We start from the raw sequence: 60,948 nt of genomic DNA, 5'->3' as shown, positions 1-60,948 counted from the left end.
CACAGGTGGGTCCAGGAATGAGGAAATTTCTCTAGTTCTTAATTAGTTAAGAGCCTTCTTAAGAATTTATTCTTGTGTGTTTGTCTCCACAAAAACATGATTGTAAGGAAATCTCATTCCATACTAAGCAAGACATTGAAAATTGAAGTTAACTTGTACTGGTAAAGACAGATTTCAACTTGCTGGTATTTGATCATCTTCCAATTAGAAAAATAATAACAGAAATTAATTTACTGCATTTTCAACCCTGTGGTACTGGAAACTAATTCATGAAGATGAACAGTTGGAAGAAAATCTAAATCACCTGTTGATTTTTTTTTGGGGGGGGGGGTTGTTTTAGCTCCCATATGGATCCTTCCCCCCAAAAGAATTTCATATCAGTAAGTTTTCTTCTTTTTATTTTATGGCACCAAATGAACGTCTTGTATACATTGGGTTTATCCAATTGCTTCAACATTTCGGATGGAAATGGGTTGGACTCTTTGCTGTCAAAAATGAAAGTGGAGAACACTTTTTGAAGAAGCTACAGGAGATGCTTTCTCAGCATGGAATCTGTCCAGCCTTCATACAAAGAATCCCTCCGCAGCTTTCATTGGATGAAGTCTATGCATCCAATGATGTAATTCAAAGTTTTTATATACATTTCACAGACATGAAAGCAAACGTATTTATTCTCTATGGAGAGTCTTATACACTTCTCTGGATCATTCCTCCCATATTTTTAAGCGATCCTGAAGATAAATTAAACATATCCCTTAGAAAGGTATGGATCACAACAAGTCAAGTGGACTTCATACTAACAGCAAATCTAAAGACTTGGAATCTCCAATTGTTCGATGGGGCCATTTCTTTTCAGATACATTCAGGTGAAGTTCTAGCCTTCAAAGAATTTCTGAAGTCTATAAAACCCTTTTGGAGACAAAGAGATGGATTTCTAAAAGGGTTTTGGGAGCAAGCATTTGACTGTTCCTTGTCTAATTCAGAAAAACCAACAATGGACATGGAAAAATGTACTGGGGAGGAGAATCTGGACAGTCTTCCTGGTACTCTCTTTGAAATGCAAATGACAGGTCATAGTTATAGCATCTATAACGGTATCTATGCTGTGGCTCATTCTTTGCAGGCTTTACTATCAAAAAAATCCAGTCAGAATAAAATATGGGTGAATAAAATAACAGAAGCTCAAGATCTAACACCTTTTAAGGTAAAGTTGTCCAAGAAATGTGAAACATTTACTAGAAAGTGACTTGGATCACAAAATAAGCTGAAACATGTTTTCAGGCACAATATATCATTCAAATAGCTATGATTAAATCAATCAATCAATGATAAATACGTAAGGAAAGTCCTGTTCTTCTGCACTCATTAAATCCTACCATTGGGTTCCGTTCCACTTTCTAACCAAGAGGAAGATGTGAAATTCTTTTGACAGTAATACGTTGCCTTTTTATATCCATGAAAATGGAAAGTAGTGTGCTCATTACTGTACAGTACTCATTACTGTATTACTGTACAGATTCTCATTACTGTATGTTGTGATACTCTCCACCTTAATTCTTTATATTTGTCACATCAAGCAGCATACAGAAATTTGTAAAGAAAGGGAAATGTTTCATAGAATGTTTTATCCCACTATTCTTTAAACATCCTCCTCCTCCTCCTCCTCCTTCCTCTGTAGCTGCACCCATTTCTTCAAAGCATTTCTTTCAACAACTCAGCAGGAGAAACAGTGTCCTGTAATGAGAACATGGAAATTGCAGAAGGATTTGACATCATCAACATGATCACCTTTTCAAACAAATCCATCCAGAGAGTGAAATTTGGAAGATTAGATCCCAATGCTGCAGATGGAAATGAATTGATTATGAATGAAAATTTGATTGCATGGCACAAAGATTTAAACCAGGTATGGGTATTCTTGAATGGGTCAGATTCCTGCATACATTTTCCTTAAAAAATGTATCATGTTCCTCCATTATACCCAGTGAAGAAAAACTTGGTGAATCTCTTTGCAACTTTTAAAAAATGTTATTTATGAGGTATTCCAGTTTCTTCTTATTATTTTTTTTTTAAGAATATGCATTTCAAATGCCTCTAGGCAATTCTTGAATGGCACAAAAGTTTTAATGAAGAATGGACTGCAAGCATGTGGAATGTTTATATTTTGACATCTTCCTTAAACAATGAAAGAAATAGCTTAAATTATCTCCAAGGGATCTCTGCTGGCCAATAAGATGATTAATTGCCTCTATTTTCAAATGATTAAAAACTCGGCAACTAATGGTGCAACATTTTTCATGTTATGAACAGGTTCTTCCAGTTTCTCTGTGCAATCAATACTGTCATCCTGGATTTTGGAAGAGACAATCTGAAGAGAAAAGCTTTTGCTGCTATGATTGTATGCCGTGTCCACAGGGGAAGATTTCTACCAAGATAGGTCAGTTATGAAATCCTTCAAATTTTGGAGACAATGGCTGCAAACAAATTGTTTTGTCATAAATTACAATTTTTCTATTTCTTACTAAAGGTGATATTTTTCACCCCCTAAAGCAGGGGTGTCAAACTCAAGGCCTGTCACGCCCACAGTGACCATGGCCACCCCGGGCCACACACACACAAAACCCTCTGAGTTCAAACACAACCCTGATGCCGCCCTCAATAAAATTGAGTTTAACCCTGCTTCAAAACAAGGAACAAAGGCAATCCCTATAAACCTCAGTTATTAATAATCTCTCATATTTGAGAATACTAAGATACTTCGCAAGACCCCAGCATTCATATATCCAATCTTTTCTCATATGACATTTTTGCCTGAGAATTCAAAATCCAATCTATTTTATTTATTTATTTAGTGTATGGCTGGTCACACACAATATTAAAACACTTCATTTTTACAGGTTAAAACAATTAAAACAATTTTTGAAAAAAGCAGTAAGAAACCTAAGTGGAAAACAGAAATAACATTTCAGAGTTTAATGTCGAGTTTGGAGATCTAGTCAGTAACTGTCATTGTTATGCAGAGGAAGTCCCTAAAATCTCCTGGATACCTTCTGTTAGAGCATTCCCTCACTATATGTTGGATAGCCTGTCGGGGGCTCCCGCAATCACATTGTGCTGAAGGTGACTTTCCCCATTTATACAAGGAGTCGGCACACACCCCATGAGTCGTTCTAATTCTATTGTATGTCACCCATATGTGTTGGGGTAAATTAAATCCTGGAGGTATACTATTAGGATTAATATGCTCAGAAATATCTTGGGGGGAATAGCTACTCCACGCTTCCATCCACTTTTCCATCGAAGAGTTGGGGCTGAAGCTCCCCAAATTGTTCCACATAGTTTTTGTAGAATGTTATTTCTGCTGTTAACCTTGGAAGCCATATTCTGACTGATTTTGTCACCCATGATGACTTGAAAGGTCCTTGCTGAAAGCACGTTATTTATTAGGCGGCCCATAGTCCTACAGGGGACAGCGTGGAGAAATTTGCTTAATAGGCCCTCCCTCCATACTGTATTGTATGCTGCTGTGCGATCCACAAATACAAGATATGTTTTCAATTTATTCTGTTAGCTGCTTTCAATATGGCTTGAAAGACTAAGGACCTGATCAACACAGCTCTGATAAGATCTAAATCTAAACAATCTTTTCTCATATGACATTTTTGCCTTAGAATTCAAAATCCAAACTATTTATTTGGGTCCCTGAAGTTGTCACCTGCAGGCCAAGGTATACATAGTGGCCAAGGTCAAATTTTGGCCCAACCATCTTTTATATGGTGGTCATCCAAAGCATTGTATGACACTGTAATAGAGAAAATTGAAAACTATCCGCTTAACTATTGTAAAATTGGCTTAAAAAGTGTAATCATCAATATTGAAGAGAGGGAAAGAGAGATAGAGAGGGAGAGAGACTGCAACCCACCTTATTTTCTAAATTTCAGAAATTCTGATTGGAATTTCTGAATTACTGACAAGGTCATGGCTAAGAAGGATTGGAAGGAATGTCAGTCTTCAAATATATTGGAAAGAAATAGAAAGTAAATGACTTTCTTTTTCATCTTTTTATTCAGATACAGAAGATTGTTTCAAATGTCCTGAGGATCAGTATCCAAATCAAGAGCAAGATCGATGCCTTAACAAAACAATGAGTTTCCTGTCCTTTGAAGAACCTTTAGGGATCAGTCTGGCCTCAGCTGCTGTTTCCTTTTCCTTCATGACAATCAGTGTGCTCGGAATTTTCCTTAAGCGTAGAGATACCCCCATTGTCAAGGCCAACAACCGGGACCTCACTTACACTCTCCTTATCGCCCTTCTCCTCTGCTTTCTCTCTTCCTTGTTCTTCCTTGGTCAGCCAGGGAAAGTAACCTGCCTTCTCCGTCAACCAGCATTCAGCATCATCTTCTCAGTTGCTGTTTCTTGTGTGTTAGCTAAAACTATTACCGTGGTTGTAGCTTTCATAGCTACTAAGCCAGGTTCTTCAATGAGAAAATGGGTGGGGAAAAGATTGGCTCTTTCCATTGTCCTTTCTTGTTCTTTTCTTCAAACAGGTCTTTGCATTCTGTGGCTGGCAACATCTCCTCCATTCCCTGAGTTAGACATGAATTCCCTTATAGAAACCATGATTTTGCAATGCAATGAAGGCTCCATCTTCATGTTCTATTGTGTCCTGGCCTATCTGGGCTTCTTGGCTATTGCCAGCTTCATTGTGGCTTTCCTTGCCCGTAATTTACCTGACAGCTTTAATGAAGCCAAGTTCATCACTTTCAGCATGTTGGTTTTCTGCAGTGTGTGGATCTCCTTTGTTCCAACTTATCTGAGTACCAATGGAAAAGCCATGGTGGCTGTGGAGATCTTCTCTATCTTGTCCTCCAGTGCTGGGTTATTGGGATGTATCTTCTTCCCAAAATGCTTCATCATTGTTCTTAAGCCAGAACTAAACACTAAGAAAGGACTAATAAAATGAAGTTATTGTATAATGGGCATGTTATATTTTTCCCAACAATACTGAGTTTAAATGAGATGGCGATATACAGTTAAGAATTAATTAAATAATGTCAGAGTTTATTTATTCATTTATTTCTTATGGCATATATAGGATGAGCAATGTTTCTCAACCTTGACAGGTTTAAACTATGGACTTTGACTCCCAGAATTCCCCAGTCAAAATATAAAACACCAGAACAGTGAATTATTTTGAAAATGCAGAATATTAATGATGAATAAAATTATGAGAAAAAATTAAAATATGTTTCAGCAGTTATTAAAGTAGTTAAGCCTATGGCCAGATATCCAGATCATTTAGACATTAGATAGCAACATCCTCAAGATGATGCAGTTCATGCCGGTAACCAGGGAACCTCCGGTGGGGCATTTCCTCCCAATATGATGGAAAGTTTCCAGGATGTTTTCACAGTCATATTTAGTCCCCATTTGGTTTTCCAATATTGACAGCTGCCATGGTTGGTTTGGATCTGAATGAGTGCTGTCTATTTTTCCCTTGGAAGAACAAAGCCAGAAGGATATTGAACTGTATCAGATAATAAATCAAATGGAACTAGTTAGAAGTTGCCCTTTCCTGGTGACTTACTGTCTCAATATCAAAGTCTATCCATTAATGTTAATTAAAGATTAATTGCTGTCCAGGTTTCCATGGTGGATTACAAGATCTGAGTCTGAATATTTGATCATGATAATCCTCATGTATGGGTAATAATCAGATTTGCCTCACATTTTTTTCCACTCCCTTTTTAAAACTGTCTTCTAAGGTGTGTGGATGGTGTGTTATATAGTACTGGCCATTTGGCCATAACTCCTGCCATTAGCCTCATGGTATGGATAATGTGATGATCCGGGATGTGGCACAAAGGCAACACAGCCAGAAAATAATTACAAGTCCCTTTATTAGCTCCAAATTTTTCCCTCAATGTCCCATTACTCTCCAGCCTGGAGAAAAACCCTTCCATAAACTTGTAAGCATACAAAACTTCCAACCATATATCCAACAGGGCAAGATAAGGTAATTAAACGGGCAGGGCAAGCAAGATAAGGAATTTCAGAATTGAAGTAGCACGGCAGTAAATTAAACCAGTTGGGAGGATGTCAGGAACTCAGATAAACACAAGATGAACTCAGTGTTTGTTCCCGACTCTTTTAAACTCCAGCTCCAGGTGTATCTTGTGAAGGAGATTGGGGCCCTTTCCTCCCTCATAAGCCATGCAGCCCCCATTGCTCTCTTTTCCATTCTTCCCTGCGTGCCCTAGGATGAGGAGGAGGTGGGGTTTGATCTTCATCGGAACCCCCTCTCCCTTGTTCTAACTCTCCTCTGCTCTGCCTAGCCTGAGTTTGCTCTTCCCCAGTTTCCTCCACAGCCAATGGAGCCACTCTCTTGCTCGCTATCAGCTGTTCCTCTTCCATCTCAGAGTCAGACTCTGACAGGGACATGACAGATAAGCTGGGTGTCGACTGCTATTCTGTGAACACTATTTATTCATACAGGGCTGCAATACTCAATCCTCAAATACAATCGATCAGAGTAGAGCTGGAAGGGACCTTGCAAGTCTTCTAGTTCGTCCCACTGCTCAAGCAGAAGAACCTATACTCTTTTGGATAGGTGGGGGTGTCCAGTCTTTTCTTAGAAACCTCCAGTGATGAAGCACCTATAACTTCTGAAAGGCAAGCTGTTCCACTGGTTACTTTTCCTCACTGTTAGGAAGTTTCTCCTTAATTCCAGGTTGATTCTCTCCTTGATTAGTTCCATCCATTGTTTCATGTCTTGCCTTCTGATGCTTTGGAGAAATAAGTTTGGAAAAATAAATAAGACACCCCCCACCCTTCTTTGTGGCAGCCTTGATAAGATAAAGAAAATCCTGAAGTGTTGGATAATATTTTTTCTCTTAAAATCAACTGTGAACAATAAAGAGTTCCGACCAATGCCCTAATGAAATCAGGAGCCTCAAGCAAAGTTTCAAGAAAAAATCCAGTTGTTTATTAGGAGGGTCATGTTGACACGAACCAAGTGAAGCCAACTCTGATTTCACTCAATTTGCCCCTTCCCTTTGACACTGTTTCCCCCTCCCCCCCAAGGTGTGTCATCAGTCACATTCCCCAACGAAACATTTTTGCGGGTCATAGAAGTCACTCCCTCCGGTTGTTACTAGATTCTGTGGAGATGGCCTTAACTTTGGCTGGCTAGGATGTGTTTTGTTTTGACTGAGGTGCAAATTCCTCAATGCAGCTGTGAGGCTCAATTCCTCATCCCCCTGCCTATGGCAAGAAAATCCCCCCCCCTTTTTTTTTTTCTAGCTGCCATATGGATCCTTCCCCCCAAAATAATTTCATAGTAGTAATTTTTCTTCTTTTTATTTTATGGCACCAAATGTAGGTCTTGTATACATTGGGATTATCTGATTGCTTTGATGTTTTGGATAGAAATGGATTGTACTCTTTGCTGTTGAAAATGAGAGTGGAGAACACTTTTTGAAGAAGCTACAGGAGATGTTTTCCCAGCATTGAATCTGTCCAGCCTTCATGCAAAAAATCCCCCTGATGCTTCCATTGGATGACATCCATACATTCAGAAATGTACATACATTTCACAGACATTAAAGCAAACATATTTATTCTCTATGGACTTATAGTTTAGTTTAATTTAGTTAATTATATTTGTATACCACCCTTCTCCCGAAGGACTCGGGGTGGTGAACAGCCAGCAGATAAAATACAGAAAATACAAAAATTAAAACAATATTAAAAACCAATTAAATTAATTTGGCCCTCAGTTAAAACACCCCCATATTAAAACCCAAATTTAGCAATTTAAAATTAAAGCAATTTAAAAAGTATGGTCAGGTCAGCCCGGCTTGATGAAACAAAAACGTCTTTAAGGCACGGCGGAAAGTGCGCAGATCCAGGATCCGCCATATCTCCAGGGGCAACTTGTTCCAGAGGGTAGGTGCCCCCACAAAGAAGGCTCTCCCCCTGGGGGCCACCAGCCGACATTGTTTGGGCCACAGCACCCTGAGGAGCCCCTCTCTGTGGGAGCATATTGGTCAGTGGGAGGCTACTGGCTGCAGAAGGTGGTCTCGTAAATACCCGGGTCCTAAGCCATGGAGTGCTTTAAAGGTGGTTATCAATACCTTGAAGTGCACCTGGAAGACCATTGGGAATCAGTGCAGCTTGCGCAGGAGAGGTGTTACATGGGAGCACCGAGTTGCCCCCATCACCACCTGCGCGGCCGCATTCTGGACCAGTTGGAGCCTCCGGGTGCTCCTCAAGGGGAGCCCCATGTAGAGAGCATTACAGTAGTCCAAGCGGGACATGACGAGAGCATGAGTGACCATACGTAAGGCATCCTGATCCAGAAAGGGACACAACTGGTGGATCAGGCGAACCTGATAAAAAGCCCCCCTGGCCACGGCTGTCATATGCTCTTCCAAAGACAGCATGCATCCAGGACACCCAAGTTGTGAGTCCTCTCTGTGGGGGCCAATGACTCACCCCCAAAAGTCAGCGATGGTACCAACTGTGGCCGGAAGCCACAGCCACTCGGTCTTGGACGGGTTGAGCCTGAGCCTGTTTCTTCCCATCCAGATCCGCACGGCCTCCAGGCACCGGGACATCGCATCAAGGGCATCGTTGGGGTGGTCCAGGGTGGAAATGTACATCTGAGTATCATCAGCGTACAGGTGACACTTCACCCCAAAACCATAATTATACAATTCACTGGCTCATATTGACCATATTTATAAATAATCCGGACAGTGGTGAAATCCAAATATTTTTATTACCGGTTCTGTGGGCGTGGCTTGGTGGGCGTGTTGTGGCTTGGTGGGCGTGGCTTGGTGGGTGTGGCAGGAGAAGGATATTGCAAAATCTCCATTCCCACCCCACTCTGGGGCCAGCCAGAGGTGGTATTTGCCGGTTCTCCGAACTGCTCAAAATTTCTGCTACCAGTTCTCCAGAACCTGTCAGAACCTGCTGGATTTCAGCCCTGAATCCAGAAGATAAATTAAATGCATCCCTTAGGAAGGTATGGCTCACAACAAGACTTGGAATCTCCAATTGTTTGATGAGGCCATTTCTTTTCAGATACATTCAGGTGAAGTTCTAGCCTTAAAACAATTTCTGAAGTCTGTAAAACCTTTTTGGAGACAAAGGGATGGATTTCTAGAAGGGTTTGGGAGCGAGCATTTGACTATTTCTTGTTTAATTCAGAAATACCAGCAATGGACATGGAAAAATGTATTGGGGAGGAGAATCTGGACAGTCTTTCTGGACCTCTCTTTGAAATGCAAATGACAAGTCATAGTTATAGCATCTATAACGGTATCTATGCTGTGGCTCATTCTTTTGTCAGAGTTTCAAGTAACACCCCCAACGAAAGAAGACTTCAAGTCCAGCAGTTCCTCATAGTTCCATTTTATTAAAGATGTCATATTGGCACATCTGGGAAGCTTCCAGGTTTTCCCCACCCAAAAGAAAGTCCAAGTCCCTTCCCCTGCACCCACATGTCCACGATGTATATATGGTCCAACTGGAGATGCCTCTCAGTAACGCCACTCCAGGTGCAGGCTGAATGTCCTTGACTCTCTGAGAAAGGAATGTTATTATGGCTAGATATCCCTGCTACTCCATGCAATCCCCCCTCTCAGTTTCCCACAGCACTAAATGTGGCATCCCTGAAGAATCCAAGAAAAAGATGTCTTCCAGGGCTGACAGCTTTACTATCAAAAAAATCCAGTCAGAATAAAATGTTGGTGAATAAAATCAGTCAGAGTAAAATAATAGTGGATAAAATCCCAGAATCTCAAGATGTACCACCTTTTAAGGTAAAGTTGCCCAATAATTGTGAAAAAGTTACTAAAAAAATTATTTGGATCACCAAGTGAGCTCAACCATATTTTCAGGCACAATATATCTGTGATGGCAAACCTATGGCATGTGTGCCACAGATGGCAAGCAGAGCCATCTTTGTGGACATGCCAGCCGTTGCCCCAGCCCAGCTCCACCGCTGGTCTTCAGGTCTCTGCCACGCATGCACGAAGGGCAGGGTGTATGCGGGGGATGCACAAGCACATAGGTGGGGGGACAGGGCACATGCACAGGGGTGGTGGTGCCCAAATTGCATTTTGGGGTCTTGCAGAGATCTTTTGGGGTCTTGCTAGATCTATAAATCTATCTCAGCATTTACTTCTGTCCTACTATCGCAGCACCATTGAGAGTGTCCTGACATACGGCATTCTTGCATGATATGGGAGAAGCTCTGTAGTGGACAAAAAAGCTCTACAGAGAATCATTAAAACTGCCCAGAATATCATCGGACTCCAGCTACCAGCCCTGGATGACATTTTCGAATCTCACTGTTTGAGAAAGTTACATAACATTCTCAACATACTCAGAGACTCTTCCCATCCTGCTGACAATCTTTTTGGACTGTTGCCTTCTGGCAGAAGATACAATTAAAACTCAGACCATACATTTTCTGAATAGTTTTTATCCCAGAGCTATAATTGCACTCAACAATGAACTAAAGGGCCACCATCAGTGAACTGTTGGACAGTATTACTTGGTCTGTTGTGTGGATATTTGGGTGGTTTAGGGGTGGAGAATTGTGGTGGGTGGGAGTGTGTTTGGGATTGTTATGCGTGTTGGATCTGGTCTTTAGGTGTTAAGTGAATTTCATTGTATGGGTATACTGTGTATACACGTACAATGACGATAAAGTTATTTATTATTTATTAGCTTCCAGATTTATGCAGGAGGCTTTCCAGGCCCAAAACAGGGTACGGGGGGCACGCAAGGCCCCCAAGTGTTCCGTTTTGGCTTCCAGGTTGGTGCAGGAGGCCTTCCAAAATGGGGCAAGTCATCTTGATATATCCACAATTTATTTTTCCACAATTCCATGGAAAGGTTACAGAAAAACAATGTATACCAAAGCAAATTAAATTTTATATGTACATATATGGCAAGTATATGTGTCAAATAAAGGATGAGACAGAAAGAATACATTTCGCATCACTTCATTTCACTACATTTCCAATATTTTTAAAATCAGTTAATAGGTCACAATGGAAATAGAATGATAACTGCTTGTAACCTACAAATTCAAACAATTTTCAAGATTCAGAAACTTTTACATTTCAGAAGAACCTTAAACAATAGAAAACCGATATTCCATGATACTGTACCAAATACATGTTCATAAAATGTTAATCACCCTTTTACTATATTTACACAGTGGTTTATGAACAGAAAGTATAAAAACCATGAAAGAGTTTGGATATCCTTTGAATCAATATCTGAAATCTCCTAATAGTACCCGAGAAATCTAGATTCTCAAAATCTTCTTGAGGTGAAGCGTTGAAAGGGTGAGAGGAGTTAGGTTAAACAATCTCCAAAAATATTTGAAAATGCAGCATCATGAACACTTCTTTTTGAATGGATGACATTATAACCTTCCAAATATCCTCCTTTCACAGAAATAACTTCTATATGTTTTATATACACAGCAAATAGACTTTTTTATTCTTCTTTGTTAGTATAGCAAGAAAAAGTGTTGTACTAAAGAAACACTTAAAGAAACATAAAGAAAAAGTATATGATGTACTAAATCCTCTTTATTAGTTGCTCCCTGTGGTTTAGCTGAGGCCTGAAAACAATGATGTAGCACTTTGGCAGGAATATGCATCCCAGTAATGCAGCACTGGAGGACAAGATGGAGAAGACCTCCACAGCTACCATGGCTTTTCCTTTTGTGCTCAGATAGGCTGGAAAGAAGGAGATCCACACACTGCAAAAGGCCAACATGCTGAAGGTGATGAACTTGGCTTCATTAAAGCTGTTGGGTAATTTGCGGGCAAGGAAAGCCACAATAAAGCTGCCGATGGCCAAGATACCCATGTAGCCCAAGACACAATAGAAGAAGAGAGCTGACCCCTCATTGCACTGTAAAATCATTTCTTGGAGCTCTGAGTGCATGTCCAACTCAGGGAATGGGGGAGATGTTGACAACCAAAGAATACAAATACATACTTGTAAGAGGGAGCATGAAAGGACGATAGAAAAGGACAATCTTTTCCCCACCCATTTCCTCATCTGAGATCCTGGTTTAGTGGCCATGAAAGCCACAACCACAGTAATAGTTTTGGCCAGTACACTAGAAATGGCCACTGAGAAAGTGATGACAAACATTGATTGTCGGAGAAGGCAGGTCACTTTGCCAGGCTGACTGAGAAAGAACAAAGAGGAGAGAAAACAGAGCAGAAGAGAGACAAGCAGGGTGTAGGTGAGGGACCGGTTGTTGGCTTTGACAATGGGAGTCTCCCTGTGTTTAATAAAAGTCCCAAGTACCCACATTGTGAGGAAGAAGAAAGAAAGAGCTGTTGATGTTAAACCAATTCCTAGGGTTTCTTCAATATTTAGAAAGACCACCAGTTTCACAATGCATTCTATCTTTTCCTTATTTGGGTAGTGATCTTCTGAACATTCAAAACAGTCATCCATATCTGGGGGGGAAAAAAGTCAAGGAATTTGTCACCTATGCATTCCCGAGTTTTATTTCAGAGTGGGAGCCACATGTTATTTGAGCTGTTTCCAATCGCTCTCAGTTTGATCGTGTTTGTATGTAAGCACAGTTTTAATTCTATTGTATCATTTAAGATTGGCATAAAGGAGTGGTGCTCTGGCCTAGAGGTGGAGCTCTCGCCTCACAATTAGGAAGCTGAGAATTCGATGCTTGGTAGAGGAAGATATTTCTCTCTCTGGGCACAATGAGAATGTATCTGCTGAACAAAACTCCGCATTGGTGTCAGGAAGGGCATCCAGCCAGTAAACACTCTGCTAGCTCCATTCAGTTGGCCAGACTCCATTTCACAAGGGATTATTGGGTTGTTAAATGAAGATATGATGATTTAAGATTGGCATAGCAATGCATGTGTTTGTATAGGAAACATGACCTGTAGGCATCTCAATGGCAAGTTGAGTTTGAGCCACAGGTAATGAAATGAATATTTGCCCTGTAGTATTCATAAATCTAGTAATTATGAGCCACGGCAGTGCAATGGCTAGAGTGCAGTACTGCAGGTTAGTTCTGCTGATCACCAGCTGCCAGCAGTTTGGCAGATCGAATCTCACCAGGCTCAAGGTTGACTCAGCCTTCCATCCTTCTGAGGTGGTAAAATGAGGACCCAGATTGTTGGGGGCAATAGGCTGACTCTGTAAACCACTTAGAGAGGGCTGTAAAGCACTATGAAGTGGTATATAAGTCTAAGTGCTATTGCTATTAATAATTATATACATCCTAAATGTGTTACAGTTTGCTTAAGCATATCTAATAAAAGCTTCCTGGAATGTCTAACCTACCCATTTGATTTGAAATCTTCCCTTCCGGACATTGAACACAGTCATAGCAACAGAATTTTTTTCCTTCATCTCCTTTCTTCCAATATCCAGGGGAACAATGGTCATTACACCGAGAAAGTGGAAGAACCTGGTAATGAACATAAAAGGTTTTGAAAAGGGAGATCTTTAAAACAGTTTCTGATTTTTTTCCTTTATCGAGGCAGATAATATTTTATTTCCCAATTGGCTGCTGAATTTTATCATCATGGATTTATACTGTGAGAACCTCCGATTGTACTCCTGGAGCTTTCAGAAGTTGGACCGTGACCTCTGCGGCCCCACTTCAATCACTCCTCATCAGAGGGCTCAAAACTGAGTCATAGCCACCCTGGAGGGGTGGTGAAGTAAAGGGGGACTGCCTGGCGGGTCGAAGAGAGCTGCATCTCTCCTCCCTGACTAGGAAATCCCCCTCATCCAAAGACATGGAACAGTGGCAGCAAATATGGCTGCCATGAAGCTGAAGACAGTCTGAACACCTAAGACAGTCCTGGAGCGGAAACAGTGTGTGAACTGGGTGAGAGAATACTTTTATTGGAAAATGACCCCAAGAAATCTAAGGTGGAAGCATAATTAGAACCATTTGCCAGCGGTGAATATGAATGTTAAAAAAATATGGAGTTTTTTTTTCCATAAAACTTTTAAAAAAACAAGAAAAAGAAATTTGAACTCTCGAAGTGCAAGATGTGGTATTGAAAAGACATTGTAAAACATTGGAATTATATCCTGAATCTTTTTTTTATTATTATTAATACTGCCCACATTGGATTTACAATTCTAAATAATTAAAATCAGAATTGTCAGCAATAACGCAGAGAGGCTGCAGCAAATTGAAGTTAGAGTGCAATCTGCTGCTAAAAGGAAAACTGTGCAATCTTGGGAATAACCATCCACATTTGCTGGATTACAAGTATTTGCTTTAAAACCATTGAACATTAAACAAGATCTTTAGCCAAAAGACCCCTGAACATTGTTGAACAAATAAAAGTGTTCGGAAAAGGTGTGGACAACCCCGTTTTTTAAAAAAATTGGATTGACTGCCTGTTGATTAGACATTTAAAATTTGTTTTTAATAATTTCTGGACAATTGGCCTAAAAGGAGAGCTGTTAAGCAACAATATAACATAAAATGGAAGCAAATGGAGATAATGAAATTGAGTTGATGTATCAAAACATTAAGGACTTCATAAAAGAACAACATAAGGAGATGATGGAAATATTTGATCACATAGACCAAAAGTTGGAAAATATAATACAAGGAACAATGAGCAAAGACCAGGACAATGAGGAAGAAATAGAGCCATTAGAAAAAATGGAGGAGACAGCAGAACTGAGAAGCCAGCAAGAAGAAGACAACAAGGAGGAGACACTAATAAAATTAATAGTGACTAAGGAATTAAAACAAGAGAAAAATATCTTAAAAGATTTAAAAAGGGAATGGGAGAAACAGGAAGATAGCTGGAGAAAAAAGACAGGGGTTAGAACAGACATCTTAAAAAAACCAGACAGTGGGAAAAAGTAGAGAGGAGAGAAAAACCTAGAATACATAGTCAAAAAATAGATTTAAATATATAGGAACTAAAAGAATCAAAAGAAGGATATGGGAGGCAACACCCCCCCGCCCCCAAAAAAAGAAGACTAAAAATTGCGATATGGGCAAGAGATGATGGATAAAGGAAAAAGAAAGCAAAAGTAAAGCAAAAGAGACTTCAGGAAAGTATTGTAATAATGTGCATTAATATTAGAACTATATAAGTTGGATAATTAGTTTGTATGTAGTGTGATAGTTAAATATGTATAAAAATATGGCTAATAGTGAAATGCTAGAATTAAATAACAGGTGATTAGATATTGGAAGAATATATTTTAATATAAACATGTGTATTAATAACAGAATTTCAAGGATGGGAAAAATGAACAGAGGTATGAAGAAGAATTAAGTTATTAATTGGAAAATTAAAATTTGAATGATAGTATTATCAAATAAATATAAAACATGCTAGAATTAAATAATGGGTGATTGGAAATGAAAGAATGTATTGTAAGAAAAATATGTGTGGTAATAGTAGGGAACAGAAAAGAAATGTTATTATCACATCTGAATATTATAATGACAGAAGGGGGGAAAGCTAAAATAGAGATATAAATCAGAGAGGAATTATAGTATATATATATATATACTAATATATAACATATAATATTTTATATATTATATAATATATAACAAACAAGTCAGTCCTAGAGGAGATAAACCCTGACTGCTCTTTAGAAGGCCAGATCCTGAAGATGAAACTCAAATATTTGACCACCTAATGAGAAGAAAGGACTCACAAGAGAAAAACCTAATGTTGGGAAAGATTGAGGGCAAAAGAAGAAGGGGACGACAGAGAACGAGATGGCTGGATGGAGTCACTGAAGCAGTAGTGTGAGCTTAAATGGACTCCAGAGGATGGTAGAGGACAGAAAGCCCAGGAGGAACTTTGTCCATGGGGTTGCAAAGGGTTGGACATTACTTCGCAACTAACAACAACAACAACTAGTATATAAAGATATATGGAAGAGTAAGAGTAAGAAAAAGGTTTAGAACTGAAGTGAAGGATATGTGCAAATAATATGAAGCAATGAAAATGAAATGTAATAATTGTGTGTAATAATATGATGTTTATTTTTATTGAAATGTATGAATCTCAGGTATCTCACCATTCACACATCGATATGCAAAACTAATATCAACTAAAAAAAATTGGATTGGATTTATACTGCACATTAAAAAGGGGTTGAAATTACAAGGGTGTGTAAGTGGACTTGAAGAGGAGCAAAACGATTAAATAATTGGCATGATGGCAAGCTAATGTAAATGATACGATCCTTGTAATTTTTTATTTGTCACATTTCTATGCCGCCCAACTCCAATTTCAAATGGAATTGTAACACACATATGTAAACTTGGTTTTAAAATCATAATACCAGTTTGTCAATTTGGTAAATGAACATTTGTGCAGAACATGCCTTTTTCCCCCCTTTCAACAATAGACATCAGATTTGGAAAGTGACTACCTTCAATATGGTTTAACAGACAAAGATCAACAGATCATACTGGATCAAGATGCAATTTGTGCAGGTGATGATTACCTACTTGGTTAAATCCAGGGTGCCAAAGGATTGTGTTCCTCTCAATGACGAGTTCTTTTCCTTCTGGAGCGTTGGACCTTAACTCTCCAACTTTAACTCTCTGAAAAGATCTGTTCGGAAAAGTGATCATGTTGACAATGTCAAAACCACCTTGACCTTCCCTTTTGTCTTTAAAGAAGACTCTTTCTCCAGCTGAGTTGTTAAAAGAAATCCCTTGAAGAAATTTGTGGAGCTACTTGAAGAAGGATAAGAAAAAGGGATTCAAAAAAAAACAAAAAAAAAAAACAAATTGTTAGGGATAGAAGGATTAAAACTTCCCTTTATTTTGCTCTCACTTTCCAGGAAATGAAGTCTAACAATCCAGTCTTTTGACTAAATCACAAAATACTAATCAGAAAAATGAAATCTCCACATTTTAGAAAAGTGTATTGGGCACAAACTAAAGAAACACTGCCTTCAGATGTTTCTTCATTCAATTTTTCTTGGAAATGACTATTCACTAAAACAAAAGATAGGTAAAACATATTTTGAGACATTACCTGCCAAGGCTGAAGATCTGGAAATTCAAATCTTAGAATCTCTCTCTTTTGGGATCTTGAACTCACCACTTCGTGCAAAGAATGTGCCACTGCATAGACAGCATTGTAGATACTGTAGCTTTGGCCAGTCATCTGCAACTCAAACAGAGGCGCAGGCAAATTCTCCAAATTTTCTTCTCCACTACAAGTTTGATCAGATATTAAGGAAAATTCTTCATTTGAAAATGAACAGTCAAACAATTGCTCCCAGACTTCTTGAAAAATTCCATTTTTGTGGGTTGAAGGCTTGATGCCTTGAAGAAATTCTTTGAAGCCTTGAACTTCTCTTGAGTGCACTGTAAAGGAAAGAGCCCCATGGAAAACCTGGAGATTAAAATCTCTTTGAAATGCTGTCAGTATGATATCAGTTGGGTCCATCAGGATCCAAACCTTTCTAAAGGATGTGCTCTCTTTATCCTCTAGATCACATAGAAACACAACCATTCTGAGCCACAAAATTGTGAATGGTTCTCCATAGACAAGAAAAGCATTTGCTTTGTCATCTATCAGTTTATTACAGATAGTTGAGTTTCCCTGAAGTAATTCAGACACGTTTTCCAAGTTTACTAATTGTGGAATATTATGTGAGAAAGCTATGCAGATGCCATTCTGGGAAAGCAATGGCTGCAGTTTCTGGAAGAAACGTTCTCCTTTAATAGTGTCAAGAGTGACGACTCCTATCCATGTCCATCCAAAATGAAGAAGAAGTTGTATAACTCCAGTGTACTGATGGTCCTCTTTTGGGACCATGCAATAAAGTGAAGATAACTTAGTAGTCTGGAACTCTTCTTGGGCAAAAGAGCCATAAGTCAACTAAACTAAAAAAAAGGGAGAGCCATTATTCATGAGAAGCAAGGGGGAAATATGGGAAAAAATGATTGCTTGCTGGATGTAAATTGAATGAAGGTGTCCCTACAGTGAAAATTTCTCCAGTTATTCATAGATTAGGGAAGATGATCAATATAAGCAATAAAGTTTCAAAATAAAATATTTTCTCACCTATGCAATACAACTGGATTATGAACCAAAATTAGCATCTTGATACAGAGTTCTCATGAACACCTGGAATGTAGCTAAATCTGGACAGAAGCTACCTAGAAGCAACCAAGGAGAGAAGCAACCTAGAACTAAGGAGAAATTTCCTAAATCAACCAATGGAAGAGCTTGCCTTCAAAAGTTGTGGGTTCTCCTTCACTGAAGACTTTCAAAAAGAGACTGGACAATCATTTATCTGAAATGGTATATGGTCTTCTGCTTGAGCAGTGGGTTGGATTAGAAGAACTTCAAGGTCCCTTCCAACTCTATTATTCTATATTCTATGTTCTTTAGAGCTAGACCTATTGACCTACCTTCTGCTCTTCTTTGTAGCTGCCAGAATAAAACATTTAAGCATGAAAGGCTATCCATAAGAGTCTGGAGAAATGGAAACAGTTCAGTATGTTCTCCTTTACTGCTTTTTTTATAGAGATCTCCAAAAAGACCCAAGTGCACCAATCGTCCAACAACTCCAGAAAACACAGTTGAGTTTTATACTAAACTATTTTTATCAGACCCCAATGAAGACATAGCAAGGAGAGGTACCACCTATTGCCAGATAGTGGTCAAAAAGCAGGTTTAAGGTTGTTCTCTAATTATATGTTTTCTATTTTAATTTTCTGATCTGTGATCATGATAAAAGATTTTGATTTTTTAAAATTGCATTAGCTCGAGCCAATACACTGCATTGTGACATCCAATTAGAGAAGGATTGCAAAGTGGACTTCAGTGAAGTCCTGCAGAAAGGCATAGAAAACGTCTAATATCTAACATTCATTAGAAGTCAAAGTTTCTCTCTCATCCCCCACCCAAACTACCTGTGGAATTTTGTAGACATTTACACTTTCTGCCATATAAGATGATGTATCCGAGCCTAATCCTCCTATGATGGCCATGAGATTCTTCTGGCTATCACATTTGTAGTTAGGGACAAATTCCTGGGATTTGAAAAGCAGGTCCAGAGTGGTGCGATAGGTCATCCTTGGATTGAGATAACTATCATAGATGTGGAACCCAAGAGTGATGTTCGGTAAGATCTGGGAGTCCTCATTGATCTCCTTCACAGCAAAGGCCAAAGCAAGGACGTGCTGGTAGAATTTGGTTATTACACTGCAAATAGGTTAAATACCCCAGTTCAAAAATGATTCTACAATTCTTGTAAGGTGGCAACATAATATAAGAAGAAGAAGCATTTCTGCCTCTTACTGAAGTAGATAGTTTACAGGTTTTCTAAAACCCTCAATAATTAGTGCAGAATTTAAGTATACTTTTTACACAATAATTCTATGATTTGCAACAGATGTGTACTACAACAATAGATTAGATTTTTTCAAGCTACCACTTTTATTTTCTATCCACAGAACACTAATCTGAATATGAATAGATCATGTAGACCTTTTTAAAAAGTACCTTCATCTCACTAAACGTTCCTCAAAGGACTTCTTGCATACATTTTACAAGAAAGACTTTAACATAATATAATGGAAATTATTCCTTCTCCCACACCCAAATACACTTGAAAGACAAACAGGGTTAGATAACATTACAAAAACACAGCATTTATGTTCAAACGGCTTTCATTTGTTTTCAGAAAGTTTTAGAGGATTTGGTTAAGATTAGAAACTGCGTGGAAAGTAAAGAAAACCCTTACAGTGGTAAGCTATAACCTTTTAAAGACGGATGCTCCTTAAATTTAATTTCATAAAAGTGGTAAACAATGTGAGACACCATCCCACCAATGATAAGGCCACCAGGCTGGTACCACTCATGTGGAACAAGGAAAGCATCACTTGCAGGGCAGCTCAGAGTCACCACTTTGTTCATCAGGAATACCAGAAGAGGTAATTTCATGACTCTCTGCTTAGGGAGAAAATATCTGGGTCTATCATTGAAAGAGACGTTCTGGCAGAGAAGGCAGGAGATAGAGAATGTGTGGAAGTGAAGCCCAGAGATTCAGCATTAGCCCTTTCCTGCCTCCATGTGGCTCTTGAAATATTTATGTGGATTGTTTCTCACTTCCTATTCCTTTCTGCACAGAACTTCTGGTGTTTTGGCCTTCTAGAATAATGCAGTGATTTCAGTAATTCATAAGGGACATAATTATCATTGAATAATAGGCAACCTGACAATTTTCTTTATGTAGCCAGTCGACATCTTTCTTTTAGATAATGTAATGCATGACTGAGACTGAACCTGTTTTGAAAACACCTGGAGAAATAGCATTGGACACTTAGTGGGTTAAGAGTTGATATTGTACTTTGTATTTTTATATTATTCTGTACAGACGTGCATACTGGATTTGTAAATAATATTTCCCTTTGTATATAATCTAAGATGCTAGCATGCTGAAGGTGATAAATTTGGCTTCACTGAAACTGGCAGGTCATTTTCAAGCATGGAAAGCCACAATGAATCTTCCAATGGCTAGGAAGCCCATGTAGCCAGGGGTGAAATCCAGCAGGTTCTGACAGGCTCTGGAGAACCGGTAGCGGAAATTTTGAGCAGTTTCAGAGAACCGGTAGCAGAAATTTTGAGTAGTTCAGAGAACCAGCAAATACCACCTCTATCTGGCCCCAGAGTGGGGTGGGAATGGAGACTTTGCAATATACTTCCCCCAGGAGTGGGGAGGGAATAAGGAGTTTGCAGTATCCTTCCCCTGGAGTGGGTGGGAATGGAGATTTTGCAGTATCCTCCCCCTGGCACACCCACCAAACCACACCATGCTTGGTGTGCCCATGCCCACTGAACCGGTAGTAAAAATAATTGGATTTCACCACTCCATGTAGCCTAGGACAAAATAGAACTTTGTTGAAGATCCTTCAATACCCTGCCCAATGGTTTCTCCAATGAACAAATTCACATCCAAATTGGCACCCGATCTCCAGTCTTTCCGCCGTGGCCTGAAGACTTGGCTATTCGATCAAATGGGCTGATTCTGATTCTGGGGTTTTTACTATTTAATTATTTTAGATTTCTAATTGGTTTTAATTAGGATTTTATTCTGTTGTTGTTTGTTTTTCAATCTTCTGTTCACTGCCCTGAGTCCTTCGAGAGAAGGGCGGCATATAAATACATGTAAATAAATAAATAAAATAAACTAATCAGGGTGGGGAGGGAGAGTGAGCCAACCACATCAGATAGATGCCCATTTGAATGACAGAGAAAGAAAAGACAGTGGAAAGGGCCATTTTTTCCCTTATGCATTTCTTTGTGGTTAAGCCTGGTTTTATGGCCACGAAGGCAATAGAGACTTGGTTAGCACACAGGAAAGAGCCACAGAGAAAATAATGCCAGAAGGTGGTTGGTGGTGAAGGCAGGTCTCTTTCCCTGGTGCCCAAGAAGTAACAGAAGAAAAGTGAGATATGGAGAGTATAAGTGAAGTCTCAATTGTTGGCTTTGACAACTGTTTTTTTTTAATGAACATTCCTAACACTGCAGCATTGACGAGGGACAAGAAAATTGCAAGTGGAATGACAAGGATGCCTAAGATTTCTTCATATGACAGAAAAGTCCTTCTGTTGGGAAGACAATGTTTCTTGCTTGGGTATTTGTCTTCTAAACACTGAAACATTCCAAGAAAATGTATTCTTGATTCATGAAGGTTAAGATTACCTTCCACTCAGGGGTGGGTTCTACTTACCTTTACTACCGGTTTGCAATGGGATCACCGATGATGACATCGGGGGTAGTGGGCGTGGCCTCCCGCTAGTTTTACTACCAATTCTTGCAAACTGGTCCGAACCAGGGGCAACCCACTACTGCTTCCACTTCCAGATGGAGTAAGAACTATAATCTTGATTTATGTTTTGTCTCCAGAGATATGAACAGTAGACCATTGCATTGTAAAAAAAGAGCACTGACGGATTTTCCTTGAAGACAGCACAGGTATGAGTTGTTAAATGTTGGAGTGCAGATCCCAATTGCAAGATCGACCCCTAAGCCTTGATGGATTTTTCAAAAAGCCAAATGGAAAGTTTTTGTGCTGAACCTGACCACATCATCCAATGGACCCCCCCCCCTCGAAAGAGGAAAATGACAATTGGTTGTGGGATTGCTACTTTCCATAGCTAAAAAGTGTATCCCAAGGGGCTATAAAAAATATACATCTGAGGATGAGGGCAAGAATGCAGAGACTTACACAATCAATATCATGATCAAATATTCAGACTCATATCTTGTAATCCACCATGGAAACCTACAGCAATTAATTGCTGGTTGATTAATATTAATTGATAGACTTTGATATTACAGTATGGTGCCTGGAATCGGTAACTTCTAACCAGATCTGTTTGATTTAGTATCTGACACAGTTCAATACACTTCTGGTTTTGATCTTCGAAGGGAAGACTAGACAGCACTCAATCAGATCCAAACCAACAATGGCATATTCCAATATTGGAAAAACAAATGGGAATTGGTGATAATACTAAATGTGATGGTGAGAACAACCTGGAAGCTTTACATCATATTGAGATGGAATGCCCCAGTGAAGGTTCACTGCAAGAACTACATCACCTTGAGGATATTGCTATCCAATGTCTAAATGATCTAAATATCTGGCCATAGGCATAGGTACTCTAATGACTGCTCATACATAATTTAATTTTTTTCATAATTTTATTCATCATTCATATTGTGCATTTTCAAAATAATTCACTGTTCTGGTGTTTTATGCTTTGATTCATATTCTTTGTACTGTTTTTGTGAATTTTATGCATTAATGCTCTATTCCACTGTTTCTCAAACTTGGCAACTTTTAAGCTGTATGAACTACAACTCCCAGAATTCCCTAGCCAACACAGCTCATTGGAGAATTCTGGGCATTGCAGTCCATAGATCTTAAAGTTGTCAAGAAACATTGCCATATTCTATTATGCCATAACAAATAAATGAATAAATAACCCCAATAATTATTTGCTTAATTCTTAACTGATTATAGCCATCTCATTTAAACTCAGTGTACATGTGGAAAAATAATATTCACCTGATGTAATCACTTCATTTTATTAGTCGTTTCTTGGTGTTTAATTCTGGCTTAAAAATAATGATGAAACATTTTGGGAAAAAGATACATCCCAATAACCCAACAATAGAGGACAAAATGGAGAAGACCTCCACAGCTACCATGGCTTTTCCATTGGTACTCAGATAGGTTGGAACAAAAGATATCCACACACTGCAGAAAACCAACATGCTAAAGGTGATGAACTTGGCTTCATTAAAGGTATCAGGTAATTTACGGGCAAGAAAAGCCACAACAAAGCTGGCAATAGCCAAGAGGCCCAGATAGCCCAGGACACAATAGAACATGAAGATGGAGACTTCATTGCATTGCAAAATCATGGTTTCAATGAGGGAATTCATGTCTAACTCAGGGAATGGAGGAGATGCTGCCAGCCACAGAATGCAAAGAACTGTTTGAAGAAAAGAACAAGAAAGGACAATGGAAAGAGCCAATCTTTGACCCACCCATTTTCTCATTGAAGAACCTGGCTTAGTAGCCATGAAAGCTACTCCATTTCTTTATTTTACTCTTCTTTGAGCAATATTTGTTCTTCCTTTTCCTCCTGTTTCTGAGAAAATGTGTTGATTGTGAAGATGAATGATCATTTCTGAACATTTTCTTCCTATATTATGAATCCTACTTTTATGTATTTATATTCTAGGTATTGTGAAGTGTGTGGTGCTCTCCGAGCTTGATTGTTCCCTTTCAAATATTTTGCCTCCCAAGGAGGTAACATATTAAAAGCTTTGCAATGCTGTTTAGAACATAAAGATATTACCTAACCTAATAACAAAATATCTTCAAAAAATAAATAATCAAGCTTAAACAGCATGAAGTATTATATGGTTTACACCTGAACTACATGGTGTTCTGTCTCATCAGTAATCTACTGTATTTTTCAGAATATAAGACACACTGGAGTATAAGATGCACCTTACTTTTTGGGGAGGAAAATAAGAAAAAAGCTGATTGGCAGATGGATCAGCCTCCCGGAATACCCCCAATCAGCTGTTCACAGAGGTGAATTTTAGCAACAGGTTCCTTGGTTGTGAGCTCTGTGCCTTGCTTTTTTTTGCTTTTTTTTCTGCCTCTGAAACTTCTGAAACTCTGTTTCAGAAAAAAACTTTTTTTCCTGCCCCTGAAAGCCTCCAAAACTGAGCTTCAGAAAAAAAGCCCCTGAAGTTCTGTTTGAGGGCTTCTTTTTTGAATCTCTGTTTGGGGGCTTCTTTTCTGAAGCTTCATTTCTGATGCTTTTTTTAGCCTCTGATACCTCCATTTGAGAAGCTGGTGGGGCTACATTCAGAGTATAAAATGGACCCAGATTCTCACCCCCTTTTTTTGGGGGGGAAAGGTGCATCTTATACTCGGAAAAATATGGTATTTATTCCTTAGACATTCAAATTCATATTTGTATCACTTTTCTCAAAATACTATAAAGTCTCTCTCATTTCTATAGGGACAAAGGATCTGAAATCTCAAAACAAAATCAGGAAATGATTGGTCTGACTTCTGACTTCATCTGCCTTCTTTAAGACCCTTGTAAATTGAAGGAAGTGATTTGGATATCTAGAAACGATCATTAGGAGAAGAAAGGTATGAGATTTGCTTACTCTGAAAGTTCATAGAGCTCCTGAGATGGATGTTCATAAAATGAATATTCACTGAAGGCATAGAGGTTCTGTGAAGCCATCCCTCCAATGAGGACATCACCAGGTTGGTACCATTCATGTGGAACCGGAAAAGGATCAACCTCTGGACACTTGAGTGCATTCACTTTGATCACGGGGAACATCAGAAAGAACAATACATCAACAGTCAAAAAATCTTCTAAAAGAGGTCTCCAACGTATCAACCCACACCAATGGATGTGATTGAGCATCCTGGGTTTTCCCAACATGCCTCCTAAGAGAAAAGCATCAGCCTAAATTTTTAACTTCAATGGAGATACAGAAATATATAATGACTGAGATTTCTACAACCTGAAATTGGTCTGATCAAAGAAAGAACAGATGCTGGAGGAAACGAACTCAATACCCCTGTTTGACTCCTCCCACCACCTCAAGCTCTTCATGGAACCGGAGTTCATTTATAACCTCTTTCAACCATGCTTTCTAGTTTTCACCGCTTTCCTGAAAATCTCTGGAGCTTTAAGCAGATAAACCCATTATAGTAATTTGGACTCTTCAAGGAAAATTTAATTATTTACTTCATAATAAACAAGATGTGCAATAGCTATTATTTAGCTTAGCATGGAACTGAAGAATTTTTGCTTAGAAAAGATTAATGCTTCAATTTTCATTAACCATTGCAGTATTTCCCAGCCATTTATAGAAACAAATAGAGACTACAGCGTTAACTGGGTGTATCAGTGTAAAAAAAAAAAAAAAAACCCAGCGATTTTGAAAAATACAGGTCCTTATAGAGATCGTACTTATTGTAGATGGGAGGTCATGAAAAACTTGGAGAAGATAACAATGAAAATCCACCATGTAGATGTGACAATTTCAGTAACAACTGAGAGGGAGTTTACGGGGTTAGGGTATGGCAAAAAAAATCCAAGAAAAGTGGAAATGCCATTTGTTTATGAGCATAAACTAATCTTTTCAATGTTTTTTTTTAAAATGGGCAATTAAATCTAATGAATATTGAAACATTTGAGCTTCTTACAAATTATTTACTGGTCACCAGGCTTATGAAAACCTCCTCCACTTTTTAAAAGGAAGCTGATCTTTGTTTGATTCAGTTCTCTCTTCCAATTTGTGTACACCAGATTGTTGGAAATTAACAATGGCACTATAAATTTCTCTCTCTTTTCCTTTTCTTTGGAAGCCCTGCCAAGTTGTAAGTAACCAATTTTAAAGAATGAAGTATTTATCTGCATAATCTGGTTCTCCCTCTACTTTTCTAAAGTCCTTCCCTGAGGTCCATCTTGTGTCATGAGGACCAGAAATAATGACACTTGGAGAAAATTAAACCTATTCTACAAATATACTCACTACTAGTAGCTATTCATGGCATTGGATATGTGAGCTTCCAAGAAAATGTTTAGAATTGATCGTCTGAATCTACCTCTACGATGGGAGAACATGGTATTCATCAAAGTTTCAAAATTATACCACCATTGCTTTGGACAATCCCATGAACTTCAGTTTGCATTTGTTTTGGGTTTTTTTCTGGTTTTTTTATAAATAATTTTTATTGTAGTTTTTCTTTTCCAAAACACTAATACATATTCAAACAGACTGTCATTTTTATATACTTTGGATTAACAGTTCACATAAAATCTACATTATATGCATCCTCAACTTCCTTATGAATATTACCTATTTTTGTTTCTGTTGTCTATCCATCTATACCATTTTTCCCAAACCACATAATATTCCGAATCCTCTTTTTTTAAAATTCTAAAGTTAGTTTATTCATTTCGGCACATCGGTTCTTTTACCACCTCCTCTGCTCTATCAAATTCTAATAACTAATTGTATAATTTGGATATTACTTTTTTTCTGGAGCCAATCAGCCATTTATCTACTTGTCTTGGTTCCATTCAGATTGCATTTGAACATCTTTTAAACTTTTATTGTTACCCTATCAAATGAAAGTCTACAACCAATTTCATGAGTGCTGATTCCTTTCTTGTTCACAGTTGATGTTAAGAGAAAAAAAAATATATCCACGACTTCAGTAATTTGTTTATCTTATTGAGGCTGCCACAAAGAAGAGGGGAGTCAATGTACTTTTCAAAGCACCAGAAAGTAGGAGAAGAAATGTTAATTGACTGGGGATGGGCGATCATTTACTTATTCAATCTTTTATCATCTCTCCATCATAGCAAGTTCATTCTGTCCTTAGGTGCTTTCGGGATTCTTCTTCTGAAGAGTAACAAACAGAACACTACAACTTTTATTTGTTTGTTTTTTTATTTGTCAAACATGTACAAGATAATAAGTATAGGTATGAACATAAATATGAACAAAGGAAGTAAATACAGATAAATGGGGATAAGACAGGGACGGTAGGCACCCTGGTATCTTGATATATCCACAATTTATTTTTCCACAATTCCATGGAAAGGTTACAGAGGAACAATATATAACAAAGCAAATTAAATTTTATATGTACATATACGGCAAAGTATATGTGTCAAATAAAGGACAAGACAGAAAGAATCCAGTTCACATCACTTCATTTCACTACATTTCCAATATTTTTAAAATCAGATAATAGGTCACAATGGAAATAGAATGATGACTGCTTGTGACCTTCAAATTCAATTAAATGTACCGGATTCAGAAACTTTTTAAATTTTACATTTCAAAAGAACCCTAAACAATTGAAAACTGATATCCCATGATACTGTACCAAATACATGTTCATGAAATGTTAATCAGCTTTTTACTTTATTGATACAGTGATTGATGAACAAAAAGTATAAAAACCATGAAAGAGTTTGGATATCCTTTGAGTCAGTATCTGAAATCCCCCAACAGTATTAAAGAAATCTAGATTCTCAAAATCTTCTTGAGGTGAGGTGTTGAAGGGATGAGAGAGGTTAGGTTAAACAATCTTCAAAAATATTTGAAAATGCAGCATCATGAACACTTCTTTTTGAACGGGTGACATTAATAAATATTAATAATCATAATAATCTTCCAAATATCCTCCTTTCACAGAAATAACTTCTATTTGTTTCATATACACAGCAAATAGACTTTTTTATTCTGCTTTGTCAGTATAACAAGAAAAAGTATATGATGTACTAATTCCTCTTTATTAGTTGCTCTCTGTGGTTTAGCTGAGGCCTGAAAACAATGATGTAGCATTTTGGCAAAAATATGCATCCCAGTAATGCAGCACTGGAAGCCAAGATGGAGAAGACCTCCACAGCTACCATGGCTTTTCCTTTTGTGCTCAGATAGGCTGGAAAGAAGGAGATCCACACACTGCAAAAGGCCAACATGCTGAAGGTGATGAACTTGGCTTCGTTAAAGCTGTCAGGTAATTTGCGGGCAAGAAAAGCCACAACAAAGCTGGCGATGGCCAAGATACCCATGTAGCCCAAGACACAATAGAAGAAGAGAGCTGACCCCTCATTGCACTGTAAAATCATTTCTTGGAGCTCTGAGTGCATGTCCAACTCAGGGACTGGGGGAGATGTTGACAACCAAAGAATACAAATGCATACTTGGAAGAGAGAGCATGAGAGGACAATAGAAAAAGCCAATCTTTTCCCCACCCATTTCCTCATTTGAGATCCTGGTTTAGTGGCCATGAAAGCCACAACCACAGTAATAGTTTTGGCCAGTACACTAGAAATGGCCACTGAGAAAGTGATGCCAAAAGCTGATTGTCGGAGAAGACAGATCACTTTATCAGGCTGGCTGAGGAACAACAAAGTGGAGAGAAAACAGAGCTGAAGAGAGACAAGCAGCGTGTAGGTGAGGGACCGGTTGTTGGCTTTGACAATGGGAGTATCCCTGTGTTTAATAAAAGTGCCAAGTACCCACATTGTGAAGAAGAAGAAAGAAAGAGCCGTTGAGGCTAAAGCAATTCCTAGGGTTTCTTCAATATTTAGAAAGACCACCGGTTTCACAATGCATTCTATCTTTTCCTTATTTGGATAATGATCTTCTGAACATTCAAAACAGTCATCCATATCTGGAAAAAAAGTCAAGGAATTTGTTATCTATGCATTCCATATTTTTAAATTTTATTTCAGAGTGGGAGCCACATGTTGTTCTTTTGAGTTGTTTCCAATGGCTATCAATTTGATTGTGTTTCTATATAAACACAGTTTTTCTTCTATTGTATCATTTAAGGTTGGCATAAAATAAAGTGCAATTACTCTTAAAATGCAGTCTTTTTAACATTTTCAAAATTAATACAGTATTGAAAATTTCGAAAAATGGAGAAGAAAACTCTGATGATGGACCTCAGATTTCAATAAAAGAAGCAGATGGAGAACATCTTAGATTCATTCCAATATAATTCATTTAAACCCTCTAGCTTTTCTCCTTCCTAAAGAGTGAGTAATCTAGGAAACATTAGTATTTTTATTTTGAAGAAAAAGGTGTGGTTCAACAAGCAAAAATAAAATTACATACACTTATGTTTAGAATTGTTGTTGTTCAAACACTAACATGTCTGATTCCCTGCAACATCATGGCCTTGTCGTCAACTGTCTCCTGGAGTTTGCCCAAATTCATGTTCATTGTGTAGATGACAGTATCTAACCATCTCATCCTCTGCTGTCCCCATCTCCTTTTGCCTTCAATCTTTCCCAACAACAGAGTCTTTTCCAATGACTCTTCTCTTATTTGGTGGCCAAAATATTTGAGCTTCAACTTCAGTATCTGTTCTTCCAAAGAACAGTCTGGATAAATTTCCTTTAGGATTGGATTTTCAATATAGGGAAAAAGTATCTTACTGTGGTCCCTGAATTTTGTCCTGAATTTTATGATGCTTCTGTATTCTATGATGACAGCATGAGTAGGTAGATGGATGGATGAAAATTAATGGATACAACAATGGATATATGGTAAATCAATGGATGGAAAGTAATGAAGGAGAGGAGCAATGTGGAATTAGTGACTAACAGTGACTAGAATTAACCAGGGGGATAACTTGCTGTCAGAAGTTGTGGGGACTTCATCACTGGAGGTTTTTAAGAGACTGGTCAGCCACTTGTCTGAAATGGTATAGGGTCTTCTACTTGAGCAGAGGGGTGGACAAGAAGACCTCCAAGGTTCCTTTCATGCAACACTCTCTACATGGGGCTCCCCTTGAAGAGCACTTGGAGGCTCCAACTGGTCCAGAATGTGGCCGCGCGGGTGATTATGGGGGTGACTCATCGAACCCACGTAACACCTCTCCTGCGTGAGCTGCACTGGCTCCCAGTGGTCTTCCGGGTGCGATTCAAGGTGTTGGTCACCAACTTTAAAGTGCTCCATGACTAACGACCAGGGTATATACGAGACCGCCTTCTGTCGCCGACAGCCTCCCACCAGCCAATACGCTCCCACAGAGAGGGGTTCCTCAGGGTGCCGTCGGCCAAACAATGTTGACTGGCGACGCCCAGGGAGAAAGCCTTCTTTGTGGGGGCACCACCCCTCTGGAACAAGCTGTCACTAGATGTGGGTATGATCCCAGACCTGCGCACCTTTCGCCGCGCCCTGAAGACCCTCTAGTTTCAAAAAGCCGGGCTGGCCTAACATGAATATGAATTTTAATGGGTGTATGTAAGTTTTTTTTAATTTGTGTGCCAAATTTTTGTATATTTGATTTTAATGGTTTTTAAATTTTGTAAATTTTATGTGTTTTAATATGGCTGTACACCGCCCTGAGTCCTTTGGGAGAAGGGCGGTATAGAAGTCTAATAAAAGTAAAGTAAAAGTTTCAGCTCTATTCTGATATATTAATTAGGTTCTACAGGTATTAGAGTCTTATATGAATATTTGATCCATTTACAGATCTTTCCTTCTCTATTGAAGCTTCTTTTGTTTCCCTTACTTTCACATTTTCATAGAAGATAAAGTCCCAGAAAATGGCAGATCAAGTTTCAGTTAACAATTAATAGAGTTGGAAGGGACAATGGAGGTTTTCTAGTTCAACCCCCTGCTTGGTCCGGTAACCCTATACCCTTTCAGACAAATGGTTGTTCAATAACTTCTTAAAAATTTCCAGTGTTGGAGCAGTCACAACTTCGGGACGCAAGTTGTTCTACTGATTAACTGTTCTAACTGTCAGGAAATTTCTCCTTAGTTCTTGGTTGCTTCTCTCCCTGACCTTTTACCAGCCATAGGTCCAGGTTTTACAAAAAAAATATTTTGTTTATTGAGTTGTAGAGAGAAGAACAACTAATTCAAATAAGGTTGAAAATGCAATATATATTATATATATAGAGAGAGGGAGGGAGGGAGGGAGGGAGGGGGAGAGAGAGAGAGAGAGAGAGAGAGAGAGATTATTGAGCCATAGAGTTTATATGATGACATGATGTCTGTTTGTCTGTCTGTCTAACTATCTAGCTAGCTATCCTCTAGCTCTCTAGCTATTTGGATCCACCCACCTATCCACCCACCCACCCACCCATCCATCCATCCATATATCATCTGTCTGTCTGTCTTTCTGTCTTTCTGTCTTTCTGTCTATCTATCTATCTATCTATCTATCTATCTATCTATCTATCTATCTATCTATCTATCTATCTATCTATCTATCTATCCATCTATCCATCTATCCATCTATCCATCTATCCATCTATCCATCTATCCATCTATCCATCTATCTGGATAGGAAATACCACCTGCAGAAACCTGAATGATACATGGATTGGAATTGGAATAATGGATGGAAACTGAACAAGCAGAGGTTTAACCTGGAAATAAGGATAAATTTTCTGACAGTGAGAACAATCAACCAATGGAACAGAAGTTGCCTTCAGAAGTTGTGGGAGCTTCATCAATGGAGCTCTCACTTTCAAGGAGAGACTGGGCTTCCATCTGTCAAAAATAGTGTAGGGTCTGCTTGTGTGGGGGGTTGGACTACACGGTCCCTTCCAACTCTGTTAATCTGTTAATAAGTTAAGATTGTGATTCAAGGATTAAAAAATGAATATTTGCCCTGAAGTATTCATAAATCTAATAATGATATGCATCCTAAAGTATTGTGTTACAGTTTGCTTAAGGATATCTGGTTAAGGAAAGCTTCCTGGAATGTCTAACATACCCATTTGATTTGAAATCTTCCCTTCCAAACATCGAACGCAGTCATAGCAACAGAATTTTTTTCCTTCATCTCCTTTTTTCCAATATCCAGGGGAACAATGGTCATTACACCGAGAAAGTGGAAGAACCTGGTGATGAACATAAAAGATTTTGAAAAGGGAGAGCTTTAAAACAGTTTCTGATTTTTTTTCTTGTATGGAGGCAGATAGTATTTTATTTCCCAAGTGGCTGCTGAATTTTATCAACTTGGATTTCTACTGTGCATATTTGTGCAGGTTTTTACACAATCATGATTACCTACCTGGTTAAATCCAGGGTGCCAAAGGATTGTGTTCCTCTTAATGATGAGTTCTTTTCCTTCTGGAGCATTGGACCTTAACTCGCCAACTTTAACTCTCTGAAAAGATGTGTTCGGAAAAGTGATCATGTTGACAATGTCAAAACCACCTTGACCTTCCCTTTTGTCTTTAAAGAAGACTCTTTCTCCAGCTGAGTTGTTAAAAGAAATCCCTTGAAGAAATTTGTGGAGCTACTTGAAGAAGGATAAGAAAAAGGGATTACAAAAGAAAACAAATTGTTAGGGATAGAAGGATTAAAACTTCCCTTTATTTTGCTCTCACTTTCCAGGAAATGAAGTCTAACAACCCGGTCTTTTGACTAAATCACAAAATACTAATCAGAAAAATGAAATCTCCACATTTTAGAAAAGTGTATTGGGCACAAAGTAAAGAAACACTGCCTTCAGATGTTTCTTCATTCAATTTTTCTTGGAAATGGGCTGGATACATTTACAAGACAGGCCAATTCTATGTGGAAATGAAACGGTTATTTATAGAACCAAGGATGATATATAAACCTCATTGGCTAGACTGAAATTTGCAAAGGCATTGGTTATTTTCATCTTCTTGTATTCTGTAACTTAGAATCACCTCTTACACCATCAGTTTTGTTGCCTCAATATTTGTATTGATATGTGAGTATAGACCATAGCAAACAAGCAAATAATCAGTAGTGGAGGAGAATGACTATTCACGAAAACAAAAGATAGGTAAAACATCTTTTGAGACATTACCTGCCAAGGCTGAAGATCTGGAAATTCAAATCTTAGAATCTCTCTCTTTTGGGATCTTGAACTCACCGCTTCGTGCAAAGAATGTGCCACTGCATAGACAGCATTGTAGATACTGTAACTTTGGCCAGTCATTTGCAACTCAAACAGAGGCGCAGGCAGATTCTCCAAATTTTCTTCTCCACTACAAATTTGATCATTCATTTCATTTGAAAATGAACAGTCAAACAATTGCTCCCAGACTTCTTGAAAAAATCCATTTTTGTGGGTTGAAGGCTTGATGCCTTGAAGAAATTCTTTGAAGCCTTGAACTTCTCTTGAGTGCACTGTAAAGGAAAGAGCCCCGTGGAACAACTGGAGATCAAAACCTCTTTGAAATGCTGTCAGTATGAAATCAGTTGGGTCCATCAGGATCCAAACCTTTCTAAAGGATGTGCTCTCTTTATCCTCTAGATCACATAGAAACACAACCATTCTGAGCCACAAAATTGTGAACGATTCTCCATAGACGAGAAAAGCATTTGCTTCGTCATCTATCAGTTTATTACAGATGGTTGAGTTTCCCTGAAGTAATTCAGACACGTTTTCCAAGTTTACTAATTGTGGAATATTATGTGAGAAAGCTATGCAGATGCCATTCTGGGAAAGCAATGACTGCAGTTTCTGGAAGAAACGTTCTCCTTTAATAGTGTCAAGAGTGACGACTCCTATCCACGTCCATCCAAAATGAAGAAGAAGTTGTATAACTCCAGTGTACTGATGGTCCTCTTTTGGGACCATGCAATAAAGTGAAGATAACTTAGTAGTCTGGAATTCTTCTTGGGCAAAAGAGCCATAAGTCAACTAAACTAAAAAAAAGGGAGAGCCATTATTCATGAGAAGGAAGGGGGAAATATGGGAAAAAATGATTGCTTGCTGGATGTAAATTGAATGAAGGTGTCCCTACACTGAAAATTTCTCCAGTTATACATACATTATGGAAGATGAACAATATAAGCAATAAAGTTTCAAAATAAAATATTTTCTCACCTATGCAATACAACTGGATTAGCATCTTGATACAGAGTTCTCATGAACACCTCATGAACACCTACATTTAGCTAATGTAGCTAAATCTGGACAGAAGCTACCTTGAAGCAACCAAGGAGAGAAGCAACTTAGAACTAGGGAGAAATTTCCTAAATCAACCAATGGAAGAGCTTGCCTAAAAAAGTTGTGGGTTCGCCATCACTGAAGACTTTCAAAAAGAGACTGGACAATCATTTATCTGAAATGGTATATGGTCTTCTGCTCGAGCAGCGGGTTGGATTACCTCGAGCCAAAACACTGCATTGTGACATCCAATTACAGAAGGATTGCAAAGTGGACTTCAGTGAAGTCCTGCAGAAAGGCATAGAAAACATCTAATATCTAACATTCATTAGAAGTCAAAGTTTCTCTCTCATCCCCCACCCAAACTACCTGTGGAATTTTGTAGACATTTACACTTTCTGCCATATAAGATGATGTATCCGAGCCTAATCCTCCTATGATGGCCATGAGATTCTTCTGGCTATCACATTTGTAGTTAGGGACAAATTCCTGGGATTTGAAAAGCAGGTCCAGAGTGGTGCGATAGGTCATCCTTGGATTGTGATAACTATCATAGATGTGAAACCCGAGAGTGATGTTAGGTAAAAGCTGGGAGTCCTCATTGATCTCCTTCACAGCAAAGGCTAAGGCAAGGACGTGCTGGTAGAATTTGGTTATTACACTGCAAATAGGTTAAATACCCCAGTTGAAAAATGATTCTAAAATACTTGTAAGGTGGCAACATAATATAAGAAGAAGAAGCATTTCTGCCTCTTACTGAAGTAGATAGTTTACAGGTTTTCTAAAACCCTCAATAATTAGTGCAGAATTTAAATATACTTTTTACACAATAATTCTATGATTTGCAACAGATGTGTACTACAACAATAGATTAGATTTTTTTCAAGCTATCACTTTTATTTTCTATCCACAGAACACAAATCTGAATATGAATAGGTCATGTAGACCTTTTAAAAAAGTACCTTAATCTCACTAAACATTCCTCAAAGAACTTCTTGCATACATTTTACAAGAAAGACTTTAACATAATATAATGGAAATTATTCCTTCTCCCACACCCAAATACACTTGAAAGACAAACAGGGTTAGATAACATTACAAAAACACAGCATTTATGTTCAAACGGCTTTCATTAGTTTTCAGAAAGTTTTGAAGGATTTGGTTAAGCTTAGAAACTGTGTGGAAAGAAAAGAAAACCCTTACAGTGGTAAGCTATAACCTTTTAAAGACGGATGCTCCTTAAATTTAATTTCATAAAAGTGGTAAACAATGTGAGACACCATCCCACCAAAGATAAGGCCACCAGGCTGGTACCACTCGTGTGGAACAAGGAAAGCATCACTTGCAGGGCAGCTCAGAGTCACCACTTTGTTCATCAGGAATACAAGAAGAAGTAACTTCATGACTCTCTGCTTGGGGAGAAAATATCTGGATCTATCATTGAAAGAGACGTTCTGGAAGAGAAGGCAGGAGATAGAGAATGTGTGGAAGTGAAGATAAGAGATTCAGCATTAGCCCTTTCCTGCCTCCATGTGGCCCTTGAAATATTTATGTGGATGGTTTCTCACTTCCTATTCCTTTCTGCACAGAACTTCTGGTGTTTTGGCCTTCTAGAATAATGCAGTGATTTCAGTAATTCATAAGGGACATAATTATCATTGAACAATAGGCAACCTGACAATTTTCTTTATGTAGCCAGTCGACATCTTTCTTTTAGATAATGTAATGCATGACTGAGACTGAACCTGTTTTGAAAACACCTGGAGAAATAGCATTGGACATTTAGTGGGTTAAGAGTTGATATTGTACTTTGTATTTTTATATTATTCTGTACAGACGTGCATACTGGATTTGTAAATAATATTTTCCTTTGTATATAATCTAAGATGCTAGCATGCTGAAGGTGATAAATTTGGCTTCACTGAAACTGGCAGGTCATTTTCAAGCATGGAAAGCCACAATGAATCTTCCAATGGCTAGGAAGCCCATGTAGCCAGGGGTGAAATCCAGCAGGTTCTGACAGACTCTGGAGATATGGAGAGCATAAGTGAAGTCTCAATTGTTGGCTTTGACAACTGTTTTTTTTTTAATGAACATTCTTAACACTGCAGCATTGACGAGGGACAAGAAAATTGCAAGTGAAGTGACAAGGATGCCTAAGATTTCTTCATATGACAGAAAAGTCCTTCTTTTGGGAAGACAATGTTTCTTGCTTGGGTATTTGTCTTCTAAACACTGAAACATTCCAAGAAAATGTATTCTTGATTCATGAAGGTTAAGATTACCTTCCACTCAGGGGTGGGTTCTACTTACCTTTACTACCGGTTTACAATGGGATCACTGATGACGACATCGGGGGTAGTGGGCGTGGCCTCCCGCTAGTTTTACTACCGATTCTTGCAAACTGGTCCGAACCAGGGGCAACCCACTACTGCTTCCACTTCCAGATGGAGTAAGAACTATAATCTTGATTTATGTTTTGTCTCCAGAGATATGAACAGTAGACCATTGCATTGTAAAAAAAGAGCACTGACGGATTTTCCTTGAAGACAGCACAGGTATGAGTTGTTAAATGTTGGAGTGCAGATCCCAATTGCAAGATCGACCCCTAAGCCTTGATGGATTTTTCAAAAAGCCAAATGGAAAGTTTTTGTGCTGAACCTGACCACATCATCCAATGGACCCCCCCCCTCGAAAGAGGAAAATGACAATTGGTTGTGGGATTCCTACTTTCCATAGCTAAGAAGTATATCCCAAGGGGCTATAAAAAAATATACATCCGAGGATGAGGGCAAGAATGCAGAGACTTACACAATCAATATCATGATCAAATATTCAGACTCATATCTTGTAATCCACCATGGAAACCTACAGCAATTAATTGCTGATTAATTAATATTAATTGATAGACTTTGATATTACAGTATGGTGCCTAAAATCGGTAACTTCTAACCAGATCTGTTTGATTTAGTATCTGACACAGTTCAATACCCTTCCGGTTTTGATCTTCGAAGGGAAGATTAGACAGCACTCAATCAGATCCAAACCAAGAATGGCATATTCCAATATTGGAAAAACAAATGGGAATTGGTGATAATACTAAATGTGATGGTGAGAACATCCTGGAAGCTTTACATCATATTGAGATGGAATGCCCCAGTGAAGGTTCACTGCAAGAACTACATCACCTTGAGGATATTGCTATCCAATGTCTAAATGATTTAGATATCTGGCCATAGGCTTAGGCACTCTAATGACTGCTCATACATAATTTAATTTTTTTCATAATTTTATTCATCATTCGTATTGTGCATTTTCAAAATAATTCACTCTTCTGGTGTTTTATACTTTGATTCATATTCTTTGTACTGTTTTTGTGAATTTTATGCATTAATGCTCTATTCCACTGTTTCTCAAACTTGGCAACTTTTTTTTTTATAAATAATTTTTATTAATATATTCTATACACCAATACACCAATAAAATATATAATCCTGCCACCATGGTATAATGTGATTACATTGTCCTTTATACATACATATTTGCCATCATATATATACATCATCATATATCTATTCTATCCCACCTTTTCTGGACCCAATCGTACCATAATTTCCAACTGTTATAAAATTCTGAATCTTTTTTACCATTGATCAATCTAGTTAATCTGTCTGATTCCGCACACTCATTAATTTTATATATTATTTTCAAATCCATCGGTAAGTATTGATTTTTCCACTCCTGCACATACGCTAATCTTGCTGCAGTAATAATGTGAATCAACAAGAACCATATATCTGATTTAACATTCAAAGGTTTTGCCCCCAATAGGAAAATCTCAGGCCTTAATTCCAAATTAATCTGTGTAATTTCCAAAATCCATTGCCGTATTTTTTTCCAATATTTAACCGCCTGCGGGCAGGTCCACCATTGGTGAAAATAGGTTCCATTACTGTAACCGCACTTCCAACAGCAGGCAGATGTCCTGGGAAACATTTTAGCTAATCTCGCAGGGGGGAGATGCCACTGGTAGACCATTTTATATATGTTTTCTTTGTATGAAGAAGCCATGGTTAATTTCATATTTTTCAACCAAATCTGTTCCCATGGCTGGAAGTCAAGGGGATATCCAAAATTTCGCCCCCATGCTATCATACAATCCTTCACTACATCCTGTCCTATCTGCAGATACAATAAATATGCATAACATTTAGATAGTATCCCTTTCCCTCCTTCTAATAAGATCTTATCCAATTCTTGTCTTTTACGGTAGATTCCTTCACTATATAAATCTTTTTTATACCTGGAGTGCACTTGAGAATAAGACCACCAATCTATTTTATATCCTTGAAGAGTTAATAATTCTCGTGACTTCGGATTACCGTGAACATCCAAAAAAACTTCATACGTCAAGGTTTTCTCCCCTTTATACAGTGTCGGGTAAATCTGAGCTTCCTGCACCGAAATCCAACATGGAACTTTTGAATATACTCTTCTTCTAACCTTTTCCCAAGCGTACCCAAGCGTCCTACGTAAGTAGGGATCATCAAAGTGTCTAGGGCGGCCGGATGCTTCCAGCCATAGAAAATAGTGCCAGCCATGTTGAAGACCAGCTCCTTCAAATGTCAAAAGTCGTCTCTTTTGTAGGACCATTCATTCTTTCACCCAAATCAAGTTCGCTGCTTGGTGATAGAGCTCCCAATTTGGGAGTCCAAATCCTCCTCTATTTTTGGGTTCTTGTAACATTTTATGTCTAATCCGCGGCCTCTTTCCCTGCCAGATAAATTTAGATATACTCCTATCCAGATTTGTAAAAAACTCTTTATTCAACCTTACCGGGGCTGTTTGGAATAGAAATAACCATTTGGGTAACACGCATATCTTAATGGTTGCCACCCTTCCCAAAATTGATAGCTGGAGATTTTTCTATCTTTCTAGGTCTCTGAGCATCTGGCTGTAAAGAGGAAGATAGTTATCCTCCTTTATGGAGGAGCATCTGGCAGTCAACCATATACCCAGATACTTAATTTTATTTGTTATTCTTAAACCCATTAACTGCTCCAGCTGTTGCCTTTGCATCTGAGTCATATTTTTCGCTAGGATTTTAGTTTTTTCTTCATTCATCAGTAATCCTGCTACCTTCCCATACTCTCTAATCAAGCATAATAATTTCAGGCCCAAGTCCAGTGGTTGATCCAAGATAAATACAAGATTGTCTGCATAAGCCTGGACTTTAACTTCCTCCTGCCTAATCTTCATTACTCTTACTTCCATGTTTCCTCTCACTTCTCTAAGCAGGGGCTCTAAAGTTAATACAAATAGCAATGGGGAAAGGGGACATCCCTGTCTTGTACCTCTACGAATTTGAATTCTCTCCATCTCCTCTCCATCTATGAGAACTCTTGCGGTCTGCTCCCAGTAGATAGCTCGAATTGCCCAAATAAAATTCCCACCAAACTCCATATATTCCAATTGAGAAATCATAAATTCCCAACTGATTCTGTCAAACTCCTTTTGGGCGTCAACAAAAATTAAAGCTAATTGTTTATCTGGGCGATTTTCAAAAAATTCTAGTGTATTCATGATAATTCTAAGATTATCTCGTAGATATCTATTAGAAAGGAAGCCATTTTGGTCTGAATGAATGAATTGGTTAAGGAAGCAGCTAAGCCTGGCTGCAAGAACCCCCGCAAATATCTTATAATCGGAATTTAGTAATGATATAGGTCTATAATTCTTAATAAGAGATAGATCAGTTCCTTCTTTTGGGATAATAGAAATATAAGCCTCAGTCCAAGATACTGGAATCTGAGCCTCTTTCATAACCACATTGAATAAATCCGTCATATGTCTTCCTACCACGTCAAACACTATTTTGTATAATTCAACTGGAAGGCCATCTCTACCCGGGGTTTTGCCATTCGCCTGTGCTTTCATAACTGTTTCTACTTCCTCCATCGTAAATTCCACATTAAGAATTTCCTTCATTGTTTCCGAGACTTTAGGCAAGTCTGTCTTTTCCAAATATTTCCGAATTTCACAAATATTTTCCTCTCCTTTCTGATAAAGCTGTGTGAAAAAATCCTGAGCTACCATTCTCTTGCCTTCCTTAGTACAATGAAGACTCCCAATTACATCTTTCAGCCCTTCTATTCTCCGTTGTTCCTGCTACTTTCTAAGCCGGTAAGCCAACCATCTTCCTGTTTTATTCGCCCTTTCAAAAAAAAATTGTTCAGTCCACTTTATTTTATTTGCTAATTCCTCTTGATCTAATAATTTAATCTGGTGTTGCCAGTAATCCCTTTCCTCTATCAATGTTGTTTGGGTTAATCCATTTTGCATCCTTTCTTCCACCCATTGTAATTTATTCAAGAGGTTGCCTCAGTGTTTCTTACCCGCCCTACGTTTATCAATCATTTATTTGATTAACCATCGCCTCATCACTGCCTTAACCGTATCCCATGTATTGTATATTGAAGTATCCTCTTTCTTATTTTCCTGGAAAAAAAGATATAACTCCTTCTTAAATTTACTCATAAATTCTTCATCTTTCAGAATACCTATGTTCATTCTCCATCTACCCTTCCTACAATGTGGGATCTTCCAAGTTACCATTAGCGGGTTATGGTCTGCCCACTGGTTGGGCCCTATTTCCACTTCCGAGACCAGCCCCCTCAACTCAAAAGACATCCATATCATATCTATTCGGGTACACGAGTGGTGTCTGGGAGAGAAATAAGTATATTGATTTTTATTGGGATTTCTCAACCTCCATATATCCTGTAATCCAAATTCCTCCCTTAAATCATTACATATTCTTGGTAACGTTCTCTTAATATCCTTCAACCTTCCTTGTATGTGTTCTGGGACATAATCCTGCATTCTATCTGTTACAGCATTGAAATCCCCCACTAAACAGACATGTTCATATTCCAGTTCCCCCAGTTTAACATATAAGTTTTGATAAAAAGTCCTCCGATTGTCATTAGGAGCATAACTACAAACCAATAAAGACTTCCACTGGGCAATTTCTATTTCGAGCATGACAACCCGGCCTTCCTGGTCAGCAAAAACCTGTTGGGATTTCTATTATGCCATAACAAATAAATGAATACGTAACCCCAATAATTATTTGCTTAATTCTTAACTGATTATAGCCATCTCATTTAAGCTCAGTATATTTGGGGAAAAATAATATTCACCTGATGTAATCACTTCATTTTATTAGTCGTTTCTTGGTGTTTAATTCTGGCTTAAAAACAATGATGAAACATTTTGGGAAAAAGATACATCCCAATAACCCAACACTAGAGGACAAAATGGAGAAGATCTCCACAGCCACCATGGCTTTTCCATTGGTACTCAGATAAGTTGGAACAAAAGAGATCCACACACTGCAGAAAACCAACATGCTAAAGGTGATGAACTTGGCTTCATTAAAGATATCAGGTAATTTACGGGCAAGAAAAGCCACAATGAAGCTGGCAATAGCCAAGAAGCCCAGATAGCCCAGGACACAATAGAACATGAAGATGGAGCCTTCATTGCATTGCAAAATCATGGTTTCTATGAGGGAATTCATGTCTAACTCAGGGAATGGAGGAGATGCTGCCAGCCACAGAGTGCAAAGACCTGCTTGAAAAAAAGAACAAGAAAGGACAATCGAAAGAGCCAATCTTTGACCCACCCATTTTCTCATTGAAGAACCTGGCTTAGTAGTCATGAAAGCTACAACCACGGTAATAGTTTTAGCTAACACACAAGAAACAGCAACTGAGAAGATGATGCTGAATGCTGGTTGACGGAGAAGGCAGATTATTTTCCCTGGTTTACTAAGGAATAACAAGGAAGAGAGAAAGCAGAGCAGAAGGGCGATAAGGAGAGTGTAAGTGAGGTCGCGGTTGTTGGCCTTGACAATGGGGGTATCTCTACGCTTAAGGAAAATTCCAAGCACACTGATTGTCATGAAGGAAAAGGAAACAGCAGCTGAGGCCAGACTGATTCCTAAAGGTTCTTCAAAGGACAGGAAAACCATTGTTTTGTTAAGGCATCGATCTTGCTCTTTGCTTGGATACTGATCCTCAGGGCATTTGAAACAATCTTCTGTGTCTGGATAAAAAGATCAAAAAGAAACTCATTTACTTTCTATTTCTTTCTCAGATGTTCTTTGCTATTGTTTGAAGACTGACATTCCTTCTAATCTCATGGAGCCATAGCTCAGTGTTCCAATTAGAATTTCTAGAGAGTGGAAAGGGAGAGATAGACGTAGAAGCAGATGTAAATGTAGAAGCAGATGAAATATTTGGATTAAATACAAGTGATCCAAAGATTCAAGAAGAAATAAGGTCCCTGGGGAGGAACATATGAGATTTGTTAAAAAGTCAATAAGAGTCAAGATACTAAAAAGGGCAAGAGATTGCGGATAGATATAGAATATTGCTTAATATGGGATTTCTTTTATAAATGGCTAGAAGATAGAGGCAAAAATTAGAAATTGGGAAAATATTATTATGGATACTGTTAGATTACAATACATTATTATCACTATGTATATGGAAGTTGAAAGATTATTACCATGTATTTGTAAATACAAGAGGGATGTGATGACTAAGTGGTTAAGATGCTGAGCTTGTCGATCGAAAGGTCGGCAGTTCAGTAGTTCAAATCCCTATTGCCGTGTAATGGGGTGAGCTCCCGTTATTTGTCCCAGCTTCTGTCAACCTAGCAGTTCGAAAGCACATAAAAATGCAAGTAGAAAAATAGGGACAAACTTTGGTGGGAAGGTAACAGCGTTCCATGCACCTTTGGCATTGAGTCATGCCGGCCACATGACCACGGAGATGTCTTCGGACAGCCCTGGCTCTTCAGCTTTGAAACAGAGATGAGCACCATGTGCTAGTCGGGAATGACTAGCACATACACGCGAGGGGAATCTTTACCTTTACCTTATGTGTACATAGTATTATTAGTATTATGATTATGTATAAAGTAAATTGACCCAGAGGAAACACTGTTTGCCACGTACTTATGGATGTTAAAGAAAAAAAAATTAAATAAAATTTAGGGGTGGGAGAATGTTAAAAGAAAAAAATTCTGAAATTTAGAAAATAAGGTGGTTTACAGTCTCTCTCTGTGTTTGTCTTTCTTTCTCTCTGTCTAACATTGATTATTGCATTTTTCCAGCCAATTTTACAATAATTTCTTCCAAATTCCACCTATTATATTGCCATGTAATGCTTTGGATGACCACCATATAAAAAGTGTCTGGGCCAAAATTTGATTTTGGTCACTATGTATACCTTCGCCTGCAGGTGGTACCTTCAGGAATGCAAATAAATAGTTTGGATGTTGAATTCTAGGACAAAATTTCCATTCAAGGAAAGGTTGCATATATGAATGCTGGGATCCTGCAAAATACCATACTATTCTTAAATACGAAAGATTATTAATTACTGAGGTTTATAGGGATTTCCCTTGTGCCTTGCTTTGAAGGGTGGAAAACCTCATCCTTAGTAAGAAATTGAATGAATTGTAATCTATGACAAAACAATTGGTTTGCAGCCACTGTCTCCAAATATTGAAGGACTTTATAACTGACCTATCTTGGTAGAAATCTTCCCCTGTGGACACGGAATACAATCAAAGCAGCAAAAGCTTTTCTGTTCAGATTGTCTCTTCCAAGATCCAGGATGACAGTATTGGTTGCACAGAGAAACTGGAAGTACCTGTTCATAACATGAAAAATCTTGCACCATTAGTTGCCAAGTTGTTAAGCTTTTCATCATTTTAAAATAGAGACAATTCAAAGAGAATCATGCCAGCAGAGATTCATTGGATTTTGTGATTTTTTCCCATTGTTTAAGGAAGTTGTAAAAATATAAGCATTCTACATGCTTGCAGTCCATACCTGATTAAAATGTTCGTGCCATTCAAGAATTGTCTTGAGGCATTTTTTATTTTATTTTATTTTATTTATTTTATTTTTTTAATTTGATTTATATGCCGCCCTTCTCCAAAGACTCAGGGCGGCTTACAATGTGCTCAGCAATAGCCTTCATCCTTTTTGTATATTTATACAAAGTCAGCTTATTGCCCCCACAAACTGGGTCCTCATTTCACCTACCTTAGAAAGGATGGAAGGCTGAGTCAACCTTGAGCCTTGGCGAGATTCGAACCCTGCAGTAATTGCAGGCAGCTGGTCTTAATAAGCTTAATAACAGAGTGCCTTAAACCCCTGTACTACCAAGGCTCCATTTGAAATGCTTGTTCTTGAAAAAGAATAAGAAACTGGAGGACCTCATAAATAACATTTTTAAAAATTGCAAAAGGGATTCACTCAATAGGTATAATGGAGGAAAATGACACATATTATAGTAAAATGTGTGCAGGAATCTGGTCCATTCAAGAATACCCATACCTGGTTAAAATCTTTGTGCCATGCAATCAAATTTTCATTCATAATCAATTCATTTCCATCTGGAGCATTGGGATCTAATCTTCCAACTTTCACTCTCTGGATAGATTTGTTTGAAAAGGTGATCATGTTGATAATGTCAAACCCTCCTGCAATTTCCATGTTTTCATTAAAGGACACTGTTTCTCCTGCTGAGTTGTTGAAAGAAATGCTTTGAAGAAATGGGTGCAGCTATAGAAGAAGAAGAAGAAGAAGAAGAAGAAGAAGAAGAAGAAGAAGAAGAAGAAGAAGAAGAAGAAGAAGAAGAAGAAGAAGAAGAAGAAGAAGAAGAAGAAGAAGTTTAAAGAATAGTGGGATAAAACATTCTATGAAACATTTCCCTTTCTTTCCAAATCTCTATATGCAGCTTGATGTGACAAATATCAAGAATTAATGTGGAGAGTATCACAGCATATAATACTGAGCACACTGCTTTCCATTTTCATGGATATAAAAAGGCAATATATTACTGTCAATAGTATTTCACATCGTCCTCTTGGTTAGAAAGTGGAATGGAACCCAGTGGTAGGATTTAATGAATGCGGAAGAATAGTACTTTCCTTACGTATTTATCATTGATTGATTGATTTAATCATAGCTATTTGAATGATATATTGTGTCTGAAAACATGCTTCAGCTCATTTTGTGATCCAAGTCACTTTCTAGTAAATGTTTCACATTTCTTGGACAACTTTACCTTAAAAGGTGGTAGATTTTGAGGTTCTGGGATTTTATCCACCAAGGTTTTACTCTGACTGGATTCTTTTGATAGTAAGGCTTGCAAAGAATGAGCCACAGCATAGATACCATTATAGATGCTATAACTATGACCTGTCATTTGCATTTCAAAGAGAGGTCCAGGAAGACTGTCCAGATTCTCCTCTCCAGTACATTTTCCCATGTCCATTGTTGGTCTTTCTGAATTAGACAAGGAACAGTCAAATGCTTGCTCCCAAAACCCTTTTAGAAATCCATCTCTTTGTCTCCAAAGGGCTTTTATAGACTTCAGAAATTCTTTGAAGGCTAGAACTTCACCTGAATGTATCTGAAAAGAAATGGCCCCATCAAACAATTGGAGATTCCAAGTCTTTAGATTTCCTGTTAGTATGAAGTCCACTTGACTTGTTGTGATCCATACCTTTCTAAGGGATGCATTTAATTTATCTTCAGGATTGCTTATAAATATGGGAGATGTGAGCCAGAGAAGTGTATAAGACTCTCCATAGAGAATAAATATGTTTGCTTTAATGTCTGTGAGATGTTTATACAAACTTTTCATCTTATCACTAAATGTATGGATGTCATCTAATGGAAGCATGAGGGGGATTCTTTCTATGAAGGCTGGACAGATTCCATGCTGGGAAAACATCTCTGGTAGCTTCTTCAAAAAGTGTTCTCCACTCTCATTTTCAACAGCAAAGAGTCCAACCCATTTCCATTCAAAATGTTGAAGCAATTGGATAATCCCAATGTATACAAGACCTTCATTTGGTGCCATAAAATAAATAGAAGAAAACTTACTGATATGAAATTCTTTTGGGGGGAAGGATCCATATGGGAGCTAAAAGAAAACAAAAAAATATTGAACAGAGGATTTAGATTTTCTTCCGACTGTTCATTTTCATAAATTAGTTTATATATAAAGATTCCAGCACAACATGGTTGAAAATATGAGAATGCAGCTAAATTTCTTTTATTATTTTTCTAATTGGAAGATGATCAAATATCAGCAAGTTGAAATCTATCTTTACCAGTACAAGTTAATTTTAATTTTCAATCTCTTTGTAAGTATTGAATGAGATTTGCTTATAATCATGTTTTTGTGGAGACAAACACACAAGAAGAAATACTTTAGAAGGCTCTTAACTAATTAAGAACTAGAGAAATTTCCTCATCCCTGGACCTACCTGAGGAATTTTGTAGAACTCTACAATTTCTGCCATACGGGAGGAAGTATCTGAACCAAGTCCTCCAATGATGGCCATGAGATTTTTCTGAAGCCCACATCTGTAGTTGGGCATAAATCTATCTGATTTGAAGAGCAGGTCCAGCGTGGTCCGATAAGTCATCCTTGCATTATAGTAGCTGTCATGGATATGGAACCCAAGAGTAATATTGGGCAAGATTTCTGGATTCTCATTGATTTCCTTGACAGCAAAGGCCAAGGAAAGGACATGTTGGTAGAACTTTGTAATCAGACTGTAAGTAAAAGAATGTCTTTTAGAAAACAATTCTACAGTGAATGAATTAGTTGATCATCAAGGACAGCCCTTTCTACCTGTGACTGAAATTAAAAAGATTAAATTCCTTTTACACTGCTTCAAATTATTGTGATTTTCTTGTATCATGGAAGTCATTCATTAAAAAAGACACTATATTTTTAGATTTTCTATTAATAGCCAATGGGAATGATTGTGTGTTCTGTTTTATACAGAGGAAACTAAACTTACTCCATTTCTTTATTTTACTCTTCTTTGAGCAATTTTTGTTCTTCCTTTTCCTCCTCTTTCTGAAAAAATGTGTTGATTGTGAAGATGAGTGATCATTTCTGAACATTTTCTTCCTATATTATGAATTCCTACTTTTATGTATTTATATTCTAGGTATTGTGAAGTGTGTGGTGCTCTCCGAGCTTGATTGTTCCTTTTCAAATATTTTGCCTCCCAAGGAGGTAACATATTAAAAGCTTTGCAATGCTGTTTAGAACACTAAAGATATTACCTAACCTAATAGCAAAATATCTGCAAAAAAATAATCAAGCTTAGACAGCATGAAGTATTATATGGTTTACCCCTGAACTACATGGTGTTTTGTCTCATCAGTAATCTACCGTATTTTTCAAAGTATAAGACACACTGGAGTATAAGATGCACCTTACTTTTTGGGGAGGAAAATAAGAAAAAAGCTGATTGGCAGATGGATCAGCCTCCCGGAATACTCTCAATCAGCTGTTCACAGAGATGAATTTTAGCAACAGGTTCCTTGGTTGTGAGCTCTGTGCCTTGCTTTTTTTTTTTTTTTTTGCTTTTTTTTTCTGCCTGCCTCTGAAACTTCTGAAACTCTGTTTCAGAAAAAAACTTTTTTTCCTGCCCCTGAAAGCCTCCAAAACTGAGCTTCAGAAAAAAAGCCCCTGAAGTTCTGTTTGGGGGCTTCTTTTTTGAATCTCTGTTTGGGGGCTTCTTTTCTGAAGCTTCGTTTCTGATGCTTTTTTCAGCCTCTGATATCTCCGTTTGAGAAGCTGGTGGGGCTACATTCGGAGTATAAGACGCACCCAGATTTTCACCCTCTTTTTTGGGGGGGAAAAAGGTGCATCTTATACTCCAAAAAATATGGTATTTATTCCTTAGACATTCAAATTCATATTTGTATCACTTTTTTCAAAATACTATAAAGTCTCTCTCATTTCTATAGGGACAAAGGATCTGAAATCTCAAAACAAAATCAGGAAATGATTGGTCTGACTTCTGACTTCATCTGCCTTCTTTAAGACCCTTGTAAATTGAAGGAAATGATTTGGATATCTAGAAACGATCATTAGGTAAAGAAAGGTATGAGATTTGCTTACTCTGAAAGTTCATAGAGCTCCTGAGATGGATGTTCATAAAATGAATATTCACTGAAGGCATAGAGGTTCTGTGAAGCCATCCCTCCAATGAGGACATCACCAGGTTGGTACCATTCATGTGGAACCGGAAAAGGATCAACCTCTGGACACTTGAGTGCATTCACTTTGATCACGGGGAACATCAGAAAGAACAATACATCAACAGTCAAAAAATCTTCTAAAAGAGGTCTCCAACATATCAACCCACACCAATGGATCTGACTTAGCATCCTGGGTTTTCCCAACATGCCTCCTAAGAGAAAAGCATCAGCCTAAATTTTTAACTTCAATGGAGATACAGAAATATATAATGACTGAGTTTTCTACAACCCAAATCTGAAATTGGTCGGATCAAAGAAAGAACAGATGCTGGAGGAAACGAACTCAATAGCCCTGTTTGACTCTTCCCACAATCTCAAGCTCTTGATGGAACCGGAGTTCATTTATAACCTCTTTCAACCATGCTTTCTAGTTTTCACCGCTTTCCTGAAAATCTCTGGAGCTTTAAGCAGATAAACCCATTATAGTAATTTGGACTCTTCAAGGAAAATTTAATTATTTACTTCATAATAAACAAGATGTACAATAGCGATTATTTAGCTTAGCATGGAACTGAAGAATTTTTGCTTAGAAAAGATTAATGCTTCAATTTTCATTAACCATTGCAGTATTTCCCAGCCACTTATAGAAACAAATAGAGACTACAACGTTAACTGGGTGTATCAGTGTAAAAAAAACAAAAAACCCAGCGATTTTGAAAAATACAGGTCCTTATAGAGATCGTACTCATTGTAGATGGGAGGTCATGAAAAACTTGGAGAAGATAACAATGAAAATCCACCATGTAGATGTGACAATTTCAGTAACAACTGAGAGGGAGTTTACGGGGTTAGGGTATGGCAAAAAAAATCCAAGAAAAGTGGAAATGCCATTTGTTTATGAGCATAAACTAATCTTTTCAATGTTTTTTTTTTAAATGGGCAATTAAATCTAATGAATATTGAAACATTTGAGCTTCTAACAAATTATTTACTGGTCACCAGGTTTATGAAAACCTCCTCCACTTTTTAAAAGGAAGCTGATCTTTGTTTGATTCAGTTCTCTCTTCCAATTTGTGTACACCAGATTGTTGGAAATTAACAATGGCACTATAAATTTCTCTCTCTTTTCCTTTTCTTTGGAAGCCCTGCCAAGTTGTAAGTAACCAATTTTAAAGAATGAAGTATTTATCTGCATAATCTGGTTCTCCCTCTACTTTTCTAAAGTCCTTCCCTGAGGTCCATCTTGTGTCATGAGGACCAGAAATAATGACACCTGGAGAAAATTAAACCTATTCTACAAATATACTCACTACTAGTAGCTATTCATGGCATTGGGTATGTGAGCTTCCAAGAAAATGTTTAGAATTGATCGTCTGAATCTACCCCTATGATGGGAGAACATGGTATTCATCAAAGTTTCAAAATTATACCACCATTGCTTTGGACAATCCCATGAACTTCAGTTTGCATTTGTTTTGGGTTTTTTTCTGGTTTTTTTATAAATAATTTTTATTGTAGTTTTTCTTTTCCAAAACAGTAATACATATTCAAACAGACTGTCATATTTATGTACTTTGGATTAACAGTTCACATAAAATCTACATTATATGCATCCTCAACTTCCTTATGAATATTACCTATTTTTGTTTCTGTTGTCTATCCATCTATACCATTTCCCCCAAACCACATAATATTCCGAATCCTCTTTTTTTAAAATTCTAAAGTTAGTTTATTCATTTCGGCACATTGAAATATTTTTTGGATAATCAATCCCTCTGGGGATAAGTTATGTTCTTTCCAATATTGCACAAACACAATTCTTGCTGCTGTTAGTATATGTAGGATCAGATATCTTATTTTTTTATCAAATTTAGTTTTTAATATTCCCAGGAGAAATGTTTCCGGATTTAACTCAATTTGGCAATTTATTAAATCTTGTAGCCAGTCTTGTATTTTGGTCCAATACTTTTTCGCTTCGGGGCATAACCACCAAGCATGAAAGAAGGTACCTTGGTGTTGATTGCATTTCCAGCACTTGGGGCTTAGATTTGGGTATATTTTAGCCAGTCTTGCTGGAGCTAAGTGCCAACAATAGAGCATTTTATACTGATTTTCCTTATAGACCACCAATTTTGTTAACGTGTAATTTTTGTTCCAGATAGTTTCCCAATCATTAGGTTTATGTTATGCCCTATATTTTTAGCCCATGCGATCATCGGTTCTTTTACCACCTCCTCTGCTCTATCAAATTCTAATAACTAATTGTATAATTTGGATATTAATTTTCTTCTGGGGCCAATCAGCCATTTATCTTCTTGTCTTGGTTCCATTCAGATTGCATTTGAAAATCTTTTAAACTTTTATTGTTACCCTATCAAATGAAAGTCAACAACCTATTTCATGAGTGCTGATTCCTTTATTGTTCACAGTTGATATTAAGAGAAAAAAAATCTATCCACCACTTCAATAATTTGTTTATCTTATTGAGGCTGCCACAAAGAAGAGGGGAGTCAATGTACTTTTCAAAGCACCAGAAAGTAGGAGAAGAAATGTTAATTGATTGGGGATGGGTGATCATTTACTTATTCAATCTTTTGTCACCTCCCCATCATAGCAAGTTCATTCTGTCCTTAGGTGCTTTCGGGATTCTTCTTCTGAAGAGTAACAAACAGAGCACTACAACTTTTATTTGTTTTTTTTTTTTATTTGTCAAACATGTACAAGATAACAAGTATAGGTATGAACATAAATATGAACAAAGGAAGTAAATACAGATAAATGGGGATAGTAAGACAGGGACGGTATATACACAATTTATTTTTCCACAATTCCATGAAAAGGTTACAGAGGAACAATGTATACCAAAGCAAATTAAATTTTATATGTACATATACGGCAAAGTATATGTGTCAAATAAAGGACAAGACAGAAAGAATCCAGTTCACATCACTTCATTTCACTACATTTCCAATATTTTTAAAATTAGTTAATAGGTCACAATGGTAAAAGAATGATAACTGCTTGTGACCTACACGTTCAATTAAATGTACCGGATTCAGAAACTTTTTAAATTTTACATTTCAAAAGAACCCTAAACAATTGAAAACTGATATCCCATGATACTATACCAAATACATGTTCATGAAATGTTAATCAGCTTTTTACTTTATTGATACAGTGATTTATGAACAAAAAGTATAAAAACCATGAAAGAGTTTGGATATCCTTTGAGTCAATATCTGAAATCCCCTAACAGTATTAAAGAAATCTAGATTCTCAAAATCTTCTTCAGGTGAGGTGTTGAAGGGATGAGAGAGGTTAGGTTAAACAATCTTCAAAAATATTTGAAAATGCAGCATCATGAACACTTCATTTTGAACGGGTGACATTAATAAATATTAATAATCATAATAACCTTCCAAATATCCTCCTTTCACAGAAATAACTTCTATTTGTTTCATATACACAGCAAATAGACTTTTTATTCTTCTTTGTCAGTATAGCAAGAAAAAGTATATGATGTACTAATTCCTCTTTATTAGTTGCTCCCTGTGGTTTAGCTGAGGCCTGAAAACAATGATGTAGCATTTTGGCAAAAATATGCATCCCAGTAATGCAGCGCTGGAAGCCAAGATGGAGAAGACCTCCACAGCTACCATAGCTTTGCCTTTTGTGCTCAGATAGGCTGGAAAGAAGGAGATCCACACACTGCAAAAGGCCAACATGCTGAAGGTGATGAACTTGGCTTCATTAAAGCTGTCAGGTAATTTGCGGGCAAGAAAAGCCACAATAAAGCTGGCGATGGCCAAGATACCCATGTAGCCCAAGACACAATAGAAGAAAAAAGCTGAACCCTCATTGCACTGTAAAATTATTTCTTGGAGCTCTGAGTGCATGTCCAACTCAGGGAATGGGGGAGACGTTGACAACCAAAGAATACAAATGCATACTTGTAAGAGAGAGCATGAGAGGACAATAGAAAAAGCCAATCTTTTCCCCACCCATCTCCTCATCTGAGATCCTGGTTTCGTGGCCATGAAAGCCACAACCACAGTAATAGTTTTGGCCAGGACACTAGAAATGGCCACTGAGAAAGTGATGCCAAAAGCTGATTGTCGGAGAAGACAGATCACTTTACCAGGCTGGCTGAGGAAGAACAAAGAGGAGAGAAAACAGAGCAGAAGAGAGGCAAGCAGGGTGTAGGTGAGGGACCGGTTGTTGGCTTTGACAATGGGAGTATCCCTGTGTTTAATAAAAGTGCCAAGTACCCACATTGTGAAGAAGAAGAAAGAAAGAGCCGTTGAGGCTAAACCAATTCCTAGGGTTTCTTCAATATTTAGAAAGACCACCAGTTTCACAATGCATTCTATCTTTTCCTTATTTGGATAATGATCTTCTGAACATTCAAAACAGTCATCCATATCTGGAAAAAAAGTCAAGGAATTTGTTATCTATGCATTCCCTATTTTTAAATTTTATTTCAGAGTGGGAGCCACATGTTATTTGAGTTGTTTCCAATGGCTATCAATTTGATTGTGTTTTTATATAAACACAGTTTTACTTCTATCATATCATATTTTTTTTTTATTTGATTTATATGCCGCCTTTCTCCGGAGACTCAGGGCGGCTTACAATGCGTTAAGCAATAGCCTTCATACTTTTGTATATTTATACAAAGTCAGCTTATTGCCCCCACAACTGGGTCCTCAATTTACCTACCTTTGAAAGGATGGAAGGCTGAGTCAACCTTGAGCCTTGGAGAGATTTGAACCAGCAGTAAATTGCAGGCAGCTGTGTTAATAACAGGGTGCGTAGACCACTGTACTATCAAGGCTCTTAATTTAAGGTTGGCATAAAATAAAGTGCAATTACTCTTAAAATGCAGTCTTTTTAACATTTTCAAAATTTCTACAGTATTGAAAATTTCCAAAAATGGAGAAGAAAACTCTGATGATGGACCTCAGATTTCAATAACAGAAGCAGATGGAGAACGTCTTAGATTCATTCCAATATAATTCATTTAAACCCTCTAGCTTTTCTCCTTCCTAAAGAGTGAGTAATCTAGGAAACATTAGAATTTTTATTTTGAAGAAAAAGGTGTGGTTCAATAAGCAAAAATAAAATTACATACATTTATGTTTAAAATTGTTGTTGTTCAAACACTAACTCATGTCTGACTCCCTTCAACCTCATGGCTTTATTGTCAACTGTCTCCTGGAGTTTGCCCAAATTCATGTTCATTGTGTAGATGACAGTATCTAACCATCTCTTCCTCTGCCGTCCCCATCTCCTTTTGCCTTCAATCTTTCCCAACAACAGAGTCTTTTCCAATGACTCTTCTCTTATTTGGTGGCCAAAATATTTGAGCTTCAACTTCAGTATCTGTCCTTGGGGTTGGGTTTTCAGTATAGGGAAAAAGTATCTTACTGTCGTCCCTGAATTTTGTCCTGAATTTTATGATGCTTCTGTGTTCTATGATGACAGCATGAGTAGGTAGATGGATGGATGAAAATTAATGGATACAACAATGGATATATGGTAAATCAATGGACGGAAAGTAATCAAGGAGAGGAGTAATGTGGAATTAGTGACTAACAGTGACAAGAATTAACCAGGGGAACAAGTTGCCATCAGAAGTTGTGGGGACTTCATCACTTGAGGTTTTTAAGAAGAGACTGGTCAGCCACTTGTCTGAAATGGTATAGGGTCTTCTGCTTGAGCAGAGGGGTGGACAAGAAGACTCCCAAGGTTCCTTTCATGTAACACTCTCTACATGGGGCTCCCCTTGAAGAGCACTTGGAGGCTCCAACTGGTCGAGAATGCGGCCGTGAGGGTGATTATGGGGGTGACTCATCGAACCCACCTAACACCTCTCCTGCGAGAGCTACACTGGTTCCCAGTGGTCTTCCGGGTCCAATTCAAGGTGTTGGTCACCACCTTTAAAGTGCTCCATGGCTTAGGACCGGGGTATATACGAGACCGCCTTCTGTCGCCGACAGCCTCCCACCAGCCAATACGCTCCCACAGAGAGGGGCTCCTCAGGGTGCCGTCGGCCAAACAATGTTGACTGGCGACGCCCAGGGGGAGAGCCTTCTCTGTCGGGGCACCAGCCCTTTGGAACGAGCTGCCACTAGATGTGTGTATGATCCCAGACCTGCGCACCTTTCGCCGCGCCCTTAAGACCCTCTTGTTTCAACAAGCCAGGCTGGCCTAACATGAATATGAATTTTAATGGGTGTATGTAAGTTTTTTTTTATTTGTGTGCCAAATTTTTGTATATTTGATTTTAATGGTTTTTAAATTTTGTAAATTTTATGTGTTTTAATATGGCTGTACACCGCCCTGAGTCCTTCAGGAAAAGGGCAGTATAGAAGTCTAATAAAAGTAAAGTAAAAGTTTCAGCTCTATTCTGATATATTAATTATGTTCTACAGGTATTAGAGTCTTATATGAATATTTGATCCATTTACAGATCTTTCCTTCTCTATTGAAGCTTCTTTTGTTTCCCTTACTTTCACATTTTCATAGAAGATAAAGTCCCAGAAAATGTTAACAATTAATAGAGTTGGAAGGGACCATGGAGGTTTTCTAGTCCAACCCCCTGCTTGGTCCGGTAACCCTATACCCTTTCAGACAAATGGTTGTTCAATAACTTCTTAAAAATTTCCAGTGTTGGAGCAGTCACAACTTCGGGACGCAAGTTGTTCTACTGATTAACTGTTCAACTGTCAGGAAATTTCTCCTTGTTCTTGGTTGCTTCTCTCCCGGATCTTGTACCAGCCATAGGTCCAGGTTTTTTTAAAAATATTTTGTTTATTGACTTGTAGAGAGAAGAACAACTAATTCAAATAAGGTTGAATGTATATATATATGTATATAAGACCTATATGTAGGTCTTTGGTTATTTGGGTTTTCTCCCGTGTAAAATTGGAGAAAACCCGAATAACCAAAGACCAACATACAAACACCTGCGAAAACCTCACAATATATACATATACATATACATATACATATACATATACATATACATATACATATACATATACATATACATACACACACACACACACACACACACACATATGTCTTTTTCTTTTTTCATAGGCTTTTATGTGCATATTCTTTCTATCCAGGTTCCACCTATGTAAGCTAAGTAGTTCTTCAGCCCTTGTTCTGTGAAATCTCATTCACAAGTTTCTAGGCTTTTTGTATCCTGCTGAAAAGCAACAACTCCGTGCTGCAATTTCGGAGACTCAAATAGCTATTTCTGCCTTATAAGGCGTCATCAGTGAGCCACACCCTCTTCTCAAGTATCCTCTCTGTGAAGGTACAATGTGTCTTTTTCTTTTTTCATAGGCTTTTATGTGCATATTCTTTCTAGCCAGGTTCCACTGTATGTATGTATGTATGTATGTATGTATGTATGTATGTATGTATGTATATATATATATATATATATAGATAGATAGATAGATAGATAGAGAGAGAGAGAGAGAGAGAGAGAGAGATTATTGAGCCATAGAGTTTTTATGATGACATGATGTCTGTCTGTCTGTCTGTCTGTCTGTCTGTCTGTCTGTCTGTCTGTCTAGCTATTTAGCTAGCTATCTACCTATCTACCTATTTAGCTATCTAGCTATCTATCATCTAGCTCTCTAGCTCTCTAGCTATTTGGATCTACCCACCCATCCCCCCACCCACCCACCCATCCATCCATATATCATCTGTCTGTCTGTCTGTCTGTCTGTCTGTCTATCTATCTATCTATCTATCTATCTATCTATCTATCTATCTATCTATCATCTATCTGGATAGGAAATACTACCTGCAGAAACCTCAATGATACATGGATTGGAATTGGAATAATGGATGGAAACTGAAGAAGCAGAGGTTCAACATGGAAATAAGGATAAATTTTCTGACAGTGAGAACAATCAACCAATGGAACAGAAGTTGCCTTCAGAAGTTGTGCTCTCACTTTCAAGGAGAGACTGGGCTTCCATCTGTCAAAAATAGTGTAGGGTCTGCTTGTGTGGGGGGTTGGACTACAAGGTCACTTCCAACTCTGTTAATCTGTTAATAAGTTAAGATTGTGATTCAAGGATTAAAAAATGAATATTTGCCCTGAAGTATTCATAAATCTAATAATGATATGCATCCTAAAGTATTGTGTTACAGTTTGCTTAAGGATATCTGGTTAAGGAAAGCTTCCTGGAATGTCTAACCTACCCATTTGATTTGAAATCTTCCCTTCCAAACATCGAACGCAGTCATAGCAACAGAATTTTTTTCCTTCATCTCCTTTCTTCCAATATCCAGGGAAACAATGGTCATTACACCGAGAAAGTGGAAGAACCTGGTGATGAACATAAAAGGTTTTAAAAAGGGAGAGCTTTAAAACAGTTTCTGATTTTTTTCCTGTATGGAGGCAGATAATATTTTATTTCCCAATTGGCTGCTGAATTTTATCATCATGGATTTCTACTGTGCATATTTCTGCAGGGTTTTACACAATCATGATTACCTACCTGGTTAAATCCATGGTGCCAAAGGATTGTGTTCCTCTCAATGATGAGTTCTTTTCCTTCTGGAGCATTGGACCTTAACTCCCCAACTTTAACTCTCTGAAAAGATCTGTTCGGAAAAGTGATCATGTTGACAATGTCAAAACCACCTTGACCTTCCCTTTTGTCTTTAAAGAAGACTCTTTCTCCAGCTGAGTTGTTAAAAGAAATCCCTTGAAGAAATTTGTGGAGCTACTTGAAGAAGGATAAGAAAAAGGGATTCCAAAAGAAAAATTGTTAGGGATAGAAGGATTAAAACTTCCCTTTATTTTGCTCTCACTTTCCAGGAAATGAAGTCTAACAACCCAGTCTTTTGACTAAATCACAAAATACTAATCAGAAAAATGAAATCTCCACATTTTAGAAAAGTGTATTGGGCACAAAGTAAAGAAACACTGCCTTCAGATGTTTCTTCATTCAATTTTTCTTGGAACTGGGCTGGATACATTTACAAGACAGGCCAATTCTATGTGGAAATGAAACGGTTATTTATGGAACCAAGGATGATATATAAACCTCATTGGCTAGACTGAAATTTGCAAAGGCATTGGTTATTTTCATCTTCTTGTATTCTGTAACTTAAAATCACCTCTTACACTATCAGTTTTGTTGCTTCAATATTTCTATTGATATGTGAGTATGACCATAGCAAACAAGCAAATAATCAGTAGTGGAGGAGAATGACTATTCACTAAAACAAAAGATAGGTAAAACATCTTTTGAGACATTACCTGCCAAGGCTGAAGATCTGGAAATTCAAATCTTAGAATCTCTCTCTTTTGGGATCTTGAACTCACTGCTTCGTGCAAAGAATGTGCCACTGCATAGACAGCATTGTAGATACTGTAGCTTTGGCCAGTCATCTGCATCTCAAACAGAGGCGCAGGCAGATTCTCCATATGTTCTTCTCCACTACAAGTTTGATCAGATATTAAGGAAAATTCTTCATTTGAAAATGAACAGTCAAACAATTGCTCCCAAACTTCTTGAAAAAATCCATTTTTGTGGGTTGAAGGCTTGATGCCTTGAAGAAATTCTTTGAAGCCTTGAATTTCTCTTGAGTGCACTGTAAAGGAAAGAGCCCCATGGAACACCTGGAGATCAAAACTTCTTTGCAATCCTGTCAGTATGAAATCAGTTGGGTCCATCAGGATCCAAACCTTTCTAAAGGATGTGCTCTCTTTATCCTCTAGATCACATAGAAACACAACCATTCTGAGCCACAAAATTGTGAACGATTCTCCATAGACAAGAAAAGCATTTGCTTCTTCCTCTATCAGTTTATTACAAATAGATGAGTTTCCCTGAAGTAATTCAGACATGTTTCCCAAGTTTTCAAATTGTGGAATATTTTGTGAGAAAGCTATGCAGATGCCATTCTGGGAAAGCAATGACTGCAGTTTCTGGAAGAAATGTTCTCCTTTAATATTGTCAGGAGTGAAGATTCCTATCCACGTCCATTCAAAATGAAGAAGAAGTTGTATAACTCCAGTGTACTGATGGTCCTCATTTGGGACCATGCAATAAAGTGAAGATAACTTAGTAGTCTGGAACTCTTCTTGGGCAAAAGAGCCATAAGTCAACTAAACTAAAAAAAAGGGAGAGCCATTATTCATGAGAAGCAAGGGGGAAATATGGGAACAAATGATTGCTTCCTGGATGTTTTCCATTTTAATTTTCTGATCTGTGATCATGATAAAAGATTTTGTTTTTTTTAAAATTGCATTACCTCGAGCCAATACGCTGTATTGTGACATCCAATTAGAGAAGGATTGCAAAGTGGACTTCAGTGAAGTCCTGCAGAAAGGAATAGAAAACATCTAATATCTAACATTCATTAGAAGTCAAAGTTTCTCTCTCATCCCCCACCCAAACTACCTGTGGAATATTGTAGACATTTATACTTTCTGCCATAGAAGATGATGTATCCGAGCCTAATCCTCCTATGATGGCCATGAGATTCTTCTGGCTATCACATTTGTAGTTAGGGACAAATTCCTGGGATTTGAAAAGCAGGTCCAGAGTGGTGCGATAGGTCATCCTTGGATTGTGATAACTATCATAGATGTGGAATCCAAGAGTGATGTTAGGTAAGAGCTGGGAGTCCTCATTGATCTCCTTCACAGCAAAGGCTAAGGCAAGGACGTGCTGGTAGAATTTGGTTATTACACTGCAAATAGGTTAAATACCCCAGTTCAAAAATGATTCTACAATTCTTGTAAAGTGGCAACATAATATAAGAAGAAGAAGCATTTCTGCCTCTTACTGAAGTAGATAGCTTACAGGTTTTCTAAAACCCTCAATAATTAGTGCAGAATTTAAATATACTTTTTACACAACAATTCTATGATTTGCAACAGATGTGTACTACAACAATAGATTAGATTTTTTCAAGCTACCACTTTTATTTTCTATCCGAACACTAATCTGAATATGAATAGATCATGTAGACCTTTTAAAAAAGTACCTTCATCTCACTAAACGTTCCTCAAAGGACTTCTTGCATACATTTTACAAGAAAGACTTTAACATAATATAATGGAAATTATTCCTTCTCCCACACCCAAATACACTTGATAGACAAACAGGGTTAGATAACATTACAAAGCCCAGCATTTATGTTCAAACGGTTTTCATTTGTTTTCAGAAAGTTTTGGAGGATTTGGTTAAGATTAGAAACTGCGTGGAAAGTAAAGAAAACCCTTACAGTGGTAAGCCATAACCTTTTAAAGATGGATGCTCCTTAAATTTAATTTCATAAAAGTGGTAAACAATGTGAGACACCATCCCACCAAAGATAAGGCCACCAGGCTGGTACCACTCATGTGGCAGAAGGAAAGCATCACTTGGAGGACAGCTCAGAGTGACCACTTTGTTCATCAGGAATACCAGAAGAAGTAACTTCATGACTCTCTGCCTGGGGAGAAAATATTTGGGTCTATCATTGAAAGAGACCTTCTGGCCGAGAAGGCAGGAGATAGAGAATGTGTGGAAGTGAAGATAAGAGATTCAGCATTAGCCCTTTCCTGCCTCCATGTGGCTCTTGAAATATTTATGTGGATTGTTTCTCACTTCCTATTCCTTTCTGCACAGAATCTTTGTTGTGTTGGCCTTCTAGAATAATGCAGTGATTTCAGTAATTCATAAGGGACATAATTATCATTGAACAATAGGCAACCTGACAATTTTCTTTATGTAGCCAGTCGACATCTTTCTTTTAGATAATGTAATGCATGACTGAGACTGAACCTGTTTTGAAAACACCTGGAGAAATAGCATTGGACACTTAGTGGGTTAAGAGTTGATATTGTACTTTGTATTTTTATATTATTCTGTACAGACGTGCATACTGGATTTGTAAATAATATTTTCCTTTGTATATAATCTAAGACGCTAGCATGCTGAAGGTGATAAATTTGGCTTCACTAAAACTGGCAGGTCATTTTCAAGCATGGAAAGCCACAATGAATCTTCCAATGGCTAGGAAGCCCATGTAGCCAGGGGTGAAATCCAGCAGGTTCTGACAGGCTCTGGAGAACCGGTAGCGGAAATTTTGAGCAGTTTCAGAGAACCGGTAGCAGAAAATTTGGGTAATTCAGAGAACCAGCAAATACCACCTCTGTCTGGCCCCAGAGTGGGGTGGGAATGGAGACTTTGCAATATCCTTCCCCCAGGAGTGGGGAGGGAATAAGGAGTTTGCAGTATCCTTCCCCTGGAGTGGGTGGGAATGGAGATTTTGCAGTATGCTTCCCCTGCCACACCCACCAACCACCAACCACACCATGCTTGGTGTGCCCATGCCCACAGAACCGGTAGTAAAAAAAAATTGGATTTCACCACTCCATGTGCCTAGGACAAAATAGAACTTTGCTGAAGATCCTTCAATACCCTGCCCAATGGTTTTTCCAATGAAAAAGTTCACATCTAAATTGGCACCCGATCTCCAGTCTTTTCGCCGTGGCCTAAAGACTTGGCTATTCCATCAAATGGGCTGATTCTGATTCTGGGGTTTTTACTATTTAATTATTTTAAATTTCTAATTGGTTTTAATTAGGATTTTATTCTGTTGTTGTTTGTTTTTCAATCTTCTGTTCACTGCTTTGAGTCCTTAGGGAGAAGGGCGCCATATAAATACATGTAAATAAATAAATAAAATAAATAAATCAGGGTGGGGGGGAGGGAGAGTGAGCCAACCACGTCAGATAGATGCCCATTTGAATGACAGAGAAAGAGAAGACAGTGTAAAGGGCCATTTTT

General features: G+C 37.9%; 5 protein-coding genes across 5 annotated transcripts; 1 reads left to right on the top strand and 4 right to left on the bottom strand.

The window, feature by feature from the left end:
• The first annotated feature begins 380 nt into the window (after positions 1 to 380).
• Positions 381 to 5,238, top strand: LOC148113705 (vomeronasal type-2 receptor 26-like). The gene is made up of 4 exons (XM_087891743.1): positions 381 to 1,204; positions 1,679 to 1,906; positions 2,311 to 2,437; positions 4,071 to 5,238. The coding sequence occupies exons 1-4, from the start codon at positions 404 to 406 to the stop codon at positions 4,961 to 4,963; spliced, it is 2,049 nt and encodes a 682-aa protein (XP_087747869.1). The 5' UTR covers positions 381 to 403; the 3' UTR covers positions 4,964 to 5,238.
• Positions 5,239 to 11,203: 5,965 nt separating this feature from the next.
• On the bottom strand, positions 11,204 to 24,835 carry LOC132711891 (vomeronasal type-2 receptor 26-like). The gene is made up of 5 exons (XM_087893303.1): positions 24,756 to 24,835; positions 18,455 to 18,473; positions 17,067 to 17,918; positions 13,360 to 13,486; positions 11,204 to 12,503 (listed from the first exon to the last, which is right to left on the bottom strand). The coding sequence occupies exons 1-5, from the start codon at positions 24,833 to 24,835 to the stop codon at positions 11,605 to 11,607; spliced, it is 1,977 nt and encodes a 658-aa protein (XP_087749429.1). The 3' UTR covers positions 11,204 to 11,604.
• A 3,069-nt stretch (positions 24,836 to 27,904) lies between these two features.
• On the bottom strand, positions 27,905 to 32,010 carry LOC132711890 (vomeronasal type-2 receptor 26-like). The gene is made up of 3 exons (XM_087893302.1): positions 31,980 to 32,010; positions 31,870 to 31,938; positions 27,905 to 28,803 (listed from the first exon to the last, which is right to left on the bottom strand). The coding sequence occupies exons 1-3, from the start codon at positions 32,008 to 32,010 to the stop codon at positions 27,905 to 27,907; spliced, it is 999 nt and encodes a 332-aa protein (XP_087749428.1).
• A 9,235-nt stretch (positions 32,011 to 41,245) lies between these two features.
• On the bottom strand, positions 41,246 to 45,995 carry LOC132711886 (vomeronasal type-2 receptor 26-like). Its single transcript, XM_087894419.1, has 4 exons — positions 45,180 to 45,995; positions 44,447 to 44,674; positions 43,628 to 43,754; positions 41,246 to 42,138 (listed from the first exon to the last, which is right to left on the bottom strand). Exons 1-4 carry the CDS (start codon positions 45,978 to 45,980, stop codon positions 41,246 to 41,248), a joined length of 2,049 nt encoding a protein of 682 aa, XP_087750545.1. The 5' UTR covers positions 45,981 to 45,995.
• Positions 45,996 to 50,821: 4,826 nt separating this feature from the next.
• Positions 50,822 to 56,645, bottom strand: LOC117658701 (vomeronasal type-2 receptor 26-like). The gene is made up of 3 exons (XM_060691793.2): positions 56,640 to 56,645; positions 56,357 to 56,483; positions 50,822 to 52,550 (listed from the first exon to the last, which is right to left on the bottom strand). Exons 1-3 carry the CDS (start codon positions 56,643 to 56,645, stop codon positions 51,652 to 51,654), a joined length of 1,032 nt encoding a protein of 343 aa, XP_060547776.2. The 3' UTR covers positions 50,822 to 51,651.
• Between the last annotated feature and the right edge of the window lie 4,303 nt (positions 56,646 to 60,948).

The sequence above is a fragment of the Pantherophis guttatus genome, chromosome 4 (assembly GCF_059756535.1).
Source record: "Pantherophis guttatus breed Tessera chromosome 4, ASM5975653v1, whole genome shotgun sequence".
Taxonomy (NCBI): domain Eukaryota; kingdom Metazoa; phylum Chordata; class Lepidosauria; order Squamata; family Colubridae; genus Pantherophis; species Pantherophis guttatus.
This window is presented reverse-complemented; position numbering and strand designations above follow the sequence as displayed.

Coding starts and splice junctions, on each gene's coding strand:
- LOC117658701 (XM_060691793.2), bottom strand. Junction 52,551..56,356: donor GAAGATTTCAAATCAAATGG/GTAGGTTAGACA, acceptor CTTTTTTTCCAG/ATATGGATGACTGTTTTGAA.
- LOC148113705 (XM_087891743.1), top strand. CDS start 404: ATGGCACCAAATGAACGTCTTGTATACATTGGGTTTATCCAATTGCTT. Junction 1,205..1,678: donor AAGATCTAACACCTTTTAAG/GTAAAGTTGTCC, acceptor CTTCCTCTGTAG/CTGCACCCATTTCTTCAAAG. Junction 2,438..4,070: donor GAAGATTTCTACCAAGATAG/GTCAGTTATGAA, acceptor CTTTTTATTCAG/ATACAGAAGATTGTTTCAAA.
- LOC132711886 (XM_087894419.1), bottom strand. CDS start 45,980: ATGGCACCAAATGAAGGTCTTGTATACATTGGGATTATCCAATTGCTT. Junction 44,675..45,179: donor AAAATCTACCACCTTTTAAG/GTAAAGTTGTCC, acceptor CTTCTTCTATAG/CTGCACCCATTTCTTCAAAG. Junction 42,139..43,627: donor GAAGATTTCTACCAAGATAG/GTCAGTTATAAA, acceptor CTTTTTATCCAG/ACACAGAAGATTGTTTCAAA.
- LOC132711891 (XM_087893303.1), bottom strand. CDS start 24,835: ATGGCTTCACAGAACCTCTATGCCTTCAGTGAATATTCATTTTATGAA. Junction 13,487..17,066: donor CAGATCTTCAGCCTTGGCAG/GTAATGTCTCAA, acceptor GTTCATTACCAG/GTTCTTCCACTTTCTCGGTG. Junction 12,504..13,359: donor GAAGATTTCAAATCAAATGG/GTAGGTTAGACA, acceptor TTTCCCCCCCAG/ATATGGATGACTGTTTTGAA.
- LOC132711890 (XM_087893302.1), bottom strand. CDS start 32,010: ATGTTCATCACCAGGTTCTTCCACTTTCTCG. Junction 31,939..31,979: donor CAGGTTCTTCCACTTTCTCG/GTGTAATGACCA, acceptor GGAAAAAAGGAG/ATGAAGGAAAAAAATTCTGT. Junction 28,804..31,869: donor GAAGATTTCAAATCAAATGG/GTATGTTAGACA, acceptor CTTTTTTTCCAG/ATATGGATGACTGTTTTGAA.